Raw genomic sequence first — 65,000 nt, forward strand, 5'->3', positions numbered from 1 at the left:
GTCTGTCTAGACAGGGAGAAGATGCAAAGCAACAGAATGAATACTGCCCGATGTAGACTCAGACCGGCACGATATGGTTAGTCTGCACATGCTCACGTGCCACATGGTGTTGTGGTGACAATCTCAGTGCCGCTTGTCTGATTTCCTCTCCAGCCGCTATGTCTGTGCTGTGCATACACCCGGGGACACAAACGCCTGCCTGCCTGGACAGCACTCTCTTTGTTTGCCGAGTTTCTCTGTCAGCCACACCGTGGCACATCCATACACAGGGCCTCCGTTTAAACTGACTATGCAGAGTCTCTCTCTTTCTCTCTCTCTCTCTCTCTGTATATGTGTGCCGCTGTACGTGAACTGAACTGAATCAATGTAAAAAATAAATATCAAGAGACAACATTGAGGATTAAAACAGCAATAGCCCCTTTCAATTTCACAGTGTGAGTAAAAACAGCACATTAGAATAGTTCGTCCTGCACTGTAGATCACGTCATTTAGTCAATACAATATATTTAGCCTCATCAGAGCCTTTCACATCCCAGCGCAATTGCCTTGCGTCTCTACGCCGGCAGGTGTCAGCTAGAACGCGCCTCTGCTGTGACGAGCATGTACTGGGCAGCGGGAGCGCGCTTCATCAGCTGGCAAAACAATACTCTATGAGCCCGTTCGTCTTCATGCGTTTGACGGCTACTGCTGTTAGCTTAACGGTTGACACACACATTTGAATATCCAGATACGCATGAAGACATCAGGGTTCGTGACATCGCGACTACATAGAGTGATGTTGAAGATCCCGACTCAGAAATGAATGGAGTGCGCACTACGTAAACACGATGGCGCCGACATACCCTTTTCTACTGAAAATAGGACCGTGACAGCCAACCATCACACCCAACACACACGTTCATTCGGAATATGGCTTGTCCATAGAGCTGGTCCATAAAGCGTAGAAAATATACAACACATCCGTATCAATCGTCTTGCAATTTATTTCCAGTAGGATGCTGATCCCGTAGTTTACCGTGGTAACATAGGCTATTTAGACCACCGCAATGTAAACAACGCGCCATCACATGTATCCCTGCAGTAAAACGTCGTTCATCTTTACGATGGTTTTGTGTATAATAACCGCGTTTACATGTAATCGTCTATTTAAGACAATTATATTTAATCATAAACCGAAGCATCGAACACTAACCCTAATGCGCTCGTCTCCTGGTTAGTGCAGCATCATCCTCTCGTGTAATCTCATAGCCTGCGGAGGGAAAAGGCGTTTTGAGCCGCTAGGCCAAACACATCTGGCGACTGGCGTAGCGTCATATCTACTGTTTACCAGAAGAAATATAGCCAAGATGGCCATCTAGGGCAGGCCACAGCCCTGACACACACACACACCGCAGCGCATATTCATTCTCTTCCCCATCACACATCTCACACATCATGCAGGCTACACACACACACACACACACACACACACAAGACACAAATGGACAAAATCACAAACTAACATATCAAATAAATATCAAACACAACACACACATACACTGTACACCATCCATCAGCCTGGGCATCTGCCCCGACACTAAATCATCCGACCCAGAACAGGAACAAATGTACCCTAGATCCAGTCCTGGCCAGCTGTTTGGGGGGGATGGCCGTCTTACCTGGGCTTGTCTGCGGTCTGTTCCCCAGTCGGTGCTCTCTGTTGGGGGCCTGCTGCGCTTCAGCACACCGCTCCCTTGCTCCTCTGCTTCTCTCTAGTCCCTCCTGTGTGCTCGTGTCTGTGTCTCTGTGTGACCGCGCGCGCGTGCGCATGTGTGTGTGTGTGAGAGTGGGAGAGTGTGTGTCTGTGCCTGGCTCCCAGCGTCCTTGCTGACAGACCCAGGGGGGGCCTGGTACGCAACGTCAGAGTGTGTGTGTGTGTGTGTGTGTGAGGGAGGGGGGGAGGGGGGGGGTTGAATCACCACAGCAAAAACAACATGGCCGGGGTGCAGAGTTGGCGGAGGAGAGGGTAGCGAGCTTCAGAGATGCTGATGACATCAGCAAAAGAGAGGAGGGAAGAGAGCTGAGAGAGGAGGGAGGAGAGGAGGCAGAGAGAGATGGAGAGAGGAGAATAGAGAGAGAGATCGAGGGAGAGAGAGGGGAGGGAGAAGAGTAGAGCGAGAGAGAGGTGGAGATAGAGAGACGAGGGAAGAGAGTAGAGAGAGATGGAGAGAGAGAGGAGGGAGGGGAGAGAGAGGGGAAAGGAGAGGATGGTAGAGAGAGAGGAGAGTAGGGAGAGAGATGGATGGGGCGGGGCAGAAGCCTCTGTGAGGGCTGCAGTTCTCATATTTAGCCACAAGATGGAAGCATACAACACACACAAATACATGACGAACACAAAACATACATATGCGATTATACACAACCAGCAGGTCTGCACATACACAACCCCATCTGTAACTGTCTTGGTTGGTTTTGGGTGTGTGTATTGGCCTGTTGTTGGGGACTACCTCTTGCACTTCGTCAGGAAATACAGTAAATGTCAATAAAGGAGAAATAGACAATATTTTCGAGAGGAGAAATGGAGAAAAAAACTCAGATTAGTGGAATATGATTATTATGGTGTTGGCCCTAAGGCTACTAGACTATTGGCAAAGTGAACTAGGACACAAACACGATCAGAAGATCGGAGATCCTTGTTCAGGCCAACTGAGGAATAATGTTGCAGAGGAAGAAATACATTGAGATATAAAAAATAAACAAATAAAAATCTCCAAAGAACTGTTGTGCAGTATAATGATCATGCCTGTGACAAAAGCTGTGAAGTGTGACAAAGAGAAGAAGCTGTCTTAAAGGTCCACAGTGTAACTCTGGGATACACTGGGATATTGGCTTCAGCATACTCAGCAGTAAGCAGTACTGTGTGAACGGAATACGAAATAGAAATATTGTGTTTTAATAAATACTCATTCGCAAATCGGTGCGCTTGATCTGGTTTGACCGGTGGCATGCCTTGCACACATGATGATCTGGGCTTTTCAGTTGGACACGGACAAAAACGCAGTCAAGACAGCACCTTTTTTATTGGCATATCAATGAGCCTGGCTCTTTGGCGTTGCGGTCAGAGTGCAGCTTTAGAGTGCAGAGTGCAGGTTTAGCACCCTGTAGACTTGGGTTTAAGTCTGGCTGGGATGACTACTCTCTCTCCCTCACTACAAATGGTGTCAAAAGTGGGATGACTTGTCGTGAGGTCATCAGAGGCGTGCCCGTACTGTGCACCGTTATCTTGATTTGGATACCTGCAGCCCACAGAGACCAGAATCCCCATGTTTCAGAGATCTATGTTGAATTAAGCAATAAGCCCCAAGAGTCCGTGCTTTGCGCTGATTTTAGAACAGGTAAGGGAGTTGTTAGGCACGACGCGAAGCGGAGTGCCGTTAAACCCCCTTACCTGTTCTAAAATCAGCGCAAAGCACGGACTCGCGGGGCTTATTGCTTTTCTAAACCTGTTACTACACATATTTGGTATGGTTTCATAATTAAAGACAATATAATTTAAGAAACAACAGTTTAATGATAAACCGTCATTCTTCCGCCACTAAAAATTATAGTTCCTAAATAAATCGTTGCCACGCAACCCTTGAAGCAACGCAACAGCCAGATGGAACACTGGGTATGAAATGCGCTATATGAATGCCTTGCCATTCGCTGCGCAGTAATATGGAATGTAATCAGGTCAAATTGTAAGGTAATGCTGGATTTTACAACGGCTTTTAGCCAATCACAATCAAGGATTTGAACAATCAGGTTTAGAAACTGATATATCCCACTGCAGGACTGAGACCACTTTACCACTCACACTGAGACCCAGGGACGTGCACAGGAATTTTGAAGGGCAGTTGCTCTGCCCTTGAAAAAAGGGGCAACATATTCATTTTTGTCACCACCGCTGCCACGCCCCCGTCCCCTGATCGCAAATATATATATTTCCTTCGGAGGGGCAACTTCAGTCGAGGAGGGCAAACAGGAAGTTGCCCAAGCAACCTTAGCCCACTCCTGTGCACGTCCCTGCTGAGACCATTCAAATGGACCAAAACATAACACAGAAATCATCTTACATTGCAATACAACACTATAACAAAAGCTATGAGGTAAGAGAAAGAGAATGAAGCCGTCTTAAAAGGTCCACAGTGTAACTCACTAGGATATGGGCTTCAGCATACCTAGCAGTAAGCAGTATTGTGTGAACGGTACACAAAATACTCACATGAGTAACTTCACTATTATAAAATAAAATGTTTACATCTAGTCTGGAAGGGGCATTAAGAGTAAACATTTTACAAGAATTTTAAAAATGGTTCTGATTGTGGTTTCCCAATATTGTGTATTTCATATTAGTATCCCTTTGTCAGTCAGTTTGATACTTTTGTTTAAAAGGACGTTCTAAGCTGTCAAAATGTATCAAAAACACCTCACATTGATCTGCCCTGAAGACAAGAAATACATTAATACTTCCTTGACGGTGAAACTGGCACAGGGACCAGGAAGAGTTACTCGGAAACTAAGTCAGAACATTCAAAGTCATTCAAGGGTGACAGATGGGTTGATGCAGAAAATCTGCTTAAACTGCCAGTACTTGAGGTGAGGAGATGAGGCCTCTACTTTCCGCATAGTTTTACTCCCCTTCTGTCATAGTCGTGACGAACGTTGGTTGGTATAAAAATCTGCTCATCTCTCCTCCTAGAGACTTACTTGTCAGTTAGAGTCACTGAGTGAGCCATGCCTCTCCGCATCGCAACACTCCTCTTTGCCCTGCACTGTCTGCTGCCGACTTCATGTGTGGGTAAGTTCATCTGGGAGGGACACCATAGAGAGGGGTGTGATGGGGACACCATAGAGGGGTGTGATGGGGACACCATAGAGGGGTGTGATGGGGAGGGACACCATAGAGGGGTGTGATGGGGAGGGGCACCATAGAGGGGTGTGATGGGGACACCATAGAGGGGTGTGATGGGGAGGGACACCATAGAGGGGTGTGATGGGGACACCATAGAGGGGTGTGATGGGGACACCATAGAGGGGTGTGATGGGGGCACCATAGAGGGGTGTGATGGGGACACCATAGAGGGGTGTGATGGGGACACCATAGAGGGGTGTGATGGGGACACCATAGAGGGGTGTGATGGGGAGGGACACCATAGAGGGGTGTGATGGGGAGGGACACCATAGAGGGGTGTGATGGGGAGAGACACCATAGAGGGGTGTGATGGGGACACCATAGAGGGGTGTGATGGGGAGGGACACCATAGAGGGGTGTGATGGGGAGGGACACCATAGAGGGGTGTGATGGGGAGGGACACCATAGAGGGGTGTGATGGGGAGGGACACCATAGAGGGGTGTGATGGGGACACCATAGAGGGGTGTGATGGGGGCACCATAGAGGGGTGTGATGGGGACACCATAGAGGGGTTCGATGGGGGCACCATAGAGGGGTGTGATGGGGAGGGACACCATAGAGGGGTGTGATGGGGACACCATAGAGGGGTTCGATGGGGAGGGACACCATAGAGGGGTGTGATGGGGACACCATAGAGGGGTTCGATGGGGGCACCATAGAGGGGTGTGATGGGGACACCATAGAGGGGTGTGATGGGGAGGGACACCATAGAGGGGTGTGATGGGGAGGGACACCATAGAGGGGTGTGATGGGGACACCATAGAGGGGTTCGATGGGGGCACCATAGAGGGGTGTGATGGGGACACCATAGAGGGGTGTGATGGGGAGGGACACCATAGAGGGGTGTGATGGGGAGGGGCACCATAGAGGGGTGTGATGGGGACACCATAGAGGGGTGTGATGGGGAGGGGCACCATAGAGGGGTGTGATGGGGACACCATAGAGGGGTGTGATGGGGAGGGACACCATAGAGGGGTGTGATGGGGAGGGGCACCATAGAGGGGTGTGATGGGGACACCATAGAGGGGTGTGATGGGGAGGGGCACCATAGAGGGGTGTGATGGGGACACCATAGAGGGGTGTGATGGGGACACCATAGCGGGGTGTGATGGGGAGGGGCACCATAGAGGGGTGTGATGGGGACACCATAGAGGGGTGTGATGGGGAGGGACACCATAGAGGTCAATATAATATACTATCTGGTATGTTTAATACAGTCTGCATCTTGAGCAGAAGAGACGCTAAATTGTGCTCAAGCTGCTTTTCTAGGTCATGTTTGTCAACAATGCTGCCTAGGTAGGTGAACTCTTCTACCTCCTCAATTCTGACATAGTTCTGGCTCCCACAAGACAAAAAAATGTCTAACACAAGAGAGAGGCTTGTTTTGTTTCACGTGTATGCACAAACACACACTCACACACATTCACACATTCAGGTTGTGAATTTAAACAGATGATGTAATTCTGAGGTCATGAAACAAGTGTTTCCCAATGCTACTGTATATTTCACATGTATTGTTTCAGTCCATTTGAATCATTCATATCACCCTCTAAATTATCCACAGATGAAACATTTAAAATTCCTCAAAATACATCTGACTGGGTCTGTGAGGAAAGCTGGATTAAGGCCAAATGGGAAAAGGAATTGAACAGTGAAAGCACTAAACAAACTAACTTGTTGTGCAGTATAGTGACTGGCTTTTAGCCAATCACAATCAAGGATTTGAACAATCAGGTTTAGAAACTGATATATCCCACTGCAGGACTGAGACCACTTTACCACTCACACTGAGACCCAGGGACGTGCACAGGAATTTTGAAGGGCAGTTGCTCTGCCCTCGAAAAAAGGGGCAACATATTCATTTTTGTCACCACCGCTGCCACGCCCCCGTCCCCTGATCGCAAATATATATATTTCCTTCGGAGGGGCAACTTCAGTCGAGGAGGGCAAACAGGAAGTTGCCCAAGCAACCTTAGCCCACTCCTGTGCACGTCCCTGCTGAGACCATTCAAATGGACCAAAACATAACACAGAAATCATCTTACATTGCAATACAACACTATAACAAAAGCTGTGAGGTAAGAGAAAGAGAATGAAGCCGTCTTAAAAGGTCCACAGTGTAACTCACTAGGATATGGGCTTCAGCATACCTAGCAGTAAGCAGTATTGTGTGAACGGTACACAAAATACTCACATGAGTAACTTCACTATTATAAAATAAAATGTTCACATCTAGTCTGGAAGGGGCATTAAGAGTAAACATTTTACAAGAATTTTAAAAATGGTTCTGATTGTGGTTTCCCAATATTGTGTATTTCATATTAGTATCCCTTTGTCAGTCAGTTTGATACTTTTGTTTAAAAGGACGTTCTAAGCTGTCAAAATGTATCAAAAACACCTCACATTGATCTGCCCTGAAGACAAGAAATACATTAATACTTCCTTGACGGTGAAACTGGCACAGGGACCAGGAAGAGTTACTCGGAAACTAAGTCAGAACATTCAAAGTCATTCAAGGGTGTCAGATGGGTTGATGCAGAAAATCTGCTTAAACTGCCAGTACTTGAGGTGAGGAGGTGAGGCCTCTACTTTCCGCATAGTTTTACTCCCCTTCTGTCATAGTCGTGACGAACGTTGGTTGGTATAAAAATCTGCTCATCTCTCCTCCTAGAGACTTACTTGTCAGTTAGAGTCACTGAGTAAGCCATGCCTCTCCGCATCGCAACACTCCTCTTTGCCCTGCACTGTCTGCTGCCGACTTCTTGTGTGGGTAAGTTCATCTCTGACTGTTCCTCAATCCTGTGCATGTTTTCCATCTTTCCCTGATCGGTCTGACAACCCCCCTACCCCCCCCCCCCCCCCACCACCACCACCAACCCATTAAAGTTTTTATTTTGTTGTTGTTGTCATGCAGCGTTTAGCTGTACATTGGTCCCTGGTGCCCTGGTGCAGATTGATGCAGGTGTTGGACAACTGTTCGGGGTCAACAAAGACGACAACATCTACACAAGGTTCGGATCGTCATGGACACAGTTGCCAGGCAAACTGAAGCATGTCACCGTAGGACCTGCAGGAGTGTGGGGAGTCAACAGAGCGAATCACATCTTTAAACTTGTTGGGACTGACTGGGTGGAAGTACCTGGTAAGAATAACTACACTAATAATTAAGGTTGGCATGTAGTCATTTTTAGACGGATAAAAGTGCAATATGTCTCGTCCTCAATGGGCACCTGTATGATTCCATAGGGAATGTGCTGGTATGATTTAACTGAAATGTTTATCTTTTTAAAATAATGTGTGTCTAGTTGATGATGCCAACCCTTATGCAGAAAGATTGTCAAATTCATATATTTTCATTTAGATAAAGTATATATAATAACAGTGTGTTAACATGCATAATTATGGACCCTTTCAGATACGGTATCAGAAAAAACAATGTTTTGTATATGAACTACTTTGCACGGTGAAGGACCTTGTACCATTTCTGTGTGAAATGTATGTGAAAGCTCTTTCCCAGATGTGTTGTGCCATTGTTGTACATGACAAGTGTTATTCCAATAGTTTTTTTTCATATGGGATCATGAGCAATCATAAGGTATTGTTTTTGTTCTGGATCAGGGCTCTTGAAGCAGATTGATGCTGGTGGAGACCAGTTTGTGGCAGGAGCCAATCCTGCAGATGCCATCTTTTGTCTTCCAAAGGAGAACACAGTTGGCTACAGTAGAAGCAATAGTGCTATGAACTGGCGCCAGATACCTGGCGGCCTGAAGTACTACAGCTGTGGTCCTTATAGCTGCTGGGGTGTTAACAGTGGTGATCAAATCTATGTGAAGAAGGTAATGCTGGGCTGGTCTGTCTGAGGAATAATTACTGATCAATACATTTATTGATTTTGCTGATCAGCCTTTGTTGGGTCCTCTAGGGGGTGAGCTCCTCTAATTGTGAGGGGGACGGACACTGGCATCACATTTCAGGAGGCCTGTCTATGATCGAGGTGGGAAGTGACGGATCCGTCTATGGAGTGAATTCTGCAGGGCATGTGTACCACAGGTTTGTCTTTACGAGTTCTTCTCTATGGTAGATGCACCTTTGCATTTTTTTAGCAAAAGGTGCAAGATAGAAAGTATTTTTTCATAATTTCATAATTGTGATACATTTTACTCTCAACTATAAATTGTTACTTCATGACTAGAAGTGAAATGTCTCCATTGCAGGGCTTCCACGTCTGCCCTTAAACCTGAAGGTACCGGCTGGACCCACATTCAGCTCTACAGTGGACAGGTGAAGCATGTGTCCTATGATCTGGGCCATCTCTGGATCATCCTGAAGAATGGCAACATCTATGACTGCCCCAATGACTGCACTGAATGAGCACTGCTCTTCCACAGAGGCAGCCCTGCTGGCCAAGCACTGCAGCTTAATTACTTAATCATTACGCACCCTCTAATTATTTTCTGATCTTCTAACTAACACATCCGTAATTAGAACAGTCATAATCATGCTGTGCTTCTGTTCTGTTATTTAGTTCCAGTTTGGTTCATATGGATTTACACATCTATTGTGTACATTTTAAACAACAGTATCCAGAGACTTCAAATATCCTGAAGTGATCCTGTCACTACATGAGGGTATATTTGGTTGTACTTTCCAGAAATCTGTGTCTTATATAATCATAATGATCAATAAAGCATATTTTACTCAAAATAACATTCAACTGCTTGCGTCATGCTTCATTATACATCTCCATTATGCAGTTCTCCTTATATACTGGATTGGTGACACAAGTTCACAGCTCCAAAAAATGAATTAGTTAGTCAGTAGTAATCAGTAATTGTTTTCAATTAGCCTGGATACCAGCCTGAACTCCGCCCACAAAATTTTTGGTCTGGGAGATTCAGTCTGGAATCGAGTTAGTTGGGAGAGATTTAACGTTTCAAAAAGGTTGAAACGCAATCTAAACCAATCAAATTGTAAGGGCGGGCTTTATACGTTGATGGACAGATATAGATAGAAGATACCGGAATATACATCGAACAAAGATGGCGCCGTCTCGGGAGCTTAGTGGGACATATTTTATATGATTTAAGCTATCTACACGACTTTTTTATGTCTACATTGACTCGGTTAGTTGTGTATACGCAAAACGAGTGTTGCCGAGGATTTTAGGTCCTAACTAAAGCACTCTAGACCATTATTGATCGGTTATGCTAACGCGTTGGCCAAAAAAATCATCGAAACTAATGGTAGCTTCTAGCCTTGAGTGCTAATTAAGTAACGTGAGCAGGCATATCTCAGCAGATATTGACAGCGCATTCATTTTGAAAGAGGAACAGAGAAACGCGATCAAGGCATTTGTCGATTGAAAAGATGTTTTTGCCGTCCTTCCTACGGGAGCAGGTAAAAGTTTAATCTGTCAGATGGTAATACTACGTTGCGCTGATTGGTTCTAGGTATCCAATTCAGCGAAGAGGAATTTTCTTTCCTGGTTCGTTGAAACACGCCCCATAATCACAGCCCAATTGTCCGGTCTCAGACTCATATTCTGACTAGAATTATGAGTATGACATCGTCAGGCTAGTTTTCAATATGTTGCAAGCTATGAATCTCTATCTGTCTGCAATACCGCTCTCTGCCTCTAGGCAACTTTCAAAGTCGTCAACCCTCCACCTCTAGTGAGTGTGCTAGGCATGCTACGCCTGTCTGCTGGCTTGCCCGGATTTAGGTTTTGCTTATAGCTTTTCGAGCATAGTTTTGTTTGCATTTTTGCCTGTACCTTAAAAAAATAAATAAAAAAATGATATAGCTCTGATTATTGTGGTTTTGAGTGCCTACTGTTTTGTTTAATTCACTTTTAAAAGGGGCCTGCATCTTTACACCGCTTAAGATTTAAGGTAGAACGGTCTTGTTAGATGTGTAACTAATGAATGCGGTCTCATTTTTGGATTTTCCTGGAACCGCCTTAAAAGAAATAGAGACTCTTTATCCTAGGACGAGCAGCCTGTCTGTGTGATAGCCAGGTATACATAAGCTTTTACGTTTTTATTGATTGTGACCTGAAATAATATATCGTTTTTGAAAGAATTTCTGACTCTTTGACTGTTTTAGTTAATTATATCTGCTGTTCTTAATTGCCCTCTAAAGCACTTTGAACTGCAACTCTTGTACGAAATGTACTATATAAATAAAGTCTTACTTACTTACTCTCTTTAGTTTAAAATGTATTGAACTATTTATGTTTAGTTTAATTTGTCCGCCATGGTATTGGTGACCTGGTGGTCATCTGGTGCCAACTTTAACCCCCACTGAAGTAAGTGAAGTATTTATGATTGCTGAATAACATGCTGAATGCATTTAGTCAGTGACCGTCGCAGATGAACACTAATGATAGGCTACTACTAATAATAATAATACTATCAAATTGTATGGCGCTTTTCATGGACCCAATCGGGCTCACTCCAAGCACAAGGTTGAAAAGTGAAGCATGATCTTGTACATATGCAGACTAAGTGGCACCTAATAACCTAATAAAAAGTTACACACTGTAGTAATTGGCATTACAAATTAGTTCGGACAACGGCATATCTTTAGCCTGCTAGCATATTTACTGAACTGTTTTAATCACAACACACATAGACGTTTATACAGCCACAGGTACGGGGCACCCAGAGGGTCATACTACAGATCCCTTCCTTTTTTGCATGGATAATTTTCTTAATTCTCATGATGATGATTTATGGCATGTACTGTACGTCATACATTCATACATTCATACACCCCTCTACAACCCATTTATCTCATCCCAGTCCTTACTCTACAAAGTGAACAGCCCCAATTATGTTTAAAAGAAAAGCCCACCTTACTGTAAATTCAATGACAATGACAAAAAAACATTTCTGTCATAAAGGCTTCTGTGGTGAGAAATGACACAAACGGTCACTAGGTGGCAGTGTGATCCTACGGTAGTTTGACATGCTGTTCACAACAGTAACGCCTAAAATCTCCTGTCATTGTCAAACCCATTTGTACACAAAACTGTTTGGAACTCAGGCATAATAAACTGTGTCCTATTTCACATTTCTTGAAGGCTGTGTCAGTAATTTACCATCAGTGAGGATTCTGTCTCAGCATTGCTGAACTAGCTTCATCATTAAAGTAAGAACAGTGTTCATCCAGTAAATATGAGGTGCTGTTACTGTTCTCTAACAGCTATGACGGATATAGTCAGTACCTAGGTGTAGGTGTGAGACAGCAGTGAATGAGCTCTTCGTTATTAGCCTGTAGGAATGTAGGAATTATTTTGTAGGAATTAGTTATAAAAACTATTGAAACTGATCAGCCATATTTGCTCCTCATGTTGTTAAAATGTGATCAGCGCAGCATTTAGGATAGGAATAGGATATTTAATATACTGGATAGATGATACCAACACTGCTCCCCTTTCACAGATAGATGTTCCTCTGGATGCAAATACTGCCAACCTTCATGTAGAAATACTGCTGTGTGACTTTTATTTCCTCATCAGATCATGGAGCACACTCGAGCCATGGCAGTCACATCATCCTCAACACAAACGTGTTGGCTGTTGGTGTTAGTGCTGGTGACATGTGGGTCTTTATTTATTCATTCAAAAACAATCTGAGAACAGATTCTTATATTTCAGTTCCATTGGTGTAAGTGGTTAAACTTTTTAGTTTTTTTTTTTCTTTTTTTTTCACAGGGGTTGACTTTATTTATTCATTCAAAAGCAATTTCAGCTCTGATTCTTGTATTTCGTTTCATTGGTGTTACTGGTTACTGATTTATTCAGAAGGAATTGGAGCTTCTTTTATTTGTATGGATTATATTTGTTTAAAACTATGTGATGTTTTACAGGGGTAGATTGTGCTATTGAACACACCCATCCCAGCTCCATGACTGTAAAGCCAGGAGAGTCTCTGACAATCACCTGCAAAGTGACTGGGGCATCTATTACAGATGGCAGCTACTTTGGAACAGCATGGATTCGTCAGGCAGCAGGGAAACCCCTCGTTTGGATCAACACACTCCTCTATGAGGATACCAAATATGAAAATAATGCCCTGAAAAACAAGTTCAGTGTCTCCAGACACACCTCCAGTAACACAGTGGATCTACGGGGACACAATCTGCAGACTGAAGACACAGCTGTGTATTACTGTGCTCGTTACCCACGGCATTACAATAAGCTACAATGCTGTACCAAAACCTCCCACACATAACACACCAGACATAGAAATCTAACATAAAAAGATGCCAACATTTGCCAACATACATTTTAAGACATTTTAAATGTAAATGTACCCCCATCTACAACCCATATTATTTATTATTCCAGTTCTTACTCATTGTCTACCAATTTAAAAGTGGACTGCCCCGAGTTTTGTTTAAAATAAAAGACCACCTATAATTTAATGATATTCCCATGATTTAAATCCAGAGTATATGTGCCTCACTTTAATAGCATTTACACAAGTGGACTAAAGCCAGATAAGGGGATAGAACACTGTATATCATAATGTTGTTAATGATTTAAAATGTAATATTTAGTATATAGACACATTATGTTATATGACTTCAACATTGATATGGGCAGTCATGGCAAACTTACCATCTATTGTCTTTAAGAAATAACAATATAAAATCTGAATGAAAATTATATTAACGTGATATTGTTCATATTTTACTGGTAACTTCGGCCTGGCTCTGCCCATTTAGTGCTTTTAATCACACCTTTATCGCTGGCTTCACCCCTTTTTCAATTTGATCTCTATATTCCATTTGGTAACTTCATTTTCTTATTTTTTCTTTCTGTTTCTTTCAATCAAAATTCAAAATGTCATGAAAAAAAGACAGTTTGTTGATTCAAAATCTTCCATTATTTACCATGGTCTTAAATGTGTCATGCATGTCTAGTGATCTGAGATGACGACACCTCTCATCAAATAGATTTAATCAAATGAACAAAGTAAACAGAAACACTGGAGTCATTAACCAAGAGCACCTTCATGTTGATATTGGCCATTTAATCTCTGGTGGTGTTTCATCAGTCCAAATAGGAGTGGCCAATGCAAAACACAAAAATCACCTCTTTCCATATATCTGTGTGTGAAGCAAGTTTGAAAAACAGATCATTTTGACACCGTGTACCATTCAGCCATGGATGTGACACAGCTCCTCTTACTGGCTGTCTGTCTAACAGGTGAGCCTACCCTTGATCCATGCTTCCCTTCATCTTGGATGTTTCAAAAATCCGGTTTTGAGATTGTCTTTTATCTCTCATTGTTTTGTAGGTGTGGGGGGTCAGACACTGACTGAATCTGAGCCTGTGGTCATTAATCCTGGAGGATCTCACAGACTGACCTGTACAGCCTCTGGGTTCTCATTTAGTGGCAACTGGATGGCTTGGATCAGACAAGCTCCTGGGAAAGGGCTGGAATGGATTGCAACCATTGGCACTAGTAGCTCCCCTATTCGCTACTCCCAGTCAGTCCAGGGGAGATTCACCATCTCCAGACAGGATTCCAGCAGCCAGCTGTACCTACAGATGAACAGCCTGAAGAGTGAAGACACAGCTGTGTACTACTGTGCCCGACAGCCACAGTGACTGAATGCAATGGCCAGGCTGTACAAAAACACTTCAACTCAACATCATTCAGGGAAATCTCATCTATTTCTCATCTCATCTATTACCACATTGAACAATAACACAAAATAGAAGCATACAGTCCCAATTAAGCAGGCCCTATTTCTCAGATTATTTAATAGTATACATTATGCTTTTTTATTTTAAAATATTATCAAAAGTTGTAAATACCTCCTTAGAGTATCCTAGTGCAATGTAAGCCTATTATATTTCAACTGTTAATGTTGAATGGATACAAATCAGTTAGAAAATTTCATATTGCGGCCACATGGCAAGAAATATATTTTAATAGTTTTTGCCTACACAGCATCTCCTTGTTGTTCCTTCTTGAGCCTCCAGAGGGCAGTCTAGTCTCTCAGCTCTCCTCTTCAGCCCCCTAACTGATACATAGTTTCACACCAAATCATGGCTGCATAGAAGCCAGCAAATAGAATTAGAGTGAGTTTGAGGAGAACTTAAATACTCATCTCCATGAAACCCTATAATGATTGTGCTGTTGAGGATTGGATGTTAAAATCACTGTGACATTTCACCATTGAAAGAAAATGAAATTTGGAATATTTACAGTAAAATGTCTCTAAATCTTTAAGACAGTTAAACTAATGAAAAATCCCAATCAAAGCTGTGTGTTAATGTAATGTACTGGAGACCTAAAGAGCTCCTTCTCCATACAGCTCAATTGATTTAATAACACTAACACACAACCTGACATAAGCTAAATGTCTAGTGAAATGGTCATGCTACCTTTGTGTGAGACAAATCATTTAGTTTGGCATATTTCATGCAATGTATTCTTTTGAATATTTGGATTTTGATCATTTCAAAGACTTTTTTGGGGGAAGACACCTCCACTAACACAGTTTTTTTTACACAACCTGAACTTCCAGACTGAGGACTCAGCTGTGTATTACTGTACTAGAGAACCACACCATGACAAACATGCTGCTTCCCCACACACACATCAGCAGGGCCTCCACTCCAGTAACACTAGCATGACACAGCAATAACACCATGCAGTCATATTAACTCATGTGAATCACAGCAATAACACCATGCAGTCATATTAACTCATGTGAATCACAGCAATAACACCATGCAGTCATATTAACTCATGTGAATCACAGCAATAACACCATGCAGTTATATTAACTCATGTGAATCACAGCAATAACACCATGCAGTCATATTAACTCATGTGAATCACAGCAATAACACCATGCAGTCATATTAACTCATGTGAATCACAGCAATAACACCATGCAGTCATATTAACTCATGTGAATCACAGCAATAACACCATGCAGTCATATTAACTCATGTGAATCACAGCAATAACACCATGCAGTCATATTAACTCATGTGAATCACAGCAATAACACCATGCAGTCATATTAACTCATGTGAATCACAGCAATAACACCATGCAGTCATATTAACTCATGTGAATCACAGCAATAACACCATGCAGTCATATTAACTCATGTGAATCACAGCAATAACACCATGCAGTCATATTAACTCATGTGAATCACAGCAATAACACCATGCAGTCATATTAACTCATGTGAATCTTATGAATCTCCTTTCCGTCTTAAACTAGGTGGGGCATTAAGGACATATTGTAATGCACAATGCTGGCCAAGAGGTATAGTTCTTTCAGCTCAATGAAAATATTTTGGTCATGTAGAACATGCATACATTCTACGTATGAAGGACACTTTTTGTACTTTACTGACAGGTAAACCCATTCACTGGTTACTGGTTTAATAGGAAATTCTATTCACAATTTTCATTGAACATGTCCAGCATTTATTCATAGATCTTTCTGTTCTGCCCTCTTTATCAGGAAGACATCATGCAAAACCCAGACTCCCTTGAGTATTTATACCCTCAGCACACAGTCAGTCATGAAGACACATATGCTCACACACTGCTGTTAGACATGAACTTTATTATTCTATCAGCCTTGCTGGCTGTCTATTCAACGGGTGAGGAGACATTTTACCACTATACACAGAAAAAGATTGGTGTATAATATATGTGTTATTTGTCACGTTATTAATTTTTCTTGTTTTCTTTTTCCAGGTGGACATGGTCAGACCCTGACTGAATCTGAGCCTGTGGTCATTAATCCTGGAGGATCTCACAGACTGACCTGTACAGCCTCTGGGTTCTCATTTAGTGGCAAGTGGTTTGCTTGGATCAGACAAGCCCCTGGGAAAGGGCTGGAATGGATCGCTCACATGCACAGCACCACTATCTACCAGTCTCAAGCTTCTAAAGGACGGTTCACAATCTCTAGAGATGATGGCAAGAGCCAGGTGTATCTGCAGATAAACAACCTGAAGACTGAGGACACTGCTGTGTATTACTGTGCCCGATACCCACAGTGATAGAAGAGTCTGGAGAGATGAACAAAAACTCACAGTGAAAACAAGGGCACTGAACTGTGACTGTCTCTTCAAAAACATAGTTTACAGTCTTGTGCCTTGCTTACCCCACTTTGGACAGCAGGTGGCGTCAGAGATGTAGCATACAGGGACATTCCCATGAACTCCTACTCATCAACACCACACAATGAAACATTCATTAACCTGAAATCAGATGAGTAGTCACCAAACATGTTACATTGCTTTTATTACAGTGAGGCTGCAAGTGAAGCAGTTGTGGCTTCACTGCATATTTAAATTAGTCATATAATGTTTGCAAGCATAATCTCACATCAATAAAAGTCAGTCCATGTGCCTTGACATCTTTTACGTAATAATGAATTATGTTGAAATTGATTAAAATAAAACATATTCCATCGTAGTAACACAAAACAGACACAAAAACAATAAAGAAAACAATGATAAAAAATCCAGTAGGCCAACATGCACATTTATTTTAACTGATTCTAAGTACAAAGTCTCTGTTCAGATTACGTAAGAGGAGAAAAGACTCTTTTATTCTTCTAAAGTCTTGAAAGTGTAATTTAGTTTAATTCTTCACAAGGCCAGAACTTCCAGACTGAGGACACAGCTGTGTATTACTGAACTAGAGAACCACACCATGACAAACATGCTGCTTCCCCACACACACATCAGCTGGGCCTCCACTCCAGTAACACTAGCATGACACAGCAATAACACCATGCAGTCATATTAACTCATGTGAATCACAGCAATAACACCATGCAGTCATATTAACTCATGTGAATCACAGCAATAACACCATGCAGTCATATTAACTCATGTGAATCACAGCAATAACACCATGCAGTCATATTAACTCATGTGAATCACAGCAATAACACCATGCAGTCATATTAACTCATGTGAATCACAGCAATAACACCATGCAGTCATATTAACTCATGTGAATCACATCAATCTCCTTTCCTTCTTCAACCAGGTGGGTTACTTAGGACATATTTAATGCACAATGCTGGCCTAGAGGTCTAGCTCTCTCAACAGAATTACAATATTTAGGTCATGTATAACATACATACATTCTAAGTATGTACAACACATTTTGTACTTTACTGACAGGTAAACCCATTCACTGGCTACTGGTTGAGTAGGAAATTCTGTTCACAATTTTCATTCAACATGTCCAGCATTAATTCATACATATTTTTGTTCTGTCCTCTTTATCAGGAAGACATCATGCAAAACCCAGACTCCCTTGAGTATATATATCCTCAGCACACAGTCAGTCATGAAGACACACATGCTCACACACTGCTGTTAGACATGAACTTTATTATTCTATCAGCCTTGCTGGCTGTCTACTCAACAGGTGAGGAGCCATTTTCACAATATGCTCAAAAACAGATTGCGTATAATATATGTGTTATTTGTCACGTTATTAATTTTTTCATGTTTTCTTTTTTCAGGTGAACATGGTCAGACCCTGACTGAATCTGAGCCTGTGGTCATTAATCTTGGAGGATCTCACAGACTGACCTGCACAGTCTCTGGGTTCACAGTTACAAGCCACTATATTGCTTGGATCAGACAGGCTCCTGGGAGGGGGCTGGAATGGATCGCTAGCATGGCCAGCACCACTATCTACCAGTCTGAGGCTTCTAAAGGACGGTTCACAATCTCTAATGATTATGGCAAGAGCCAGGTGTATCTGCAGATGAACAACCTGAAGACTGAGGACACTGCTGTGTATTACTGTGCCCGAGACCCACAGTGATAGAAGAGTCTGGAGAGATGAACAAAAACTCACAGTGAAAACAAGGGCACTGAACTGTGACTGTCAGTTCAAAAAAACAGTTTTACAGTCTTATGCCTTGCTTGCCCCACTTTGGACAGCAGGTGGCGTCAGAGATGTAGAACACTGGGACATTCCCATGAACTCATACTCATCAACACCACACAATGAAACATTCATTAACCTGAAATTAGATGAGGAGTCACCAAACGTTAGAGTTACATTTCTTTCAGTACAGTGAAGCTGCAAGTGAAGCAGTTGTGGCTTCACTGCATATTTAAATTAGTCAGATCATGCAAGCATAATATCACATCGAGAAAAGTCATTCCATGTGCCTTGCCCTTGACATATTTTAGTAATAATGTGTTATGTTGAAATTGTTTAAAATAAAATATATTCCATCGTAGTAACACAAAACAGACACCAAACAATACCGTAAACAATGCTAACATATCCAGTAGGCCTACATGCACATTTATTTGAACTGATACTAAGTACAAAGTCTCTGTTCAGATTAAGAGGAGAGGAGATTAAGACTGTTTCATTCTTCTAAAGGCTTGAAAGTGTAATTAAGTGTTAATCACCATTATGTACAGTACAGATGGGTGAGCGCTTTGACCTTCAATTCTATTCCGCTCAATCTATGTGGCATTGTTCATTGTAGTTTTTATTTAGTTATCGTGTTTTTGAAAAACTGACATCTTGATTTGTATAAAGGAAGTAAATTATCTTTTCACTGCAAGTTTTAGTGTTAATATTTATTCATTTTTATTACTATATTTACCCTGTTCTGCACTGATGGAAAAGTCCTTGATCACCCAGCCTGTCACAGACATGACTTCAAATAAGTTCATGTGAATCATAGGAATCTACTTTCCTTCTTCAACCAGGTGGGGCATTAAGGACCTATAACATTAATGTATGTGTACAGTTCAGTTAAGTGGACGGAATCCAGTTAAGGGGATAGAACACCATAGATCATAATGTTGTTAATCATTCAAAATGATATATTTAATACATACACACATTATATTATATTACTTCCACATTTATATGGGCAGTCATGGCCAACTCACCATCTATAGTCTTTATAAAATAACAATATAAAACTTAAATACAAATGATATTAACTTGATATTGTTATCACAGTAATACTTCATTAGACTAGTCCAGTAAACAGGTGATCAATATTCTCTGTTGGGAGTGAACAGGTGATCAATATTCTCTGATGGTAGTGAACAGGTGATCAATATTCTCTGTTGGGAGTGAACAGGTGATCAATATTCTCTGTTGGGAGTGAACAGGTGATCAGTATTAGCTGTAGGGAGTGATCAGGTGATCAATATACTCTGTTGGGAGTGTCTCCAGCAGGGGTTCCCTTATGCAAACTACCTCCACACTCCCTCCTCATATAATCAGTTAATGTGCTCCTCTCATTGACAGCCATCAGAGAAGATCATCTGTTATCAGTTCAGCTGCATGACAAACCATGATCCGTACATCTCAGCTTCTGCTATTGTTGATAGCTGCCACATGTGAGTCTGATTAAGCTCATTAAGGATGCAAAGATAGAAACTCTTGCTGTTTTATTCAAGTGATTGTGCATTTTAGAATGTCTTGTATTAGTGTCAGGAGAAACACTGAATCATAGACTTCATCATTAGGAGCTCAACACAAACCATAGATATTATATAGATTGAGATGTTCTGTACTGAATGCCATAACACAAACCATAGATATTATATAGATTGAGATGTTCTGTACTGAATGCCATAACTCATTAGTGTTGCCTTTTGTTGTTCCAGATGTCCACATGGAGGAGCTCAATCAGCCAGCTTCTGTGAATATCCAGCCCAGTCAAAGCTTGACCATCCAATGTAGGGTCTCATATTCTATCACTAGCTATGGCACTGGATGGATAAGGCAGGCTTTGGGGGGACCACTAGAGTGGATTGGGCTTATTAACAGTGCTGGGAGCTTGTACTACAAGGACTCTTTGAAAAACAAGTTCAGTGTCTCCAGAGACACCTCCAGTAACACAGTCACTCTACAGGGCCAGAATCTGCAGGCTGAAGACACAGCTGTGTACTATTGTGCACGGTGGGCACAGTGACTGAATGCAATGGCCAGGCTGTACAAAAACACCTCCTCATTCACCACATGAGCCCTGCTCAAAGATATGAGGCAGTATAGCACTGTAGTACGTACTACCATGTAGATGACCTGAAGAAAAACTCCTTCACACAAATACACCAGTACTGTACACATCATTAAGCAAATAATCTGAAAGCAAAATCAGGTGTGGTTTGGAGTGTTACTATTCAACAATGGGTTCACATAAACACACGTACTCAAACAGACAGACAGACAGATAGAGAGACAGAGAGAGAGGGGGAGAGAGAGAGAGTGTTGGTAAAATGGTTAAACATGCTTATTGCACACAATACAACTGAATACTATGCCAGGCAGAAAAGACAAATGCCATCTTATTAAATGAACTCTCTGATCTTCTTATATCAAAAGACCTCCATTGTGTGCATTAACAGCAACTCCCATGCACTGAGTGCTATCAGACATATTAGCATGGTCTGGCCACAGTTCAACTAATTAACATACCATGCATTCCCCAATCACCTGTCCTGAGACGTCAGGACTCCGATGGAGTCAGTAGCTGACAGAGTTTATTAGACATAGCCAAGGCAGAGGAACAGGGGTAACACGGAAGACAAGATTCACTAATAGTCCAGGCAAAATAGTAGCCTGGTGACACCAGCCTACGTATTTCCGCCTGAATTGATTTCAAGCTCATACTCAGTCTGGCCCAGCCCCATTGACAATCGTTTCCAGAACTCAAAATTTTGCCGGACCAATCAGCGAACAGTTCAGAGCTGTGGCGCAAAACTCGCCTTGCCGAGTTGCATGTAGTCCAGCCGAGTTTGTAGTTTAACAGTATAGCAAAAATGGCTACGGAGGAAGAGACACGAAAAGCTATCGGAGAAGTTGTCTCAACTCTCGAGAACATCAGAAAATTAAAAGGAGAACAAGAGTATTTTCTTGTAAGTTTTATGATTGGAAAGGACGTCGTAGCTCTTCTCCCAACTGGCTTTGGGAAGAGTTTAATCTACCGAATGCTTACTAAACGTTGCTGATTGGTTAAGGGAACTCCAATGATTTTAAACCTCAAGATAAGCACCCGCCCATCTCGGAAACCAAAATGCATTGGGTTGGCCCAGACTGACTGACGGAATAAAATGGAGTCACAGTCTGGTAACGGCCAGGCTAGCAAAATAGCCCATTTTGGAGCCAAAAATAAAATTAATTGTATAAGATTTTTTTTCAGCATAGATCATTTCTATGAGGTGTCCAGAACAACATACCTAAAGTCCCAAGACTTACATTTTTGATGTGTATTTATACCATGCAATATTAGCACACATCTCAGATTGATGAAGCCATGCAATATTAGCACACATCTCAGATTGATGAAGCCATGCAATATTAGCACACATCTCAGATTGATGATAATTAAACAGATTTCCTCAACTAGGATGTCTTAGGACTTTTAGTATGTTGTTCTGGACACTTCATAGAAATGATCTATGCTGAAAAAAAATATTTTACAATTAGTGTGTCGCGCTATTTGGCCTGGACTATATTACAAAACACTAAACACTCCAACTCAGGTAGCTCAGCAGTTTTCGTCTCATATTAAACACACTGCGTATTAATAAATTCAGGAATTATGGTATTTAACCAAGCGTTCTAAGATATTTGGCCTCTAACTCACTCTAACGCCTGGACGTCTAGCTCTTTCAACAGAATACAAATATTTTGTTCACATCGTACTTTCCTGACAGGTAAACCCATTCACTGGCTACTGGTTAAGTTGGAAATTCTCTTAACAATTTTCATTCAACATGTCCAGCATGTATTCATACATCTTTCTGTTCTGCCCTCTTTATCAGGAAGACATCATGCAAAACCCAGACTCCCTTGAGTATATATATCCTCAGCACACAGTCAGTCATGAAGACACACATGCTCACACACTGCTGTTAGACAATCATGAACTTTATTATTCTATCAACCTTGATGGCTGTCTACTCAACAGGTGGGGAGCCATTTTCCCACAAAACACAGAAACAGAAAACGGTATAATATATGTGTTATTTGTCACGTTATTTCTTTGCATGTTTTTTTTTTTCAGGTGGACATGGTCAGACCCTGACTGAATCTGAGCCTGTGGTCATTAATCCTGGAGGATCTCACAGACTGACCTGCACAGCCTCTGGGTTCACAGTTAGTAGCTACTGGATGGCTTGGATCAGACAAGCTCCTGGAAAAGGTCTGGAATGGATTGCTAGCATGAACGGCGGCACTATCTACCAGTCTCAGGCTTCTAAAGGACGGTTCACAATCTCTTATGATGACAGCAAGAGCCAGGTGTATCTGCAGATGAACAGCCTGAAGACTGAGGACACTGCTGTGTACTACTGTGCCCGAGACCCACAGTGATAGAAGACTCTGGAGAGATGAACAAAAACTCACAGTGAAAACAAGGGCACTGAACTGTGACTGTCAGTTAAAAAACACAGTTTACAGTCTTGTGCCTTGCTTTCCCCACTTTGGACAGCAGGTGGCGTCAGAGATGTAGTAGAACATAGGGACATTCACATGAACTCATACTCATCAACACCACACAATGAAACATTCATTTACCTGAAATCAGATGAGCAGTACCCAAACCTGTGTCATTTCAGTGAACTACTCAACACCACATAATGAAACATTCATTAACCTGAAATCAGACACAATTGTTACATTTCTTTTATAACAGTGAGGCTGCAAGGGAATCAGTTGTGGCTTCACTGAATATTTAAATTAGTCAGATAATGTATGTAAGCATAATATCATATCAATAAAAGTCAGTCAATGTGTCATGGCATCTTTTAGTAATAATGTATTATGTTGATATTCACGGTTTCCCTAAACCTTTCTGATCTGAGGGCAGAGGACTCTGCTGAGTATAACTGTGCAAGATAATCACACAAACACAGAGCTCTGTTGTACAAAAACATTTCTGCTTCTGTGGTGAGAAATGACAAAACAGTCACCATTGGCAGTGTGAACCCACGTTCGTGTGACATGCTGTTGACAACAGTAACACTCAAAATATCCTGTCATTGTCAAAACTATCTGTAGATTTAGTACCACAAAACTGTCTGAAAATCAGACATAAAATTAGTCATATTTCACATTTAATAAAGGCTGTGTCAGTATTTACAATCAGTGAGGATTTTGTCTCAGCATTGCTAAACTAGCTTCATCATTAAAGTTAGAATATTTATTATTAAATGTATTTTACTGTATATATAAGTTTATATATTATTTTGTTTATACAGTTACTATGTTGTGCTGCTACGGTTAACAGCTATGATGGCTATAGTCAGTACCTATGTGAAGATGTGAGAGTGAATTAGCTCTTTGTTATTAGCCTATATAGGAATTATTTTGTAGGAATGAATTTGCAGGGATTAGTTTGAAACACTATCTAAACTGATCAGCCATATTTGCTCCTCATGTTGTGTAAATGTAATCAGTGCAGCATTTAGGAAAGAAAGTCATAATATTTAAGCAGCATTTTATTTAATATACTGGATGCATGATATCAACACTGCTACCCTCATTAAGATGATGAAAAAAAGATGTTCCTCTGGATGCAAATACAGCCAACCTTCATGTATAAATACTGCTGTGTGACTTTTATTTCCTCTTCAGATCATGGAGCACACTCGAGCCATGGCAGTCACATCGTCCTCAACACAGACGTGTTGGCTGTTGGTATTAGTGGTGGTGACATGTGGGTCTTTACTGTCTTTATTTATTCATTCAAAAGCAATTTCAGCACAGATTATTGTATTTAAGTTAATTGTTGTTACTGGTTACTGATTTATTCACAAGGAATTTGAGCTTCTTGTATTTTATATTTGTTTAAATGTTTAAAACTATGTGATTTTACAGGGGTAGATTGTGCTATTGAACACATACAGCCCAGCTCCATGACTGTAAAGCCAGAAGAGTCTCTGAGTATTACCTGCAAAGTTACTGGGGGAACTATTACAGATAGAAGCTATTTTGGCACAGCTTGGATTCGTCAGGCAGCAGGGAAACCCCTGGTGTGGATCAACACACTCTACTATGATGAAGACATTCGTGAAAATAATGCCCTGAAAAACAAGTTCAGTGTCTCCAGAGACACCTCCAGTAAAACAGTCACCCTGCAAGGCCAGAATCTGCAGCCTGGAGACACAGCTGTGTATTACTGCGCTCGTTACCCACGGCATTACAATAAGCTACAATGCTGTACCAAAACCTCCCACACACCAAACATACAGTACAAAAACTGAAAATATTAACATTTGAACACATATTTAAAAAAGAAAATGTAATTGAAATATCCTCCCCTCTACAACCCATATTATTTATCCCATTCCATTCCTTACTCATTGTCTCCCAATTTAAAAGTTGACAGCCCATGTTATGTTAAGAAGACAGCCCACCTATAATTCAACGATATTCCCATGATTTAAATCCAGAGTATATGTGTCTCACTTTAAAAGCTTTAACACAAGTGAACCTAAGGGGATAGAACACTCTAGAATCTACAATGTTGATCATAATGTTGTTAATTATTTTAAATGTAATATTTAGTATATAGACACATTACAATTTATAACTACCACTTCTTTAGTCATGGCCGACTAACCATCTACAGTCTTTTATAAATCACAGGTGTGAATGAAAATGGTATTAACTTAATATTGTTTTAAAGAAATAATTCATCAGTCTAGTCCAGTGAACAGGTGATCAATATTCTCTGTTGGGAGTGTCTCCAGTGAACAGGTGATCAATATTCTCTGTTGGGAGTGTCTCCAGCAGGGGTTCCCTTATGCAAACTACCTCCACACTCCCTCCTCATATAATCAGTTAATATGCACCACTCATTGACAGCCATCAGAGAAGATCATCTGTTATCAGTTCAGCTGCATGACAAACCATGATCCGCAGCCCGTGTATCAATTAATTTGTAGGAATTCGTTTGAAACACTATTGAAACTGATCAGCCATATTTGCTTCTCATGTTGTGTAAATGTGATGCAGATGGTGAATAATAGATGTTCCTCTAGATGCAAATACTGCCAACCTTCATGTATAAATACTGCTGTGTGACTTTAATTTCCTCATCAGATCATGAAGCACACTCGAGCCATGGCAGTCACATCGTCCTCAACACAGACGATCCGTAATATTTAGTATATAGACAAATTACAATTTATAACTACCACTTCTTTAGTCATGGCCGACTAACCATCTATAGTCTTTTATAAATCACAGGTGTGAATGAAAATGGTATTCACTTAGGACATATTGTAATGCTGGCCTAGAGGTCTAGCTCTTTCAACAGAATACAAATATTTTGGTCACATTGTAATTTACTGACAGGTAAACCCATTCACTGGCTCCTGGTCACTTAGGAAATTCTGTTCACAATTTTCATTCAACATGTCCAGCATTTATTCATACATCTTTCTGTTCTGCCCTCTTTATCAGGAAGACATCATGCAAAACCTAGACTCCCTTGAGTATATATATCCTCAGCACACAGTCAGTCATGAAGACACATATGCTCACACACTGCTGTTAGACATGAACTGTATTATTCTATCAGCCTTGCTGGCTGTCTATTCAACGGGTGAGGAGCCATTTTCCCACAATACTCAGAAACAGATTGGTGTATAAAATATGTGTTATTTGTCACGTTATTTCTTTTCATGTTTCTTTTTTTCCAGGTGGACATGGTCAGACCCTGACTGAATCTGAGCCTGTGGTCATTAATCCTGGAGGATCTCACAGACTGACCTGTACAGCCTCTGGGCTCTCATTTACAAGCTACTATTTCGCTTGGATCAGACAGCCTCCTGGGAAAGGGCTGGAATGGATTGCTCACATACACGGCGGAACTATCTACCAGTCTCAGGCTTCTAAAGGACGGTTCACAATCTCTAATGATGATGGCAAGAGCCAGGTGTATCTGCAGATGAACAGCCTGAAGACTGAGGACACGGCTGTGTATTACTGTGCCCGAGATCCACAGTGGTAGAAGAGTCTGGAGAGATGAACAAAAACTCACAGTAAAAAAAAAGGGGAACTGAGCTGTGACTGTCTAAAAAAAAACACAGTTTTACAGTCTTATGCCTTGCTTGCCCCACTTTGGACAGCAGGTGGCGTCAGAGATGTAGAACTACTCCTCAACACCACACAATGAAACATTCATTAACCTGAAATCAGATGAGTAGTCACCAAACGTTAGAGTTACATTTCTTTCACTACATTGAGGCTGCAAGTGAATCAGTTGTGGCTTCACCGCATATTTAAATTAGTCAGATCATGCAAGCATAATATCACATCAAGAAAAGTCAGTCCATGTGCCTTGACATCTTTTAGTAATAATGTATTATGTTGAAATTGATTAAAATAAAATATATTCCATGGTAGTAACACAAAACCGACACCAAACAATACCGTAAACAATGATAACATATCCAGTAGGCCTACTTGCACATTTATTTGAACTGATACTAAGTACAAAGTCTCTGTTCAGATTAAGAGGAGAGAAGACCGTTTCATTCTTCTAAAAGCTTGAAAGTATAATTAAGTGTTAATCACCATTATGTACAGTACAGATGGGTGAGCTATTTGACCTTCAATTCTATTCCGCTTAATTTATGTGGCATTGTTCATTGTAGTTTTTATTTAGTTATCGTGTTTTTGAAAACTGATATCTTGATTTGTATAAAGTTAGTAAATTATCTTTTCACTGGAAGTTTTAGTGTTAGTATTTTTTTTTTTTAACCATAATTGCCCTGTTCTGCACCGATGGAAAAGCCCTTGATCGAGTATGAACACCCAGCCTGACACAGACACGACTTAAAATAAGTTCATGTGAATCATATGAATCTACTTTCCTTCTTCAACCAGGTGGGGCATTAAGGACCTATAACATTAATGTATATGTACAGTTCAGTTAAGTGGACTGAATCCAGTTAAGGGGATAGAACACCATAGATCATAATGTTGTTAATCATTAAAAATGAGATATTTAATACATAGACACATTATATTATATTACTTCCACATTGAAATGTGCAGTCATGGCCAACTCACCATCTATAGTCTTTATAAAAATAACAATATAAAACAAAAATGTTATTGTTATCACAGTAATAATTCATCAGACTAGTCCAGTGAACAGGTGATCAATATTCTCTGTTGGGAGTGTCTCCAGCAGGGGTTCCCTTATGCAAACTACCTCCACACTTCCCTCCTCATATAATCAGTTAATGTGCTCCTCTCATTGACAGCCATCAGAGAAGATCATCTGTTATCAGTTCAGCTGCATGACAAACCATGATCCGTACATCTCAGCTTCTGCTAGTGTTGATAGCTGCCACATGTGAGTCTGATTAAGCTCATTAAGGATGCAAAGATTGAAACTCTTGGTGTTTTATTCAAGTTATTGTGCATTTTAGAAAGTCTTGTATTAACGTCAGGAGAAACACTGAATCATAGACTTCATCATAAGGAGCTCAACACAAACCATAGATATTATATAGATTGAGATGTTCTGTACTGAATGCCATAACTCATTAGTGTTGCCTTTTGTTGTTCCAGATGTCCACATGGAGGAGCTCAATCAGCCAGCTTCTGTGAATATCCAGCCCAGTCAAAGCTTGACCATCCAATGTAGGGTCTCATATTCTATCACTAGCTATGGCACTGGATGGATAAGACAGGCATCGGGGGGACCACTAGAGTGGGTCGGGTTTGTTGACACTGATGGGAACTTGTACTACAAGGACTCTTTGAAAAACAAGTTCACCCTCTCCAGAGACACCTCCAGTAACACAGTCACCCTGCAAGGCCAGAATCTGCAGACTGGAGACACAGCTGTGTATTACTGCGCTCGTTACCCACGGCATTACAATAAGCTACAATGCTGTACCAAAACCTCCTAAACATTACACACCAAACATAGAAATCTATCTAATATTAACATAAAAAGTTACCAACATTTGAACACACATTTTAAATGTAAATGTACCCCCCTCGACGACCCATGTTATTTATCTTATTCCAGTTCTTACTTCTTGTCTACACCTTTAAAAGTGGACAGCCCAAGATAGGTTTAGAAGAAAAGCCCCCCTTTAAGTAAATAAAATTACCATGATTTACACGTGTCTCACTTTAATAGCATTATTACAAGTGGACTGAATCCAGTTAAGGGGATAAAACACTGAAGATCATAATGTTGTTAATGATTTTAAATATAATATTTAGTATATAGACACATGACAATACATGACTACCGCTTTTATATGTGCAGTCATGACCGACTAAGCATCTATAGTCATTTCTAAATCACAGGAAGAAATGGGAATGAAAATTGTATTAACTTGATATTGTTATCACAGTAACAATTAGTTCTTAATAATTATGTAATATAGCTGAAGCTTGAATTGGCACCGTAATATCTACACTAGATTGTCAACGTTGCTGAACCATATGATGACACATTTAAGTGGTCTGTTTTTGTCATGTCTCTCATACCTGGTCTGACAGCAGAATCATGGACACTACGAACCACATGGGGGCAGTAGAGTCACAGGATTTGAGCCTTGGTCGGTATGACAGTATGACAAAAGAAAGGACAACATGTCTTTACTTTAAATAGTTCTCTTATACTCTATCATTTGTGTTGCATTAATTACACATGGATTTGCACAATAGACTCAGACAAAATATTATTTAATTGCCTCAAAAAATTATGACACAAAATACAATGTCGGGCCTACAGTGCCAGCATGAAATTGGATTTTGGACACATTTATTATATATCTGTCTTTTCAATTCAAATATAATTTTTTAACAAATCTACAAAAAAGACTGAGGCCTAGTGCAATCAGGCTGAAGCCAGACCTACTCTCAAAAATACACGTGATACATGAATTGTAATTCTACACTTACACATATAACCCTGACCTTTGAACGACAAAAACCTTTCTGTGTGCAAAAATAGTGGGTACCACAATTTTCAATCAACATGTCCATATTTTTGTTCTGCCCGCTTTGTCAGGAAGACATCATGCAAAACCCAGACTCCCTTGAGTATATATATCCTCAGCACACAGTCAGTCATGAAGACACACATGCTCACACACTGCTGTTAGACATGAACTTTATTATTCTATCAGCTTTGCTGGCTGTCTACTCAACGGGTGAGGAGCCATTTTCCCACAATACGTAGAAACAGATTGGTGTATAACGTATGTGTAATTTTGCACGTTATTTCTTTTTCCTGTTTTGTTTTTTCAGGTGGACATGGACAGACACTGACTGAATCTGAACCTGTGGTCATTAATCCTGGAGGATCTCACAAACTGACCTGCACAGCCTCTGGGCTCTCATTAAGTAGCTACTGGATGGCTTGGATCAGACAGGCTCCTGGGAAAGGGCTGGAATGGATTGCTCAAATAAGTGGCTCTACTATCTACCAGTCTCAAGATTCTAAAGGACGGTTCACAATCTCTACAGATTATGGCAAGAACCAGCTCTATCTACAGATGAACAGCCTGAAGAATGAGGACACTGCTGTGTATTACTGTGCCCGAGACCCACAGTGATAAAATAGTCTGGAGAGATGAACAAAAACTCACAGTGACAACAAGGGCACTGAACTGTGACTGTCTGTTCAAAAACACAGTTTTACAGTCTTATGCCTTGCATGCCCCACTTTGGACAGCAGGTGGCGTCAGAGATGAAGAACACGAGGACATTCACATGAACTCGTACTCATCAACACGACACAATGAAACATTCATTAACCTGGAATCAGATGAGCAGTCACCAAACATGTTACATTTCGTTCATAACAGTGAGGCTACAAGTGATTTATTTGTGGCTTCCCTTTATATTTAAATTAGTCAGATAATGTATGCAAGCTAATATCACATCAGGAAAAGTCAGTCCAAGTGCCTTGACATCTTTTAGTAATAATGTATTATGTTGAAATTGATTAAAATAAAACATAATCAATGGTATTACCTCAAAGCAGACACCAAAACAATACCTTCACCAATGATTAAAAAAAAATCCAGTAGGCCTACGTGCACATTCATTTTTACTGATTCTTAGTACAAAGTCTCTCTTCAAATTATGTGGAGAGAATATTATTCTAAATTCTAGATCTCCTTCTAATAGCTTGAAACTGTAAATTAATGTTAATCACCATTATGTACAGTACATGTGGGTGAGCTATTCTCTCACAGCCTGAAGAATGAGGACACTGCTGTGTACTACTGTGCCCGACACCCACAGTGATAGAAGAGTCTGGAGAGATGAACAAAAACTCACAGTGAAAAAAAGGGGAACTGAGCTGTGACTGTCTGTTAAAAAAACACAGTTTAACAGTCTAATGCCTTGCTTGCCCCACTTTGGACAGCAGGTGGCGATAGAGATGTAGAATACAGGGACATTCACATGAACTCCTACTCATCAACACCACACAATGAAAGATTACCTTATCTGAAATCAGATGAGGAGTCACCAAACACGTTACATTTATTTCAGTACAGTGACGCTGCAAGTGAATCAGTTGTGGCTTTACTGCATATTTAAATTAATCAGATAATGTTTGCAAGCATAATATCACATCAAGAAAAGTAATTCCATGTGCCTTGACATCTTTTACATAATAATTAATTATGTTGGAATTGATTAAAATAAAACATATTCCATCGTAGTAACACAAAACAGACACAAAAACAATAAAGAAAACAATGATAAAAAATCCAGTAGGCCAACATGCACATTTATTTTAACTGATTCTAAGTACAAAGTCTCTGTTCAGATTACGTAAGAGGAGAAAAGACTCTTTTATTCTTCTAAAGTCTTGAAAGTGTAATTTAGTTTAATTCTACACAAGGCCAGAACTTCCAGACTGAGGACACGGCTGTGTATTACTGTACTAGAGAACCACACCATGACAAACATGCTGCTTCCCCACACACACATCAGCTGGGCCTCCACTCCAGTAACACTAGCATGACACAGCAATAACACCATGCAGTCATATTAACTCATGTGAATCACAGCAATAACACCATGCAGTCATATTAACTCATGTGAATCACAGCAATAACACCATGCAGTCATATTAACTCATGTGAATCACAGCAATAACACCATGCAGTCATATTAACTCATGTGAATCACAGCAATAACACCATGCAGTCATATTAACTCATGTCAATCACAGCAATAACACCATGCAGTCATATTAACTCATGTGAATCACAGCAATAACACCATGCAGTCATATTAACTCATGTGAATCACAGCAATAACACCATGCAGTCATATTAACTCATGTGAATCACAGCAATAACACCATGCAGTCATATTAACTCATGTGAATCACAGCAATAACACCATGCAGTCATATTAACTCATGTGAATCACAGCAATAACACCATGCAGTCATATTAACTCATGTGAATCACAGCAATAACACCATGCAGTCATATTAACTCATGTGAATCACAGCAATAACACCATGCAGTCATATTAACTCATGTGAATCACAGCAATAACACCATGCAGTCATATTAACTCATGTGAATCACAGCAATAACACCATGCAGTCATATTAACTCATGTGAATCATATCAGTCTCCTTTCCTTCTTCAACCAGGTGGGGCATTTAGGACATAACATGTAAAATGTCAAAATGTACAAACTTGCCTCTCAACAGAATTACAATATTTAGGTCATGAATGACATACATACATTTTAGGGATGAAGGACAGATTGTGTACTTTACTGTCAGGTAAACCCATTCACTGGCTATGGTTAAGTAGGAAATTCTGTTCACAATTTTCAATCAACATGTCCAGCATTTATACTTACATATTTTTGTTCTGCCCGCTTTATCAGGAAGACATCATGCAAAACCCAGACTCCCTTGAGTATATATATCCTCAGCACTCAGTCAGTCATGAAGACACACATGCTCACACACTGCTGTTAGACATGAACTTTATTATTCTATCTGCCTTGCTGGCTGTCTACTCAACAGGTGAGGAGCCATTTTCCCTCAATACACAGAAACAGATTGTGGTATAATATATGTGTTATTTGTCACGCTATTTATTTTCATGTTTTTTTTATTCAGGTGGACATGGTCAGACACTGACTGAATCTGAGCCTGCGGTCATTAATCCTGGAGGATCTCACAGACTGACCTGCACAGCCTCTGGGTTCACATTTGCAAGCTACTATATGGCTTGGATCAGACAGGCTCCTGGGAAAGGACTGGAGTGGCTGGCTCTAATGCATCCCACCTCAAGTAGTGATATATACTACGCTCAGTCCATTCAGGGAAGGTTCACAATTTCCAGAGACAACAGCAAGAAGCAGAGTTACCTACAGATGAACAGCCTGACAGCTGAAGACTCTGCTGTGTACTACTGTGCTAGGTACCACAGTGAGCGATGAAGCTTAACTGCAGCACAAAAACACATGCCATGTTTACGGATGACAGACAAAGTGTAACTGCAGTTCAGATAGGACCAAAAAACATGCCCTTTCCTTGTAAAAAATGTATTTATGCATAAATGATACATGTATTTACCCACCTAGTGTGATGATACACTTCAGCCTTTCATGAAAAAAACTCTAAAACTCACATCATAACTATTGCATAGAAACATGCCACAAACATCACCATAGCTGACTTTCAATGGCACAATAGTGTGACATTAATGTGACGTTGTTGACTGAGCTCAAGTTCACAATATTAACATCTTCATCGCTTTCATGCCACTTGCATCCCTTTGTCTGAGTGATTTCATCGGTGCCGTTAAAATAAGCTATGGTGCTCGTGGAGTGGTGGACTGATATTAAGAAAATATATCTTTAGTTCAGTACATTACAGGTATATACTGTAGCCTACTGTACAGTTACAGCCTAAATCAGACCCCTATTGCCTCCATCAACATGTTGAGACATTAAGAAGCCCCGAATCCCCTTACGAGTGACATCATCATATGAATTCTGCACAGTCATAATCATCACAGTTTGAATTTGCAACTCAAATTCTGTTTATTTTTCCCATCTGCCATTGGATGATCTTGTCTGAGGCCATACCCATCTGCCATTGGATGATCTTGCCTGATCCCATTCCCTTCTGCCATTGGATGATCTTGTCTGATCCCATTCCCATCTGCCATTGGATGATCTTGCCTGATCCCATTCCCTTCTGCCATTGGATGATCTTGTCTGATCCCATTCCCATCTGCCATTGGATGATCTTGTCTGAGGCCATTCTCTGTGTATAAAGCACTGATGATGAAACAGTCCACATAAAGGAGCAGTGTCCCCTTTACCTGCCTCAGTTGAGCTGGAACAGCTTGACACCAGCACACATTATGGTTCCCACCAGTGTCTTACTGTTGCTGACAGCTGAATCCTGTGAGTCTCTCTGGAGGGTAGACTAGCGAAAACAATACGGCCATCAGTCGACCATTCCTAACCTTTTTATTATGAATGCATGCAACTAATTACTTGATTGATTTTTGTTTGTTTGTTTGTTTGTTTAGACGTTCAGTCGGATGTTGAGCTCACCCAGCCCAGCTCCATAGTGATTAAGCCCGGGGGCCCTCTCACTATCCCCTGTAAGGTGTCTGGATACTCTCTTACTTCATGTTGTAGCTACGCGACAGCATGGGTTCGACAGCCTGCAGGGAAAACACTTGAGTGGATAACAAATATATATGGGAATGGAGATATTTACAAGGCAGATTCCCTGAAGAGCAAGTTCAGCATCTCTAAAGATCCCTCCAGCAGTACAGTGACTCTAACAGGGCAGAACCTGCAGACTGAAGACTCAGCTGTCTATTACTGTGCCAGGCGACCACTGTGATACCAACCAGTGGAGGACCTGTACAAAAACTTTACTGACACAATATAAACCATATACACTCTTGAGTAGAATTGATTAACCCTGTTCAAGCACAGTTTAGACGATTACACAGTATATTACATTTCTATGTGAAATAACATTAATATAAAGTGACAGTGAAATACATATTCAGAAAGTGTGAAATGGTTGGGCTCTATGTACCTATCCAAACCAAGCCTGAACTGCGATGACATCACTAGTCCCTCTTGTCCCCTCTTGGCCAAACAACACTGCAGTACCTATTTCAGCTGGTAGAGGGCAGCCTATGACAACTCTCATTCACCTTTTTAACTCCTCATCAGAACACACTGCTGTGAAGTCTGAGCTACTGTGGAACACTCTACTGTCAAAACTGTGAGTGACGGCTGTGTGAAAGATAAATGCTGTTCTCTGAAATAGAGAAGGTGTCACTACCATTGGTGAGCTATTGCAGGCTATCAGTCTTCTCTAACCACCAGAGGACAGCCTACAAGAAGAAAAAAGTGTGATTTATTAAAATGGTCATCCCTTGTATTGTCCTTCTTCAAACTAGAGATTGTTTAATTAGGCACAAGTTTCTATATGAAAGACAATCAATGATTTTTTTTTCTTTCAGACGATAGATGATGGATATTAACTTAAATCAACTATTATGTATGCCAATATATTTGACCAGCTAGTAAGAGCAACTGAATTTACATATCAGCTGAAATGTTTGTAAGCTCAGCCAAGAGAATGGGGGAAAAAAGCAAAATAAAATGAAGGCCTTTTAATCAAACAAGTCAAAATAGTGACTTCTAGCAGTGGAAAGGCCAATGCTTGAGAATAAGAAACTTTGTGAGATCAACGCCATCTAAATATGGAGAACCTCTATTCCCCTCTATGAAAGCCAAGAGGGCTGTCTATGCAAAGTCATCCTTCACTTCACTCCTTTATAACCGCCCTTGTTCTATTCTCATTCCCCATTCCCTTTGATTGTCTTGCAGGAACAGCTACGGCATACATTTAGATAGTAGAATGAACAGAACTACATTCTACCATTTCATTTTCATACTTCTATTTGGACAAGGTAATGTGGATGTAAGACTGCACAAAACTGTTCGGTGTATAATATTGAAACATTTCCCTCTGGCACTGCTTACAAAGTAACCACTGTTGTACATATTGTGTTCCAGGTATTATCTGTGATGAGATCAGACTAGATCAGTCTCCTGCTCAAGTGAAGACACCAGGACGGACAGTTAAGATCTCCTGTAAAACATCTGGATTTGACATGACAAAATTCTACATGCACTGGATCAGACAGAAACCTGGAGGGCCTCTGGAGTGGATTGGGAGAATGAACGCTGGATCAGGAACCGATGTTCTCTATGCAGAGTCTCTGAAGGGCCAGTTCACCCTGACTGAAGACGTCCCCACCAGCATGCAGTACTTAGAGGCCAAGAGTCTGAAAACAGAGGACACTGCTGTTTACTACTGTGCACGAGAGGCACAGCGACTGAAGCTGGTGAAGCAGCTGCACAAAAACAAAGTGCCTCAGTACTACTAAACCATGTGCTCAAATTCTGGAGTACTTCAGAAAATATCCAGCAAAAACGAACACAAATGTCTACATGGTGATGAAGTTTAAAACAGGGCAGGATACAAGACCCCACCCCATATCAAACTTCTGTGCATTGTTTTATCCATCTGACTCATTGTCCCCTGTTTACTCTAAATCAGCCAGACATGCACTATACATAGAGTATACGTTGACATTTTCATTGAGCTTGAGCTTAGTATTTTACCCACATGAATGAATTAGAGTAGATTATCTTTTTCTTATGTAAAGAAGTATTTATTATTACACTAGGTCTCTATTGCTCAGAGCTTGATTGTTCTCTCCCTTGTAAGTCGGTTTTGACAAAAGCGTCTGGTATGTGACTAAAATTAAGTTGGCTCTGAAGCCATTTATTGTTTTAAACAAGGTTTTGTGGTAAAAAACTGAAAAAAGCTTGTTCCTGGCACCCACACAGTCAAAAAACACGTGCCCCTTCAACCACGCCCAGGTACCATATCACTGTCTCTTACAGCCTCCCAATTAGGCTTCCCTGCAGTCTCCCAATCCGCCTCTAGAGGGGGTGGACGCTCACAAACTCACAAACTCAACAAACAAAACTAAAAGATAAGAAAGGAAATGACACTTAATAGCAGTGGCGGTCCGTGCATTTCACGACTGGGCCTTCAGCGATGTCCTACACGATGTTAAACTGAGTGAATCCACCTCCTAATACTATCATTATGACGCCATGGCTCTCGAACCATTATATTTATCCAGAAAGGCAGTATAAGTGAGCATTGCATCACCTTAACATAGTCGAGTACAAGAGACTTTATTAATATTTCCGGAGCATTTAAAATCAATACACCCGTATTAACAATACATTGAGAGTAGTAAACTCTCAGTTATATGATCGCTTGGATATTACTGTCACAACTTAAAAATAAAAGGCGATTTTCACGGATTAGTCTACAAAGTTTTATTAAGTCTACCGAAAGTAGCCTATGAGAGCTTAAACAAGTTTGTCCACTAAACATCGCATTGTCCCACCTGCAAAGCAGTTTCATTAAACTTCCCATCCTCACGATATCCAGTTTTTCTTGCAAGTTCCGTCTTGAAAATGGCGTTGTAATTGTATCAAAAACTGGATTTATGAAGTTGGTGTAAACTAGTTTATTTGAGTTGGTTAATGTAATTATATTTAGTCTTACCAATTGAAACAACTAGCATAATAAGCATTGAAACCGATGTACGTCGTTTTCCGTTTTCGCATTAGCCAGCTAAACTGAGCACTGAAGCACTGCACCGGTCTGCCTCAGTATCCAATCAAAGGACGTTTACGTGTCACGTTCAACGCGAGGAAAGAAATATTCCGGGCCTTCTAGAAGGCCCAGTGTCGCCAACTCGAAATCTGATTGGTTGTCACAACTGTCTGTTTCAGTTCATTCAACTTAAATGAACTGAAACAGCCAGTTGTGAAAACCAATCAGATGTACACGGGCCTTCAATGTGAATTCTGAAGGCCTCAGGGAAGAATTCTGTTCTCGGGGAAGGTTTTTCGGAGCGTGGCAACACATGATAGCTGAAATATGATTGGATGAAAGCTCTAACATAAATTAACAACGCTGGAAGCTATGAAATGAAGATAATGGACTATGAGGAATAATTGAATACATATTTATGAAAAGAAAATATTAAAATTAAATGTATTTATTACATTTATTTTCTGATGATGTTTAGGCCAGCAGAGAAGGCCTTGAAGGCCCTGACGGACCACCACTGCTTAATAGTAAAGACGTTTGGCTCCTATAATTGGGTTGATTAAGAGGAGGGGTTATGCAAAGTCCTCTCTCAGTCCAGGGATTTGCTAACACATTTTTTGCTGTCTTCTTTTGAACCGTGCTTTTATGACTTTCAAGTTGCACATAGAGCATCGCATTTGCAATCCATTTTAGAACTGTCTGGTGTTCTATGGTCCTCTCCCTCATGGCCCTAGTAGGTATTTGCTCACTCTTACCACTCTGTGCTACTCTCTGAGCGGAGGAAATAAATATAAATATGATTACTACAACCATGAAGCATTTAGTCTCCCTGTTCATCCATGAGCTGAAGGTGTTAGTTCATTCAAGAGGTACTGTAGGCAAACATTAAGTCTGTTACCTTGTAAACATCTGAGCAATATTGTTTCTGATGAAAGCACTAACACAGGTGATCGTTTCTAACTGACCCAAACTCAAACATTCTGCCGGTACGAAGATAGCATTGTTGTTTTCTTACAAAGCAAGCATTAGCCCACATCACAGGATAAGCTGCACACTATAGATGTATTTTACATCATCAAAATATGCCTCAAAATGTGATGGGAAAGTCATATTGTATTCTTTATAGTTTATACGGTGAACTTAAGTGTAATGAGAGGTACAAATCGCTTTTCCCTCAGTTTGAGGTTAACACAGACCAGTTGGCAGCTGCATCCTGTGTGTGTCTGTGTGTGTCTGTGTGTTAGTGTGTGTGTGTGTATGGTGTGTGTGTGTGTGTGTGTGTGTGTGTGTGTGTGTGTGTGTGTGTGTGATTGTGTGTGTGTGTGTGTGTGTGTGTGTGTGTGTGTGTGTGTGTGTGTGTGTGTGTGTGTGTGTGTGTGTGTGTGTGTGTGTGTGTGTGTCAGGAATAACTGACAATCAGAATGGACGTTGGCGGGGAGGGTGACATAGGTGGATTCCAGCCCTCTACACAGTTCTTATTCTAGCATGATGTCATTGATACACACCTTTCCTTTTCTCCCATCATGCCATGCAAAACCGACAATCTCCTTTACATATACAGTCATGGTGTGTGTGTGTGTGTGTGTGTTAACATATATACCTCTCTCAAACTAACCCTAGATCAAAAGGGCAGTAACATATCAGGTGCTGAACATGAACATCATAACAGGAATCCTGCTGCTGCAGATGCTGACTGGTGAGTACTCCCAAGATGTCACTCATATGAAATATGTCTATCAATCTTTATGGTTTTCTGTCCAAATAGTGGACGAAAATATAATGTGAAAATATCTGTTTTAATGATCTTATCATTGTATTTTTTTCTACATTTTCCAGGATTGCAGAGTCAGATATTGTCTGAGTCTGAACCAGCTGTAGTAAAACCTGGTCGGTCTCATAAACTGACCTGCACTGCTTCTGGGCTGGACTTTGATGGCTACTGGATGGCTTGGATCAGGCAGGCTCCTGGGAAAGGGCTGGAGTTTGTTGCAATCATCCGTTATGACAGTGCTAGCAAATATTATTCAAACGCCGTTCAAGGAAGGTTCACCATCTCCAGAGACAACAGTGTGGACCAGGTGTATCTGCAGATGAACAGTCTGAAGACTGAGGACACTGCTGTGTACTACTGTGCCCGAGACCCACAGTGATAGAAGAGTCTGGAGAGATGAACAAAAACTCACAGTGAAAACAGGGGCACTGAACTGTGACTGTCTTTTCAAAAATACGGTTTTACAGTCGTATGCATTGCTTGCAGTCACAACAAAAGGCTGCCTTACATTACAGAGCTCTTTTTTCCTATATTTCTCTTTTATTTAAAATAAATAATTAAAATGCACATGGTATATATAATAAGCAATAAGGTGTTGCCTTTTTGTAGTTTTTTTTGTTGTTAAAACACCAAACCAATTAACAACAATCGTGAGAAAAAAAGTATGCCAGCACAATTAAAGTTTGTATAACTTGAACATCATTTTATAGCTGCTCACATAAACACAGTGCATTAACAATTAAATGCTGAAGTCCTCAAAATACATCCATCAATATGCATGAAATGCCCAACTTAGTGGCCTTTATCTTTTCTGTGTAGGTACGAATTGTGTAAAACCTATTTAACATCTTATCTGATGGTGCAGTGTTCCTCTGGTTCAACTGGTACAGCAATGTCATGGGTATGATATCCAGGAAGCACACATCCTGCTAGAAATGTATAGATGTACAATACTGTTAGTAATTTTGGATAATAGACCCACTGAATGTATAGATGTACAATACTGTAAGTAATTTTGGACACAGCACCCACTGTAGGACTAATTTTTACCCTTTCCATTCTGCATTTCACATTTTTAGTGCTAGTTGTAGTTTAACTATTAGTTTTAATGAACTATAATTACCCTGGTCTGCACCCATGGAAAAGCCCATGATCTATTATGAACCATAGATATATAGAATTACTATATCTATATGTCTATGGTATGAACACCCAGTCTGACACAGACATGCCGTCAAATGAGAGCATGTGAAATACATGTATATGAATCTACTTTTCTTCTTTAACCAGGTCGGGCATTAAGGCTCTATAACAATAATGTATACATACAGTTCTGTATAATAAATAGACAGCTACAGCAAAATAGGTCAGAAGAATTAAAAAGCAGAGTTAAAGATTATATAGAGAGAATAATAATGCCTTGCACGCAGGTAACGGATAGGACATATAAACGAATGCATATCATGAACAATGTCAAGTAATGAATTGATCACGGTCCCTTCATATTTCAAAAGAGCGAATATCGAGTGGGCAGTATGCTCATATAACTAACACACTCCCAACATATCATTATATTAAACGCAGATATAAAAGTAACTTAAAAGTTACTTTCCCTAGTAACTAATTACTTTTGATATACAGTAACTGGGAAGTAATTAATTTACCTTTAAAAGAAGGAACTAGTAACTATAACTAAGTACTAAATTTCAGTAACTTGCCCAACACTGCCCAACACACACAGATTCACACACAGCTCCTGCTCTAACACACTGCCCAACACACACAGATTCACACACACACACACACACACACACACACACACACTGCCCAACACACACAGTTTCACACACAGCTCCTGCGCTAACACACTGCCCAACACACACAGATTCACACACAGCTCCTGCTCTAGCACACTCCCAACACACACAGATTCACACACAGGTGCTGCTCTAACACACTCCCAACACACACAGATTCACACACAGCTCCTGCTCTGACACACTCCCAACACACACAGATTCACACATAGGTCCTGCTCCGTATCCTGTTCCTCTTGTATGCAAATCCTGTACTCCCTCCTGCCTTATAACAAACACATCTGAGTGCCTGTGAGCCTTCAACAGCTCCTGAGCTCTAAACAGTAGAGAGGACCAGAGAGGACCAGATAGTCAGAGTTCACGTCTGTAGCACACCATGTTTCCTTTATGTCTGCTGCTTGTTGGGGTTCTATATGGTATGTATGTCACTGTCATATCTGTAAGGATGAGGAACACAAATACACATAATGACATATTGTGTTTTCCTCATAGAATACACAGAATAACATGGGTCTGCTGTTACTTCTTTGGTTTCTTTTATGTCCAGCAGGTATTCAGGCTGATGAACTTACACAGCCAGCTTCAGTGGTAATCCAGCCAGGACAACAGTTGACCATCGACTGCAAAGTCTCTTATTCTCTGACTAGCTATGCCACAGCATGGGTTCGACAGCCAGCAGGAAAACCATTGGAGTGGATCAATATCATCTGGACTGGTGGAAGCACTGCACATAAAGACTCACTGAAAAACAAGTTCAGTGTCTCCAGAGACACCTCCAGTAAGACAGTGACTCTACAGGGCGGGAATCTGCAGCCTGAAGACACAGCTGTGTATTACTGTGCTCGAAGATCACAGTGGTACAACAAGCCTCATGCCAATACAAAATCGGTTAAGTCTATCTGTACTTCAAAAAACAATTACCATCAATTGGCTCAAAATTATATGAAAAGATTTTCATTAGAAAATTACAAGCATTGGGGGGGCACTGTGTCACCAGCCAATAGGGCCCCCATTTACGGGCTACAATGCCTGCAGGGATACAGGTTTGATTCCGGCCTCATTTCGTTTCCCGATCCCTTCCCACCTCTTCACTCCTCCTCACTGCCTGTCCAAGATACTTCACTGTCCTATCCAAATAAAGGCTAAAAAGTCCATAAATAAATCTAAAAAAAAAGAAGAATCTAGCATTCAGTTTAGTCTTAACTACCAGCAGGGGGCAGTGTTCACTCTCGCATCAGAGATCCAGCCAGTGAGATAAATGGACAGGTGAAGGGACGTAGAGCATGACATTTACTAGAAGACCTTGCCAATTCTGAAGGACAGAGTTAAAACATTTCTGAGTATAGTGACCATTAATCCTGTCAAGTGTCCCTTTGTGAGTCACGTTGTTGGCGTTGACGGGGGGTTCTTTGTCACTTGTCTTGTGAAATAAATTAAATCCAAAGCGGTCCAAGTACGGTTCCAATGGTTGTTTTATTAACAAAAATGGATGTTACAACTTGTTTGCAAATAAATAAATAAAGGTTTAAAGCACGAAGAGCAGCGAGGCCTATCCTCGCCAACAAGCCAGCAAATAATCAAAGAGCAAGGTCAAAAGCTGTGTGCTCCCTATCAGCCGCCCCTCCAATAGGTCACGCTCCTATTTAATGGCCTTTCGACCTGTAGAGGGCACAAATTCTCAGAAAATAGAAATAAATGCAAGCATTAAAATAACATATAAAATAAATACAGAAATGGCTCCTACACTGAGAGAGACAATTTCCTCAGAGTAATATTAGCCAAATGTCCTAACAAACAAACAAATATCAGCTTAAATACGGCCAACGAATCTAAACCTCTCTAACAGTAACATAGCAGAAATGCTCTGTGTTTGTGACTGAGAGAATTTCAGTTCTAGGCTGTGGGTAATTAGTTACTTTATTCCTTATCTCTATTCTTTCTAGGTCTCTCCTCGTTGCTTGTCGTATGAAAATTGCCAGCACTGTCCTCCTCATTTAAACCATGGCTTTGCATCTCAACTATTGTATAGAATAGTACAGCACAGAAGAGCAACTCAGCCCCCACCAGTTCAGACTAGTACGGAAGAGAAGAGCAACTCAGCCCCCACCAGTTCAGCTCTAGTACAGCACAGAAGAGCAACTCAGCCCCCCTGACCCCTGCATCTCTGCTGCTGGCAGCCTCCTGTGAAAGGTCAAAGTGTCAAAGGAGGAACTTCTAAATTCAGTGTCTGCATTCTGAATGTTTATATTTCTACACGTGTCTTTTACGGGTGTGTGCAGTGCTGTTGTTCTTACTCAAACGAGTTCCTTGAAGACAGCCTGGTCTCCTGTAAAGTGTCTGGGTATTCACTAGGGGTGGGGGGAAAAAAATCGATTATTCGACTTTTCTCAATTCTCTCTAAAACAATTCTCTCTCGATTCAGAAAAGTTCATAATCGATTTTGTAATAAAAAAAAAAAAAAAAAAAACATTTGCAATAATTGATGCAGCTTGCATTTCAACATACATTTTTTTTTTTTAATTACAAAATCGATTTAAAATCAATAATCGATAATCGATTTAAAATCGAATCGTTGACAAACTGCTTTTCTCCTACACACTGGATACGGCAGCCAGCCTGAAAAGAACTGGAGTGGATATCAGGCCTAGACTATGATGCCCTTATGTTGCGTCCTACTCCGAGCCACCAGGGGGCGTAACAGTGACCATCTGAGGAGGATACGGCAGCCAGCAGGAAAAGCACTGGAGTGGATATCAAGCCTAGACTATGATGCCCTTATGTTGCGTCCTACTCCGAGCCACCAGGGGGCGTAACAGTGACCATCTGAGGAGGATACGGCAGCCAGCAGGAAAAGCACTGGAGTGGATATCAAGCCTAGACTATGATGCCCTTATGTTGCGTCCTACTCCGAGCCACCAGGGGGCGTAACAGTGACCATCTGAGGAGGATATGGCAGCCAGCAGGAAAAGCACTGGAGTGGATATCAAGCCTAGACTATGATGCCCTTATGTTGCGTCCTACTCCGAGCCACCAGGGGGCGTAACAGTGACCATCTGAGGAGGATACGGCAGCCAGCAGGAAAAGCACTGGAGTGGATATCAGGCCTAGACTATGATGGGGACTCATAAGGTCAGCTTCTCCAGAGACACCTCCAGTAACACAATAAGTCTCCAGGACCAGAATCTACAGGCTGGATTCACAGCTGTGCATTACTACTGCACCAGTAAACCATGGCATTGCATTAAGAAAGCACACTGACTGAAAGGCTGACTTACTCACCAACACGCAAAGAAAAAATACAAATATTTTCTTTAAAAGGGTTTGGCTGAAAATGTTCTCAACTTTTCTCAAGCAATAGGTTATGGTCTGCCACCGGCTTAAACGAGTTCAGGAACTTCTTAAACTCTTGGAGATGTGATAGAGAAATTTGAATAAAGACCTTGTTATTGTATTTTAATCTGCTTGCTTTTCCTGTGTGCTGAGGCCTACAGGCTGAGGCCTTGAATACTCTCTTTCTGAAGCAAACCACCTGTTTTTGTACTGATAATCATGCACACTGCTCAACTCTCAAGGACATATTCTGAGATCACTGCTGTAACTTCTGAAGCCTTGGGACGGGAGAATACCGCCCTTTGTCTGTGATGAAAGCTGTTTTTTTTACTCACATAAGGCTGGCTGCGCCCAGCTCCTCTTTGGAGTTTGTTCATGATATTTGGTTGTGACACATCTCCCTCTTTTGCAAAAGATAAAAGTACTATTTTAAATTCTGATTGCTGGTCTCTGTCTCATCAATATTAACGCCTTAATATAATTCATCTTACATCGTGTCAGATTGATCTTAAACAAGAGGGCAGAATAATTACAGTACAGAAGACCATTGTCTATGAGCACACTAAATACTATACTGATATGCTCAGTGTATGGATGCCAAAGAGAAACGTTATTTTATACATTTATTGGTTTCAAACTTAAACGTAATGCAGGTCATGTTAAGGAATATTTGCATGAATACGCATACAGATGAACGGGTCCTTGCTTTTATACCCGTGACATGAGCTACTGTGTGCATACATGCAAAGATGCTACTGGATGTTTGCCTATTTAACCTGCAGCAGTCAGACAGTCAGCTATTTCTGCTCAGAGGTAGAGAAGAGCAGGTTTGATTTAGATCCTCCCTGTTCCACTCCGGTACCAGCCATGCTGCCTGTAGTCCTGCTGCTGATGATACTGTTCAGATCTGCAACCTGTGAGTGAATGACACCACTATTAGAATTTAGTGTTCAGTCCAGCTGAAATGTGACTGTGGAGTAATTTATTTATGATTTGTTATCTTTACTCCTATTTTTCAGTGGTCAGAGGTCAGGTTCTGCTCACACAGTCTCAGCAGCCATTGATGGGGACTCCAGGAGGAACTCTCAAACTGACTTGTGCCTGCAGTGGATTTAGTGTGAGTGGTACTAACATGCACTGGGTCCGCCAAGCTCCAGGGAAAGGACTAGAATGGATTATTTACTACTATTCTGACAGTGACAAGAGCACAGCCCAGACAGTCCAAGGCAGATTCACTGCAACCAAGGACAGCTCTAATCTCTATCTGCATATGACCCAGCTGAAGACTGAGGACACTGCAGTCTATTACTGTGCTAGAGAGTCACAGTGGTTGAACCAATACAACCAGCTGCACTAAAACCCTTCATGACAGAGAGACAGAGCTTGTGCTTCAGGCACCTGCTATGACAGTACACTCACTCATGTCTCAAGAGACACAAAACAGGGAAACACTCAGTGGATCTAATAACTGGATATAAATGATCAATAGACTATTAGTCTAGTAGCCAACTAGGCGAACCCAGAAATGTTGAGTACACCAAAGTTTTTTTTGCGGAAATGTGAAGTATGGGTCCCTAGTATACAGAAACTGCCGGATGCTAATTTCCATATGTTGAGCAATTTGCATAATTATTATCATTAGCATTATTAGCTTAATCGTCCAATTTGACACATATTTTGCACTGTGTGACTAAATCCTACAATATTGGAGTCTTTCTAGAGGTTTAAGAGGATGCTGAATTCAATTCTGGCACTTTCATAATTTATAATGGTAACTGAACAACACATTTGGATACATTTAGACACATTAGTTATTAATTTTGGACGGAATCTAAGGTTATATAGGCAATAGACTATAGATACAGCTGGTAGGTCAGTTGCATACCAGTGTGACAGCCAGGGAATTTAAAACTATTGTCTGAAGACACTGAGATAATATGATACGACAATATATCATCTACACTGCTTTTGGGTTTGTCTTATTTTTACTTTTCTTACATTTATATTAATAATAATAATAATAATTTTGACACATGCATTGCCAGTTTATTAAATGACACCATAGAGAAGAATGCTTCAATGTATGCACTGCAAAAATGCTTTTCTAACCTAGTGTTATTACTCTTATATTGAGATGAAAAAATCTAGTTGGTCTTGTTTCTAGCTAAATTGTACTTACCTAGTGCTCTTTGGTAAGGTTATTTTTGCCTATTTCAAGCAAATAGTACTTATTTTAAGAAATCTTAACAAGCCAAATTTGCTTAACGCACTGGCAGCCAAATTTGCTTGTTTTTAGCCAAATTTGCTTAACGCACTGGCAGCCAAATTTGCTTGTTAAGATTTCTTAAAATAAGTAATATTTGCTTGAAATAGGCAAAAATAACCTTACCAAAGAGCACTAGGTAAGTACAATTTAGCTAGAAACAAGACCAACTAGATTTTTTCATCTCAATATAAGAGTAATAACACTAGGTTAGAAAAGCATTTTTGCAGTGTGCCAATAAATTCTGGTTATGCCAGTTGCCTTGCCAAAGTTAGTGTTGAAAGCCCAGAGAGATCCCAAACATATTCTCAGTACTAAATAAGGCAGCTTTAATGGGGCACATACATTGTTAGTAAACATACAGATTGCAACTGTTATTATTTGATAGATATAAGAATAAACTTGAAGTTTCTAAAAGTAATCATGTACAGTACAAACATATATTCCTGTAATACCCTATTAAGACAGTAGGTGGCAGTGGAAGAGTGGAATAATACTGTAATAAGTTCTGATGAGGAATGGAAAGAGAGGGGAGGAGCACTCCGTCACTTATTCCATGCCAGCATGATGTGGGCAGTCTATGCAAAGCCATCCCAACTTCACCATCTTATAAACTCTCACCATCAAATGAAATTGTACGCAACGGCTGTGTTGTTCATCAGTAGAATGGAGCTGAGGATCATCTGGTGCACTGTTGTGTTTTTGGTCTACCCAGACAGTATGTGCTATAGAAAAATATCCAATGCAGTAATGTATTAATGTAGTGTCTGTGTTAAGACTACTGTGGTGTTTTCATCTTATTTGTTTCTAATTTTTAATGTTTTACTTACAGTATGAAGGTAGTGTCTGTGTTAAGACTGCTGGTGTTTTCATCTTATTTGTTCCTAATTTTTAATGTTTTACTTACAGGTGGAAGAGGCCAGACTCTGAGTGAGTCTGAGTCAGTGGTTCTTAAACCTGGAGACTCCCACAAACTGACCTGCACGTACTCTGGCTTTAGCAGTCATCCTGATGTAGTTTGGATCAGACAAGCAGCTGCAAAAGGGCTGGAATGGTTGTCTTATATTAGCCCTGGTGGGACTATATATTACTCCCAAGCTGTCCAGGGAAGGTTCACAACGACCAGAGACAACGACAAGAGTCAAGTCTTTTTACACATGAGCAATCTGAGACCTGAAGACACAGCTGTGTACTACTGTGCTCGTGACTCACTGTGACAGAAACAACTACACTGCTGAACAAAAACAAGATGTGGTTTTCCCACTGCCTATGTGAAGTACGAGACGGTGCTGTCCTTCACGGCCAAATGTTAGATTGCAGGTGTACTGGTTGAACAAGACTTCAGAGTCTATGGGTCTGTGAGGCCACTGGCCAGCAGAGTTTAAGACCCAGCAGGAAAATATTTTCTCCACCGTATTATATAAGACCACAACATAACCTCTGCATGAATTAAGTCAAACTAGCGCACATATGTACAGTTTTATAACATCTTTTGAAAGCAAATTATTTCCATTTCATATAATCGAAATGTCAATTATGATTATTTGTATGCATCTCATATATTGTTTATATTTCCCTTTACACGATCTTCAGTTCCTTTTTCCAAAACATATCTTTGTTTTCCATTTTTTAAGTTTCAAGGCATTGTGCATGTATCCCACCATAGCCAAAAGTGACTTCAAGAGATATAATTTCAACACAAAGACAAACGTCTGTGGTTTTCAATGTGGCATGAAAAAAAAGAGGATTTTTAGAGTTACCTCTTTTTAATGATTTTGTCACCATTTGGTATCTTGTCACTTCCATCGGGATTTATTTTCTGATACTGACCAGCAGGCTATACCCCCACAAGTCAGACATCCAAAGTCGTGTAGATAGCTTAATTCACATGAAACATTTTCCACTAACAAGCTTCAAACACGTCGCCATCTTGGTTCGATTTTTTTTTTGAGTGCGCACTGATATGGAACGCTCAGGTAGATGTAAACAGGTCGTACAGTTACTATACCGTTGAATATAGCACACCCCGTGACTCACAATCAGATTGGTGGATTCCATCTACCCGTGTTATAAAAAGAAATAATGCATACATTTGCTGATTAACCTTTCACTGATCTTTACAATGGCTTCAGTGTGTTGGGGGTTTCTCACATCTGAGCCCTATCAATTGAAAATCAGTCAGGCAACACAAATCAAACTAAAATATACTTACTGACGTACCCAGTTTACTTTGTAATAGTATCTACTTTGTTTCAATGCCTTTACCGACAAAGTAGCCTCTTACCATTGGATGTTTCATTTCCAGAGGGGTGATGGTATCTCTTCACCTACAGACTTCCAGTATCATGAAACTCCTTCTCCATCGCAGTAAGTACGCGTCTCAGAAATACATTCTACAGATACAGTAAAAACACCAATCCAGTAAAAATGAGAACCTTTAAGTGTCAGCAAGTATATACTTCCTGTCCATGTCATGGTGGAAAGGAAGTGGTTTTAGCAAAGCAACAGCTGCCTCTTCATGGAGAAGAGCCTCTAACTGTCTCCAAACATCCTTCCTCTGCCTTGCCTTTTAACGGCCGCCTGACATTCAGTTTGAGTTTTCAGTTTGTTTATTTGTTGAAGAGGGACAGTGAACATTAATAAACATTAAAATGTAAATGCACCCAATTGTAGCCAAAAGGATAGTTTCCATTGGCAGTCCCCCTGCCAGAGTGTTAATGGCTAAACAACTTAAAAAGGCATTAACATATATATACACATATACATATAGATATACAAACATAACATTGACAAAATAAAAATAAAATTGAAGATAAAAATAAAATAAAATAAAAAAATATATAATAAAATAAAATTAAATTAAATTAAATGAAATACTCTCTCACTCTCTACTCTGAGTACTAACTACAGTTTTGTGTTGAATTTTGGGTGATTTAATTGGCTATTTTCATTGTGAAAAGTCAATCTGCAACAGAAATAGCATTATATGATTTTCACATTAGCTTGCACACTCACACTTCACATGAAAGGGATGTTTTTATGTCTTTGACTGTGGGGCTACTATGACGACAATGGTGATTCCAATGATAACTATTACACATCATTTCGTGTTTTAAATTAAACTATATCTGTGATTAAAACAGTAACAGGTTGATCAAAATGATGTTGAGTGAAAATCCTTAGGAATGTACAAACATCTTTTCCTGTAATAGCCTATTATTTCATTAGGTGGCAGTGGAAGAGTGGAATAATAATAAGTTCTGATGAGGAATGGAAAGAGGGGAGGAGCACCCCGTCACTTATTCCATGCAAGCATGATGTGGGCAGTCTATGCAAAGCCATCCCAACTTCACCATCTTATAAACTCTCACCATCAAATTAAATTGTACGCAACAGCTGTGTTGGACACTATATCAGTAGAATGGGGCTGAGGATCATTTTGTGCGCTGTTGTGTTTTTGGTCTACCCAGGCAGTATGTGCTATAGAACAATATCCAATGCAGCGCTGTATGAATGTAGTGTCTGTGTTAAGACTGCTGGTGTTTTCATCTTATTTGTTTCAAATTGTATATGTTTTACTTACAGGTGGAAGAGGCCAGTCTCTGAGTGAGTCTGAGTCAGTGGTTCTTAAACCTGGAGACTCCCACAAACTGACCTGCACGTACTCTGGCTTTAGCAGTCATCCTGATGTAGTTTGGATCAGACAAGCAGCTGGAAAAGGGCTGGAGTGGCTGGCTCGAATTCACCCCACCTCGAGTAGTTATACATACTACGCTCAGTCCATTCAGGGAAGGTTCACAATTTCCAGAGACAACGGCAAGAGTCAAGTCTTTTTACACATGAGCAATCTGAGACCTGAAGACACAGCTGTGTACTACTGTGCTCGTGAAGTACAGTGACAGAAACAACTACACTGCTGAACAAAAACAAGATGTGGTTCCCACTGCCTATGTGAAGTACGAGACGATGCTGTCCTTTACGGCCAAATGTTACATTACAGGTGTACTGGTTGAACAAGACTTCAGAGTCTATGGGTCTGTGAGGCCACTGGCCAGAGTTTGAGACCCAGCAGGAAAATATTTTCTCCACCGTAAAACATTATGAAACATTATTTTGCATTACAAAACGAGCTGTCGAATGAGAAACATTGTGAAACTCAGTGGGAATTAACAAAAGTCTGGTTTAGCGAAGAACTATGTGTCTATGTGTAAACCCGATCAAATAGGTCAAACATATGTCTATTTAGCGTAAAAAGAAAAAAAAACTGAAGAAAAGCAAGGCGAGTATAGAAGAGTGTACATTATGTCCAAATGGATTTACCAAAACAGATGAAAATACCACAACATAACCTCTGCATGAATAAAGTCAAACTACCTCACATGTGTACAGTTTTATAATCACATCTATTGAAAGTAAATTGTTCCCATTTCATATAATCGAAATGATGATAATGATTATTTGTATGCATCTCATATATTGTTTATATTTCCCTTTATTTGATCTTCAGTTCCTTTTTCCAAAACATATCTTTGTTTTCCATTTTTTAAGTTTCAAGGCATTGTGCATGGATCCCACCATAGCCAAAAGTGACTTCAACAGATATAATTTCAACACAAAGACAAACGTCTGTGGTTTTCAATGTGGCATGAAAAAAAGAGGATTTCTAGAGTTACCTCTTTTTAATGATTTTGTCACCATTTGGTGAAAATCCCTTTCAACAAGTATCCTGTCACGCCCATCGGGATTTATTTTCCGATACTGACCAGCAGGCTTTACATTATCCCAAACATCCAAACGTTGGGGAGGCCCATTAACACTAAAAGGTCTATATCCCTCGTCCGGGCTATTTTTATTTTTGAGTTTTCGTCTTAGAGACATAAATAGAACAACCACGGAAACATTGAACCATTTTCTAATATTATTGCTGAGGTCTTCTAGAATAGAATCATATATTCCATTTGTGCATCAATGTTTTTAGTTAAGCAAAATGTACAAAAACATCAAGGCATGTCAGACAACTTAGAAAAGTCTAAAAGGCCTTGGACCTTAGAGTGTTAAAGTCAATGGAACATTTTGTGACCATCTGAGGAGGATACGGCAGCCAGCAGGAAAAGCACTGGAGTGGATATCAGGCCTAGATTATGATGGGGACACATAGGTTCAGCTTCTCCAGAGACACCTCCAGTAACACAACAAGTCTCCAGGACCAGAATCTACAGGCTGGATTCACAGCTGTGCATTACTACTGCACCAGTAAACCATGGAGTTGCATTAAGAAAACACACTGACTGAAAGGCTGACTTACTCACCAACACGCAAAGAAAAAATACAAATCTTTTCTTTAAAAGGGTATGGCTGAAAATGTTCTCATCTTTTCTCATTTAATAGGTTATGGTCTGCCACCGGCTTAAACGAGTTCAGGCACTTCTTAAACTCTTGGAGATGTGATAGAGAAATTTTAATAAAGACATTGTTATTGTATTTTAATCTGCTTGCTTTTCCTGTGTGCTGAGGCCTACAGGCTGAGGCCTTGAATACTCTCTTGCTGAAGCAAACCACCTGTTTTTGTACTGATAATCATGCACACTGCTCAACTCTCAAGGACATATACTGAGATCACTGCTGTAACTTCTGAAGCGATGGGACGGGAGAATACCGCCCTTTGTCTGTGATGAAACCTGTTTTTTCTACTCACATAAGGCTGGCTGCGCCCAGCTCTTCTTTGAAGTTTGTTCATGATATTTGCTTGTGACACATCTCCTATCTCTTTTGCAAAAGATAAAAGTACTATTTTAAATTCTGATTGCTGGTCTCTGTCTCATCAATATAAACGTCTTAATATAATTTATCTAACATCATGTCAGATTGATCTTAAAAAAGAGGGCAGAATAATTACAGTACAGAAGCACACTAAATACTATACTGATATGCTGAGTGTATGGATGCCAAAGAGAAACGTTATTTTATACGTTTATTGGTTTCCAACTTAAACGTAATGCAGGTCATATTAAGGAATATTTGCATGAATACGCTTACAGCTGAACGGGTCCTTGCTTTTATACCCGTGACATGAGTAGCTGTGTGCATACATGCAAAGATGCTACTGGATGTTTGCCTATTTAACCTGCAGCAGTCAGACAGTCAGCTATTTCTGCTCAGAGGTAGAGAAGAGCAGGTTTGATTTAGATCCTCCCTGTTCCACTCCAGTACCAGCCATGCTGCCTGTAGTCCTGCTGATGATACTGTTCAGATCTGCAACCTGTGAGTGAATGACACCACTATTAGAATTTAGTGTTCAGTCCAGCTGAAATGTGACTATGGAGTAATTTATTCATGACTTGTTATCTTTACTCCTATTTTTCAGTGGTCAGAGGTCAGGTTCTGCTCACACAGTCTCAGCAGCCAGTGATGGGGACTCCAGGAGGAACTCTCAAACTGACTTGTGCCTGCAGTGGATTTAGTGTGAGTGGTACTAACATGCACTGGGTCCGCCAAGCTCCAGGGAAAGGACTGGAATGGATTATTTACTACTATTCTGACAGTGACAAGAGCACAGCCCAGACAGTCCAAGGCAGATTCACTGCATCCAAGGACAGCTCTAATCTCTACCTGCATATGACCCAGCTGAAGACTGAGGACACTGCAGTCTATTACTGTGCTAGAGGGTCACAGTGGTTAAACCAATACAACCAGCTGCACAAAAACCCTTCATGACAGAGAGACAACAGAGCTCCTGCTTCAGGCACCTGCTATGACAGTACATTAATTTATGTCTCAAGAGACACAAAACAGGGAAGCAGTCAGTGGATCTAATAACTGGATATAAATGATCAATAGACTATTAGTCTAGTAGCCAACTAGGTGAACCCAGAAATGTTGAGTATACCAAAGTTTTTTTGCAGAAATGTGAAGTATGGGTCTCCAGTCTACAAAAACTGCCGGATGCTAATTTCCATATGTTGAGCAATTTGCATAATTAGCATCAATAGCATTATTAGCTTAATCGTCCAATTTGACACATATTTTGCACTGTGTGACCAAATCCTACAATATTGGAGTCTTTTTAGAGGTTTAAGAGGATGCTGAATTCAATTCTTTCATATTGGCACTTTCATAATTTAAAATGGTAACTGAATAACACATTTGGACACATTTAGACACATTAGTTATTAATTTTGGACGGAATCTAAGGTAATATAGGCAATAGACTATAGATACAGCTGGTAGGTCAGTTGCATACTAGCGTGACAGACAAGGAATGTAAAGCTATTGTCTGAAGACACTGAGATGATATGATACGACAATATATCATCTCCACTGCTTTGGGATTTGTCTTATTTTTACTTTTCTTACATTTATATGAATAATAATAATTTTGACACATGCATTGCCAGTTTATTAAATGACACCATAGAGAAGATTGCTTCAATGTATGCCAATAAATTCTGGTTATGCCAGTTGCCTTGCCAAAGTTAGTGTTGAAAGACCAGAGAAATCCCAAACATATTCTCAGTACTAAATAAGGCAGCTTTAATGGTGCACATACATTGTTAGTAAACATACAGATTGCAACTATTATTATTTGATAGATATAAGAATAAACTTGAAGTTTCTACAAGTAATCATGTACAGTACAAACATATTTTCCTGTAATACCCTATTATGTCAATAGGTGGCAGTGGAAGTACGTAAATTCTGATGAGGAATGGGGAGAGGGGAGGAGCACTCCGTCACTTATACCATGCCAGCACGGCGTGGGCAGTCTATGCAAAGTCATCCCAACTTCACCATCTTATAAACTCTCACCATCAAATGAAATCGTACGCAACGGCTGTGTTGGAGACTTCATCAGTAGAATGGAGCTGAGGATCATCTGGTGCACTGTTGTGTTTTTGGTCTACCCAGACAGTATGTGCTATAGAAAAATATCCAATGCAGTACTGTATGAATGTAGTGTCTGTGTTAAGACTGCTGGTGTTTTCATCTTATTTGTTTCTAATTTTTAATGTTTTACTTACAGGTGGAAGAGGCCAGTCTCTGACTGAGTCTGAGTCAGTGATTCTTAAACCTGGAGACTCCCACAAACTGACCTGCACGTACTCTGGCTTTAGCAGTGATCCTTACATAGCTTGGATCAGACAAGCAGCTGGAAAAGGGCTGGAATGGTTGTCTTATATTAACCCTAGCAGTGGGACTGCATACTCACAAGCTATCCAGGGAAGGTTCACAACGACCAGAGACAACGGCAAGAGTCAAGTCTTTTTACACATGAGCAATCTGAGACCTGAAGACACAGCTGTGTACTACTGTGCTCGTGACTCACAGTGACAGAAACAACTACACTGCTGAACAAAAACAACATGTGGTTTTCCCACTGCCTATGTGAAGTACGAGACGATGCTGTCCTTCAGGGCCAAATGTTAGATTGCAGGTGTACTGGATGAACAAGACTTCAGAGTCTATGGGTCTGTGAGGCCACTGGTCAGAGTTTGAGACCCAGCAGGAAAAAATATTTTCTCCACCGTAAATCATTATAAAACATTATTTTGCATTACAAAGCGAGCTGTCGAATGAGAAACATTGTGAAACTCAGTGGGAATTGACAAAATTCTAGTTTAGCGAAGAACTATGTGTCTATGTGTAAGCCCGATCAAATTGGTCAAACATATGTCTATTTAGCGTGAAAAGAAAAAAAACTGAAGAAAAGCAGGGTGAGTATAGAAGAGTGTATATTATGTCCAAATGGATTTACCAAAACAGATGAAAAGACCACAACATAACCTCTGCATGGATAAAGTCAAACTACCTCACATGTGTACAGTTTTATAATCACATCTATTGAAAGCAATTTATACCCATTTCATATAATCGAAATGTCTATTATGATTATTTGTATGCATCTCATATATTGTTTATATTTCCCTTGATTGGATCTTCAGTTCCTTTTTCCAAAACATATCTTTGTTTTCCATTTTTTAAGTTTCAAGGCATTGTGCATTTATCCCACCATAGCCAAAAGTGACTTCAAGAGATATCATTTCAACACAAAGACAAAGGTCTGTGGTTTTCAATGTGGCATGAAAAAAAAGAGGATTTATAGAGTTACCTCTTTTTAATGATTTTTGTCACCATTTGTAAGTATCCTGTCACGCCCATCGGGATTTATTTTCCGATACTGACCAGAAGGCTATACCCCCCACAAGTCAGACATCCAAACGTCGGGGAGACCCATTAAGGTCAATGGAACATTTTGTGACATTCTGAGGAGCCCATTACTTGCTGATTTCAAATTACCATGAGTCTATTACGTTAAAATTACCGGACTTCTTGCGGAATGATATGAAAGATGTGAATTAGAAGCACAAAACCCGTTGCTAAGGACAGCGGTCATTATCTTTTCGCAGCGGTCTGTTAGCAGGAATTAATGTATGGAAAAACGTTGGGATGGCCCATTCAAATCAACGGTACTTTTTGGAACATTCTGAAGAGCCGAATAATAAAAAGAAATAATGCATGCATTTGCTGATTAACCTTTCACTGATTTTTACAATGGCTTCAGTGTGTTGGGGGTTTCTCACATCTGAGCCCTATCAATTGAAAATCAGTCAGGCAACACAAATCAAACTAAAAATATACTTACTGACGTACCCAGTTTACTTTGTAATAGTATCTACTTTGTTTCATTGCCTATACCGACAAAGCAGCCTCTTACCATTGGATGTTTCATTTCCAGAGGGGTGATGGTATCTCTTCACCTACAGACTTCCAGTATCATGAAACTCCTTCTCCTGAGCAGTACGTATCTCAGAAATACATTCTACAGATACAGCAAAAACACCAATCCAGTAAAAATGAGAATCCTTTAAGTGTCAGCAAGTATATACTTCCTGTCCATGTCATGGTGGAAAGGAAGTGGTTTTAGCAAAACAACAGCTGCCTTTTCATGGAGAAGAACCTATAACTGTCTCCAAACATCCTTCCTCTACCCAGACAACAGCTGCCTTTTCATGGAGAAGAGCCTATAACTGTCTCCAAACATGCTTCCTCTGCCCAGTTAACGGCTGCCTGACATACTCTCTCACGCTCTACTCTGAGTACTAACTACAGTTTTGTGTTGAATTTTGGGTGATTTTATTGGCTATTTTCATTCTGAACAATAATGGGAGCATTCAGAGAATGCAAACCTCCGCCTTGTGACCTTGACCTTTGACCTTGACATCTGAAAATCTAATCAATTATTGCCAATATATTACCCAATCTTCCACAAAGTTTGATGGAAATCGGTCCATGCGTTTCTGCGTAATCCTGCTGACAAATAGACAAACAAACATACAGGGGCGAAAACATAACCTCCTTGGCGGAGGTAAAAATCAATCTGCAACAGAAACAGTATTATATGATTTTCACACTGTTTTGCACACTCACACTTCACATGAAAGGGATGTTTTTCTATCTTTGACTGTGGGGCTACTATGATGACAATGATGATTCCCATAATAACTATTACAGATCATTTCATTTTTTTTAACTCACACTATTACTTTGATTAAAACAGTGAAAGGTTGATCGAGATGATGTTGAGTGAAAATCCTTAGGAATGTACAAACATCTTTTCCTGTAATACCCTATTATGTCAATAGGTGGCAGTGGAAGAGTGGAATAATAATAAGTTCTGATGAGGAATGGGAAGAGGGGAGGAGCACTCTGACACTTATACCATGCCAGCATGATGTGGGCAGTCTATGCAAAGCCATCCCAACTTCACCATCTTATAAACTCTCACCATCAAATGAAATTGTACGCAACGGCTGTGTTGGAGACTTCATCAGTAGAATGGAGCTGAGGATCATTTGGTGCACTGTTGTGTTTTTGGTCTACCCAGGCAGTATGTGCTATAGAAAAATATCCAATGCAGCGCTGTATGAATGTAGTGTCTGTGTTAAGACTGCTGTTGTTATCATCTTATTTGTTTTTTGGTCTACCCAGACAGTATGTGCAATAGAAAAATATCCAATGCAGTACTGTATGAATGTAGTGTCTGTGTTAAGACTGCTGTGGTTATCATCTTATTTGTTTCTAATTTTTTAATGTTTTACTTACAGGTGGAAGAAGCCAGTCTCTGAGTGAGTCTGAGTCAGTGATTCTTAAACCTGGAGACTCCCACAAACTGACCTGCACGTACTTTGGCTTTAGCAGCCATCCTGCTGTAGTTTGGATCAGACAAGAAGCTGGAAAAGGGCTGGACTGGGTGTCTTATATTTCAGACGGCAGTGTGTCTAAATATTACTCACAAGCTGTCCAGGGAAGGTTCACAACAACCAGAGACAACGGCAAGAGTCAAGTCTTTTTACACATGAGCAATCTGAGACCTGAAGACACAGCTGTGTACTACTGTGCTCGTGACACACAGTGACAGAAACAACTGCACTGCTGAACAAAAACAAGATGTGGTTTTCCTACTTCCTTATGAAGTACGAGACAATACTGTCCTTCATAGCCAAATGTTAGGTTGCAGGTGTACTGGTTGAACAAGACTTCAGAGTCTATGGGTCTGTGAGGTCACTGGCTAGAGTTTGAGACCCAGCAGGAAAATATTTTCTCCACCGTAAAACATTATGAAACATTATTTTGCATTACAAAACAAGCTGTCGAATGAGAAACATGAGAACGAAAAACTATGTGTCTTTGTGTAAACCCGATAAAATTGGTCAAACATATGTCTATTTAGCGCAAAAAGGAAAAAAATGAAGAAAAGCAGGGCGAGTATAGAAGAGTGTACAGTTTTATAATCACATCTATTGAAAGCAAATTATTCCCATTTCATATAATCGAAATGTCAATTATGATTATTTGTATGCATCTCATATATTGTTTATATTTCCCTTTATTGGATCTTCAGTTCCTTTTTCCAAAACATATCTTTGTTTTCCATTTTTTAAGTTTCAAGGCATTGTGCATGTATCCCGCCATAGCCATAAGTGACTTCAAGAGATATAATTTCAACACAAAGACAAACGTCTTTGGTTTTCAATATGGCATGAAAAGAAAGAGGATTTCTGGAGTTACCTCTTTTTAATTGTTTTGTCACCATTTGGTAAAAATCCCTTTCAACAAGTATCCTGTCACGCCCATCGGGATTTATTTTCCGATACTGACCAGCAGGCTTTACATTATCCCACACATCCAAACGTTGGGGAGGCCCATTAAAGTCAATGGAAGATTTTGTGACCATCTGAGGAGGATACAGCAGCCAGCAGGAAAAGCACTGGAGTGGATATCAGGCCTAGGCTATGATGCCCTTATGTTGCGTCCTACTCCGAGCCACCAGGGGGCGTAACAGTGACCATCTGAGGAGGATATGGCAGCCAGCAGGAAAAGCACCGGAGTGGATATCAGGCCTAGACTATGATGGCCTTATGTTGCGTCCTACTCCGAGCCACCAGGGGGCGTAACAGTGACCATCTGAGGAGGATACGGCAGCCAGCAGGAAAAGCACTGGAGTGGATACCAGGCCTAGACTATGATGGCCTTATGTTGCGTCCTACTCCGAGCCACCAGGGGGCGTAACAGTGACCATCTGAGGAGGATACGGCAGCCAGCAGGAAAAGCACTGGAGTGGATATCAGGCCTAGATTATGATGGGGACACATAGGTTCAGCTTCTCCAGAGACACCTCCAGTAACACAACAAGTCTCCAGGACCAGAATCTACAGGCTGGATTCACAGCTGTGCATTACTACTGCACCAGTAAACCATGGAGTTGCATTAAGAAAGCACACTGATAGAAAGGCTGATTTACTCACCAACACGCACAGAAAAAATACAAATCTTTTCTTTAAAAGGGTATGGCTGAAAATGTTCTCAACTTTTCTCAAGCAATAGGTTATGGTCTGCCACTGGCTTAAACAAGTTCATGAACTCCTTAGACTCATAGTCATGTTAGATTGATCTTGAAAAAGGAGGGCAGAATAATTACAGTACAGAAGACTGTTGTGTATGAACATATTGAATGTATTATATGTTTAGTGTATGGGTACACAGGAGAAATGTAACTTAAAGCGTTTATTTATTTGCCCCTTAGACAAAAGGTAGGTCAAATTAAGGAATATTTGCATGAATACCCTTAAAACTGAACGGGCCTGGCTTTTATACCCGTGACATGACCAGCTGTGTGCATACATGCAAAGATGCTACTGGATGTTTGCCTATTTAAACTGCAGCAGTCAGACAGTCAGCTATTTCTGCACAGAGGTCGAGAAGAGCAGGTTTGATTTAGATCCTCCCTGTTCCACTCCAGTACCAGCCATGCTGCCTGTAGTCCTGCTGATGATACTGTTCAGATCTGCAACCTGTGAGTGAATTACACCACTATTAGAATTTAGTGTTCAGTCCAGCTGAAATGTGACTATGGAGTAATTTATTGATGACTATTATGATCTTTACTCCTTTTCTTTTATTGTTTATTTAATCGTGGTTTGTTTTTTCAGTTAGAATTTAGTGTTCAGTCCAGTTGAAATGTGACTGTGGAGTAATTTATTCATAACTTGTTATCTGTACTCCTATTTTTCAGTGGTCAGAGGTCAGGTTCTGCTCACTCAGTCTCAGCAGCCGTTGATCGGGACTCCAGGAGGAACTCTCAAACTGACTTGTGCCTGCACTGGATTTAGTGTGGGGGACTATACCATGCACTGGGTCCGCCAAGCTCCAGGGAAAGGACTGGAATGGATTATGTACTATTATTCTGACAGTAGCAAGAACACAGCCCAGGCAGTCCAAGGCAGATTCACTGCATCCAAGGACAGCTCTAATTTCTACCTGCATATGACCCAGCTGAAGTCTGAGGACACTGCAGTGTATTACTGTGCTAGAGAGTCACAGTGGTTAAACCAATACAACCAGCTGCACAAAAACCCTTCATGACAGAGAGACAGAGCTTCAGCTTCAGGCACCTGCTATGACAGTACATTCATTCATGTCTCAAGAGACACAAAACAGGGAAACAGTCAGACTGTTGTGTATGAACACATTGAATGTATAATATATTTAGTGTATGGGTGCACAGGAGATACGTAACCTTAAGCATTTATTTGTTTGCACCGTACACATAATATTTGTCATATTAAGGAATATTTGCATGAATACACTTAAAACTGAACGGTTCCTTGTTTTTATACCTGTGTCATGACCAGCAAAAACCCTTCATGACAGAGAGACAACAGAGCTTTTTCTTCAGGCACCTGCTATGACTGTACATTCATTCATGTCTCAAGAGACACAAAACAGGGAAACACTCAGTGGATCTAAGAACTGTATATAAATGATCAACCCCGCAAACAGGGGATGTCCCCAGGACCTATAGAAAACGTTTGCCAATTGTCACCGCAACGTCCTCGGGACGGGCTTGGAACGTCGTGCAAAACGTCCTAGAGTTGTCAAGGGAACCATACACATTTACGTTTTTAGAACGTTCAGAGAGACCATTACAGGACGTGAAGGGTACGTCATTTTGCTTACAGGGAATAGACTATAGGCGATAGAACATTCTGTATATACAGTTAGTAGGTCAGTTATAGACTATGGGTATTTTGAATGGCTAGCAGTGACGATGTCCCAGGTGTATGTGGGTATTTTTCATTGGGTGGTCACTGTTCCCCTCTTGCTGTTAAATATCAGCATCTTTCTGTCTTTCCTCTTGACTCTCCCTCCAGCCTTCCACTTCCATCCTGTTCACAAAGGACAGAGTGCTTAGTGTGTTTAGTGTTTTTAATGGTTTCCATCAATTTTGCACTTTGTGAAAAATAAAATGCTCATTCGTTTTCACACAACACATAGCTTTCAAATGTTCAAATATTCTCTATCTCACTTTTCCATAACTCCTGAACCCTCAAGTTGAATTCCACAGGCCCTCTTTCCCACAACCAAAGGTCAAAATATATTTCCCATGTAAACGTCCAGCCTTAAGGACTAGTATTGTAACCTAAGGTTGAGTGCTATATCATATTAACAGAAGCTATTCACTATTCCAAAGCAATGAAACATCAATATACAAGGGAAAATGGCTTCAATAACTGAATAATTTTAATAAATGCCTATTTTGTTTGATCATATAGAATATACCGTTTTGGCCTATGCTTTGTCTGTATCCACAATATGTATCACTCTAATGCAAACTTCTGTCCCATAAAGTTCAAACATGCTAAAGCCTTTTCAGCCTGGTGTTTTTCCTTCGGCTGGGAACTCTTTTGGCTGTGTTGCAATTATCACACACATGTTCAAAAGATGTGTCATGCAGATCACATACAGTTTTGCACCAATAACGTAATCGGTATTAGTCTTTATACCCAGCACAGCTCAGACAATCCAAGGCAGATTCACTTCATTGGGTGGTCACTGTCCCTTCAATTCCTTCCTACGGCCTCAATAACTGAATAATTATAATAAATGCCTGTTTTGTGTGCGCATATGTAAGCTATCTGTTTGGCCTATGCTATGTCTGTATTTATCTGTATTTTGTGTATTTCATGAATGTCATTTTTTTTTTTTTTTAAACATATTACAAGCAATTATGAGCAAAGCAGAGTTATGCAAAACACACATTTCTCTCTGTGGTGATATAACATTGGTCCATTGACTCTACTGACAGATACTGACTCCACAACAAAGCAGAGAAATGAACATGATGTGAGTAATCTTGATAACATCCTGCTTGAATGGTAAGCATGTCCAAAAGATTTTGTGCTGGAAGAGATATTCATATTTGTTCATTCAGTCGTGGTTTGTTTTTTCAGTTGTTTATGGTCAGCCTCTGACCTCCTCTGGTCCAGTGGTGAAGAGACTACTATGTCTGTATTTATCTGTATTTTGTGTATGTAAGGTAAATGTTGGTTGACACAACTGCATTTTACAAACAGACGACCAGGTTGTCCTCCTGTTCCTGGCTCTATCAAGCCAAGTTTGCAGACAGAGACATGAACACGATGCGAGTAATCTTGATAGCAGCCAGCCTGAGTGGTTAGCATGTCCTAAAGATGTTGTGCTGGAAGAGATATTTGTTTAATCAGTCTTTTAATGTTTTTTGCAGTTGTTTATGGCCAGTCTCTAGCTAGGCTGGCCCCACATTCACAAACTCTCATTCACAATGCAGTGTCATTTGCATACCAACGTGACAGCCAAGGAATTTTAAAGTATTGCCTGAAGACGCTGAGATAATATGATATGAAAATACAGTATATCATCTCCACTGGTTTTGGAATTTTACTCTTTTTCCTTTTCTAACATTTATATTAGTATAATGTTAACACATGCATTGCCAGTTTATTAAATTACACCAGAAAGAGGAATGATTCAAAAATGAAATGAATGCCTAAAAATTCTGGTTATGCCAGTCTTGCCAACGTTGATAAGTAAGTGTTGAAAACCCAAAGAGATCCCAAATATATTCTCAGTACTAAATAAGGCAGCATACATTTTTAGTAAACATAAAGGTTGCAAATATTATGATTTCATAGATATAAGAATAGACTTCTACAAGTAATCTTGTATGCAAATATTTTCCGTGTATGCAAATAGCATGACGTGGGCAGTCTATGCAAAGTCATCCCAACTTCACCATTTTAAAAACTCTCACCATCAAATTAAATAGTACGCAACGGCTGTGTTGGAGACTTCATCAGTAGAATGGAGCTGAGGATCATCTGGTGCACTGTTGTGTTTTTGGTCTACCCAGACAGTATGTGCTATAGAAAAATATCCAATGCAGTACTGTATGAATGCAGTGTCTGTGTTAAGACTGCTGGTGTTTTCATCTTATTTGTTTCTAATTTTTAATGTTTTACTTACAGGTGGAAGAGGCCAGTCTCTGAGTGAGTCTGAGTCAGTGGTTCTTAAACCTGGAGACTCCCACAAACTGACCTGCACATACTCTGGCTTTAGCAGTGATCCTAATGTAGTTTGGATCAGACAAGCAGCTGGAAAAGGGCTGGAATGGTTGTCTTATATTAACCCTAGCAGTTATTATATATATTACTCACAAGCTGTCCAGGGAAGGTTCACAACAACCAGAGACAACGGCAAGAGTCAAGTCTTTTTACACATGAGCAATCTGAGACCTGAAGACACAGCTGTGTACTACTGTGCTCGTGACTCACAGTGACAGAAACAACTACACTGCTGAACAAAAACAAGATGTGGTTTTCCCAATGCCTGTGTGAAGCACGAGACGATATTGTCCTTCACGGCCAAATGTTAGATTGCAGGTGTACTGGTTGAACAAGACATCAGAGTCTATGGGTCTGTGAGGCCACTGGCCAGCAGAGTTTAAGACCCAGCAGGAAAATATTTTCTCCACCGTATTATATAAGACCACAACATAACCTCTGCATGAATAAAGTCAAACTAGCGCACGTATGTACAGTTTTATAACATCTTTTGAAAGCAAATTATTCCCATTTCATATAATCGAAATGTCAATTATGATTATTTGTATGCATCTCATATATTGTTTATATTTCCCTTTACACGATCTTCAGTTCCTTTTTCCAAAACATATCTTTGTTTTCCATTTTTTAAGTTTCAAGGCATTGTGCATGTATCCCACCATAGCCAAAAGTGACTTCAAGAGATATCATTTCAACACAAAGACAAACGTCTGTGGTTTTCAATGTGGCATGAAAAAAAAGAGGATTTTTAGAGTTACCTCTTTTTAATGATTTTGTCACCATTTGGTATCTTGTCACTTCCATCGGGATTTATTTTCTGATACTGACCAGCAGGCTATACCCCCACAAGTCAGACATCCAAAGTCGTGTAGATAGCTTAATTCACATGAAACATTTTCCACTAACAAGCTTCAAACACGTCGCCATCTTGGTTCGATTTTTTTTTTGAGTGCGCACTGATATGGAACGCTCAGGTAGATGTAAACAGGTCGTACAGTTACTATACCGTTGAATATAGCACACCCCGTGACTCACAATCAGATTGGTGGATTCCATCTACCCGTGTTATAAAAAGAAATAATGCATACATTTGCTGATTAACCTTTCACTGATCTTTACAATGGCTTCAGTGTGTGGGGGGTTTCTCACATCTGAGCCCTATCAATTGAAAATCAGTCAGGCAACACATATCAAACTAAAAATATACTTACTGACGTACCCAGTT

General features: G+C 40.4%; 1 protein-coding gene and 2 gene segments (V, D, J or C); all 3 read left to right on the forward strand.

The window, feature by feature from the left end:
- Window positions 1-7,640: 7,640 nt before the first annotated feature.
- On the forward strand, window positions 7,641-9,305 carry LOC308377719 (fish-egg lectin-like; the record flags this gene model as incomplete). The annotated part of the gene is made up of 5 exons (XM_080854458.1): window positions 7,641-7,704; window positions 7,849-8,076; window positions 8,553-8,770; window positions 8,857-8,984; window positions 9,149-9,305. The coding sequence occupies 5 exons, from the start codon at window positions 7,641-7,643 to the stop codon at window positions 9,303-9,305; spliced, it is 795 nt and encodes a 264-aa protein (XP_080710584.1).
- A 9,024-nt stretch (window positions 9,306-18,329) lies between these two features.
- On the forward strand, window positions 18,330-18,780 carry LOC308377720 (putative non-functional immunoglobulin heavy variable 3-38-3). The segment is given in 2 exons: window positions 18,330-18,375; window positions 18,473-18,780.
- A 20,530-nt stretch (window positions 18,781-39,310) lies between these two features.
- Window positions 39,311-39,807, forward strand: LOC308377721 (immunoglobulin heavy variable 3-30-3-like). The segment is given in 2 exons: window positions 39,311-39,353; window positions 39,494-39,807.
- Window positions 39,808-65,000: the final 25,193 nt, after the last annotated feature.

This window comes from Sprattus sprattus (genome assembly GCF_963457725.1).
Source record: "Sprattus sprattus genome assembly, chromosome: 16".
NCBI classification, from domain to species: Eukaryota; Metazoa; Chordata; class Actinopteri; order Clupeiformes; family Clupeidae; genus Sprattus; species Sprattus sprattus.